The 72,089-nt window shown below is 39.3% G+C and overlaps 2 protein-coding genes, 2 long non-coding RNA genes and 1 pseudogene across 5 annotated transcripts in view; 3 read left to right on the top strand and 2 right to left on the bottom strand.

The window, feature by feature from the left end:
- LOC103410123 (brefeldin A-inhibited guanine nucleotide-exchange protein 2-like) overlaps positions 1-8,433 on the bottom strand; it is a 15,276-nt gene extending 6,843 nt beyond the window's left edge. The window contains exons 1-6 of the mRNA XM_029105652.2: positions 6,939-8,433; positions 5,622-5,939; positions 5,095-5,440; positions 4,592-5,014; positions 4,205-4,494; positions 3,634-3,907 (exon numbers count right to left, since the gene is read on the bottom strand). Of these exons, the coding sequence (XP_028961485.2) occupies positions 3,634-3,907; positions 4,205-4,494; positions 4,592-5,014; positions 5,095-5,440; positions 5,622-5,939; positions 6,939-8,107 (2,820 nt within the window). The 5' untranslated portion in view covers positions 8,108-8,433. The remainder of the gene's footprint in view (positions 1-3,633; positions 3,908-4,204; positions 4,495-4,591; positions 5,015-5,094; positions 5,441-5,621; positions 5,940-6,938) is intronic.
- Positions 8,434-27,103: 18,670 nt separating this feature from the next.
- LOC139197386 (TMV resistance protein N-like) lies at positions 27,104-30,575 on the top strand. Of its 2 annotated transcripts, XM_070824701.1 has the most exons (4): positions 27,327-27,791; positions 28,244-28,294; positions 28,432-29,094; positions 29,469-30,575. In XM_070824701.1, exons 3-4 carry the CDS (start codon positions 28,787-28,789, stop codon positions 29,749-29,751), a joined length of 591 nt encoding a protein of 196 aa, XP_070680802.1. In that variant the 5' UTR covers positions 27,327-27,791; positions 28,244-28,294; positions 28,432-28,786; the 3' UTR covers positions 29,752-30,575. The 2 variants fall into 2 exon arrangements, with proteins under 2 accessions (XP_070680801.1, XP_070680802.1); XM_070824700.1 differs by having other exon boundaries at positions 27,104-27,791; positions 28,244-29,094; positions 29,469-29,966.
- Positions 30,576-40,272: 9,697 nt separating this feature from the next.
- LOC139197636 (uncharacterized) lies at positions 40,273-41,431 on the top strand. The gene is made up of 3 exons (XR_011583208.1): positions 40,273-40,651; positions 40,774-40,851; positions 41,143-41,431. It is a non-coding gene; the product is annotated as an uncharacterized lncRNA (long non-coding RNA).
- Positions 41,432-44,788: 3,357 nt separating this feature from the next.
- On the bottom strand, positions 44,789-45,120 carry LOC139197385 (uncharacterized). The gene is made up of 2 exons (XR_011582759.1): positions 44,979-45,120; positions 44,789-44,877 (listed from the first exon to the last, which is right to left on the bottom strand). It is a non-coding gene; the product is annotated as an uncharacterized lncRNA (long non-coding RNA).
- Positions 45,121-63,825: 18,705 nt separating this feature from the next.
- Positions 63,826-64,853, top strand: LOC114826253 (probable galactinol--sucrose galactosyltransferase 2; annotated as a pseudogene).
- Positions 64,854-72,089: the final 7,236 nt, after the last annotated feature.

Genomic DNA, 72,089 nt, shown 5'->3' with positions numbered 1-72,089 from the left:
CCCATAAATTTTGAAGGTCTAGCTACCATATTATTACCCACAAGGGTAAAGGAACAGTATCACTGCTGGATAATTGGAAAGTCCATGTGTGTCAACCTCTGTGCTTTGTGGCAAGGTAGACTAGCAAACATGCCCAACCTTTACTCACATTCGAGAAAACACTCCCAATAAGATTTCTTGCTCCAAAATCGAAGAGGCACCGTCCTCCGAATCTCAAGAGCCAGACTCCCAACATGACTACTTTCTTAAAAATCGAAGAGAGGGTAAAGGAACAGTACCATTGCTGGATAATTGGAAAGTCCCTGTGTGTCAACCTCTGTGCTTCGTGGCAAGGTAGACTAGCAAACATGCCCAACCTTTACTCACATTCGAGAAAACACTCCCAACAAGATTGCTTGCTCCAAAATCGAAGAGGCACCGCCCTCCGAATCTCGAGAGCCAGACTCCCAACATGATTACTTTCTCAAAAATCGAAGAGACACTGCTCCCCGAATCTCGAGAGCCAGACCCCCAGCATGATTGCTTTCTCAAAAATCGATGAGGCATCGTTCTCCGAATCAATCGAAGAGGCGCTCACTTTCTCAAAAGCTGGGCTGCTCAGAGATCACGAGGGCCGATCTCAAAAATCGAAGAGGCACCTACTTTTCTAGCCTTGTCAGCACCTGTCACACGCACACTCAGCTTTGCAGAAATTATGGGCATTCTGTCGAAGACTTCTGGTGAAGTAGAAAGCACATGAATCTTACTGTTCAATCACCCACTTCCCACACGCAACAATAGCTCATGGGTACCACAGATAACTTTGCCAAAGTTCTCTGCCAAAGTTGAGCACGTGAAGCTTGCAGCTCCCACTACATCGCTCTGACTAAGAAAGGTAAAAGAATAGCAAAGAAACAGCACTAACAAAGTTTGGACACATAAATTTTGAAGGTCTAGCTACCATATTATTACCCACAGGGGTAAAGGAACAGTACTACTGCTGGATGATTGGAAAGTTCCTGTGTGTCAACCTCTATGCTTCGTGGCAAGGTAGACTAGCAAACATGCCCAACCTTTACTCACATTCGAGAAAACACTCCCAATAAGATTTCTTGCTCCAAAATCGAAGAGGCACCGTCCTCCGAATCTCGAGAGCCAGACTCCCAACATGACTACTTTCTCAAAATCGAAGAGAGGGTAAAGGAACAGTACCATTGCTGGATAATTGGAAAGTCCCTGTGTGTCAACCTTTGTGCTTCGTGGCAAGGTAGACTAGCAAACATGCCCAACCTTTACTCACATTCGAGACAACACTCCCAACAAGATTGCTTGCTCCAAAATCGAAGAGGCACCGCCCTCCGAATCTCGAGAGCCAGACTCCCAACATGATTACTTCCTCAAAAATCGAAGAGACACTGCTCTCCGAATCTCGAGAGTCAAACCCCCAGCATGATTGCTTTCTCAAAAATCGAAGAGGCATCGTTCTCCGAATCTCGAGAGCCAGATACCACAGACCACTTTTTCAAAGTGCTCTGACAGAGTTAAAACATGTGAAACTGGCAGCTCCCACTACCGTGCTATGACCGAGCAGGGTAAAGGAATAGCATTACTACTTGTTGTTAGGGAGACTCCTATATATGTCGACCTCCATCCCCAACGGACAGGCAGACCTACAAAAATGCTCAACCCTTCATCATATCTGAGAGGGCACTCCCAACGAAGCCTTTCGAAATATTCAGCTTTCTTTCCCCCCGATAATACCTCTGCAAACAAGCTATACTAGAGCAAGAATATCTCATATCATCAGGGTTAAAAGCAAGAGTATCCCATATCATGCTTTTTCCCTGTCTTTTCTTTTGGCCTTGTTTTTACCTGCAAGACAAGGAGAAAGAGAGCAATCAGTCAGCACTTGGAATCAAGCTTCCAGCCAGGAACTGACTGCCTGGAACCCCTTACCTGATTACTTACCTGGCATTGCTCTCGAGTATTCATCTTCAACATCTTATGTTTCCAGGGAAGATTCTGCATCTGCTTGAGAAACAGATAGGGCAAGTGCGAAGGATACAAGGAAGCATGTGGAGACAAGCGTAACAGCACACGTGCCGATACATCCATTACTCTGTCAAAAGCAAAAGTATCCCATATCAGCACGGTGGAACGTACTCTAGATTTGATGGACTTGTTTTGACCCTCAAATTCTTCAGTCGGCCTTATACTCTGGAGGAAACCAGAAAACCCTCCAGCTCAGTTCAAGAATAAGCCTGTGGAAAGTTACTTCTTCAAAAGCAAAAGTATCTCATATCATCTCTTCTCATTTTTCTTCTCTTTATCCTTCATGCTGTTGCAAGATGGGGAGAAGGTGAACAATCAGTCGGAGCTCTGATTGCTTACCTTGTCTGTCACCTCTTTCAGCAGACCCCCTAGCTCGGCGACTTGGAGGACTCCTACTACATGGTTTGTATCGCGCTTGACCAAGCCTGAAACTACAAGTAAGCTTCAAGTGAAATTGATACATTACCTTGTGCATCTCCACCAGTTAAAGATACCACCCCTGGATGGAGGAAGAGTACTTCCAGAGAAGATACCACATCTACCTATGAGACAGATAAGGCAAGTCAAGACGACACCACACTCTGATACTTAGAAGTTTCGTGATTACGAGATCATTCTCCCACAATATTTCCTAATGTCATTTGTACTAAATCATTCACTTGTACTCACTAAAGGAGAGCTTGAACCTATGTACTTGTGTAAACCCTTCACAATTAATGAGAACTCTTCTATTCCGTGGACGTAGCCAATCTGGGTGAACCACATACATCTTGTGTTTGCTTTCCTATCTCTATCCATTTATATACTTATCCACACTAATGACCGGAGCAATCTAGCGAAGATCACAAAAAGCGACCGTTTTCGCTACCTAGGATCTATCTTGCAAGAGAACAGAGAATTAGATGGAGATCTCAACCATAGAATACGAGCTGGATGGAAAGAGTGCATCCGGCGTGTTGTGTGACCGTCGTAGGCCACTGAAGCTCAAGGGAAAATTTTATAGGACGGCAATAAGGCCAGCGATGTTGTATGGCACAGAATGTTGGGTGGTGAAGCATCAACACGTACACAAAATGGGTGTAGCGGAGATGAGGATGCTTCGTGGGATGTGTGGGCACACGAGAAAGGATAAGATTGGGAATGAGGATATCCGAGGTAAAGTAGGAGTAGCCGAAATTGTAAGAAAGATGAGAGAAAATCGGCTCCGGTGATTTGGACATGTGCAAAGAAGGCCGACTGACGCTCCGGTTCGAAGATGTGACTACGGGACAGAGGTTCAGGGCCGAAGGGGTAGAGGAAGACCTAGGAAAACTTTGGAAGAGACTCTAAGAAAAGACTTAGAGTACTTGGATCTAACGGAGGACATGACACAAAACCGAGCGCAATGGCGTTCTAGGATTCATATAGCCGACCCCACTTAGTGGGAAAAGGCTTTGTTGTTGTTGTTGTTGTTGTTGTTGTATGATATGATTAGCGAAGTAACATGATTTCTCCTATAAGACTACTTCAAAGCATCATGAAAATTAAGGACAACTAACTAGTACAATCTTTATGCATATTCACATCCTGATAAACTATGGTAGAGTATAACAATATGCTAACCTTAATTGCATCAATATTCTTCTGCTTGATGTCAGCAGGAGAGTGGAGAGCAGTAAACTTTGCTAGTGAAGTGACAAAAGCATCTCTATGGGTCTTCATGGACATTACAGCAGTAACATGAATGGCCTGACGAAAGCCTTCCAGACACAGTGAAATAACTACTTCATCATCACTTTGATCAAGTGGAACACTGAAGGCAGCCAACATAGGGGCCCAGCATACCTCAACCATGAATCTAAGAATTATCACATCTGTGGCAGCATAATAAACTGACCTACAAAATGGCCATACAAGTATATATTAAGAATAAATTCTAATCAATAGCTACTCTAGATTACAAGATAACCCGCATTCTAAAGATATGAAATATTACAAATTCCTAAATGTAAATGCACAATATCTTAGTATAGTCAAACTTGCACTATGCCGAGCAAGAAATAACAATCCTCAGTCAATAAGACAACTCCTAGAAAGTAAAATCTATGGACTCCGAAGAAATTATGGCCTGATAAAAATGGAATGGCAAATAAGAAGCCAAACATTTGATATCAGAGAGTTCAGTTAGTCCTACTCAGATTTGCGAGCTTTTTCTTTAAATTGTTCTTGCATATGCTTGATAAGATCATCACTGGTTTCCAATTGATTTCCTTCCCCCCGTTTACGGATCACAATATTCAAGATACTGTCCAAGCCCAAAAGCCGATTTGGGTTCACCGACTGTATTTGAGGAGCCAATTCATATTCTTTCATTTTAATCTCATTTCTTGATATTCGCTCAAACAATGACCTCAAGTACTCCTCAGGTAGATCTTTTCCATCATCTATGCCACGATTGTTTCTTATAAAATCATCAGCTGACATCTGCATAATTTAAATGGCCAGAAAGAGAGGGACATCAGTCAGCTATCTGTTTCAGTCATCCAATTAAATCAAGGTATATGTGAAATCGTGAACTCACCTTGTTCTTCACCATAGGGTTATGAGCATCAGTGTTGAGCATTATCACGGAGTAAGCAAGGACATAGGCTGTGTCAGCACTAGTAAAAGCCTTCTGATTACATTTGCAATAGCGTTCCGCAAACTTTTCCATTATTCTGTCGATCTTCTGTGCCTCACCAGGCAACCTAAAGCCTTGAAGAAAGGCCCTGATGGCCTCATCAAACTCCAAGCCTCGAAATTCAAAGGAATCCACATAAGCATGCATTACTTTTAGCGATAAGTCTTCTCTTTCTCCAAGGTAATCCCCAATCAAAGTCTTGTTCAAACCAGATCCATTTTTGAGAAAAGCAGCTATCTCCTCAGGTGAACTACCCACCTTGTTTGCATTAATGAGAAACTCAATTCCTTTTTTAGGTTTCCGATTGAAAAGAGATATACCTTCCTGCCACAAAATATACATTAGATTCCAAGTGCAACAGCCCATAGATGAATCTAATGGAATTCCAGACCATTTGCCCTTACCTGAAGTTCCAGCTTGTAAGCCCGGCGTTGTTCAATTGTCAATGCGTCAGAGGCCTCACTGGAGGCTTCAGAATGAGTGTCTGACCCTTCAACAGGCTCCTCGCTGTTCCCATTTGACATGGGAAGACCTCCTGGTTCAGGAATATTCTCAGTTGGCTCAAATTTCTTGTTAGAATGAGGATCAGGAATACGCAATTGTTTATTCATCCAATCTCCAATCGACCTCAAAACACCAACTAAGCACTTCATAGCTTCAAGTTTCATAGTTGCCTCCTGAGGTGGTAAGAATGTGGTGGCAACACCAGGAGGGACACCTTGGGCAGTCTTAAGAAGGCCATTTACCATCCTGGCAATATGGCAAAAAAAATAAGGAGAAAGAAGGCATTGTTAATGCAAGACCAATAACTCACAATCCTACATACAGTGCAGGACATCTGCTATTGAATTTGATAATCAATATTATTGTTCAATGATTTTAAAATTTGAAAGTATTTAAAGTGGATTCTACAGGAAAGAACATAGCATACCTCTCAAATATGTTCGATGAATTGACATCACAATCATAGTTGATAAATACGTCTACCAAGATCTGGGAATCAACACAGAGCTTCTCAAGAAACCGAAGTACTATCATCTTCTGCTGAAAATTGGGTTGTGCAACATTTTCCAAAACTCTGAGAACAATCATAGGAAAAAATACTCCGATCTCTGCTTTCAATCCAGCTCTAAATCTTGACACCAGACTAATGAAGATGGAGCAAGATAGCTGAAAAACTATCATAAGAGTTGAAGCACTGTTCTTTAACAGTGACAGACATAAATATTGCTTAATCGCACCTAAAAACCTGTTCACAAAATTTATCATTAGAGATTTTAAGGTAGGAGAAAAAAAAACTAGCTAAACTGAACATATCTAGAAGATGAATATAGTGAAAGCAAGTTTTATTTCCTGAATATGAGAAGTGCATATTTTGTTGAACAGAAAAATAAAAAACTACAAGAGGAGACTTCGTGAACATTATTAAGATGCTGTCTTGTGCTCATGCACAGACTTGCGCACACCAGAAACCAAAATCACAGAAGAGACCAGCATGTAAATTGCATTGCCAGAAAACTAAACCAAGATCTAAAAAATAGCAACATCCAGGGATAAACCATGTATCATATTGCACAGATGTGTCTAATCTGGGGATCCACTCAAATACCTCAAGAGATATACCAATTAGTTTTGCTCAGAATAGGGAGTGACATATCTGCATTATGAGCCTGCAAGCCTGGAGATATGCTTCTCCCAAATTGAATCGTGTTTCAGATCTAAGCAAAGTCCTTTAATAAATTAATTGATCAGGAGCTACCAGACACTCATGATAGCATGAATTTCTGGTCACCTAGTTCTAAGGGCATCGCATGTACTATTACTTATGATCATATGGAAGAGGTAAAACTACAGTTCTACAACTAAGAAGCCACCATATCTATCTACCAGCCTTACAAGCTAGGCAATTACAAATTGACATATTAGCGATTCTCCTACTCCTCTCGGACCATGCCTAGCCCTGTGTTCTATTATCATGCCAACCATCATTTAAATAATGAAACCAAATTCTCTTGCACCATCTCTGTTATTTATAAACCCTCTTCCCGCACAAAATCTCAAACATAGAGACATAAACAGCATACTCAACAAACATAATGAAGCTAAAGCTGGAATCTAGAGCAAGTAAGCTGAATGTAATCACTAATCAGCTAAATCCGAACAGATAACCAAGACAATTAAACACTCAACATGAAATGGCAACATCCAACCAACCACAAGCATTATAACATGAGAGGCAGTGATGTACCTTTCGCTGGTCCTAAAGACAGCACCAGCATTCTCCAACAAAATCTTCAAAAGCTCCAAAGCAACAATCTTTCCCTTCATCAACTCCGGATCCGCCAATGCCTCTTTTGGTGGAGTCTTCATAGACAGCTTACACAGAGCTCTAAACACCAAAAACGCATCTCTTCTCAACTTATTCCCAATCCGAACCTCCAAATCCTCATCTCTCTCCAATTCTCCGTCCGCCAATTCTCCTTTTCGGCCCTCCAATGCCGTCTTGTACATACTAATCTCCCAGTATTTGGCATCCAACATGTCCTTATCAGTCGAATCCAGCAAATCGGCAGGGTTCGTGGTCTCCACTGTGGTGGTCTCGAACGCCCCGTCGTGCCGCAATGACACCTTAGTAGGTGTCGAAGGGTTCAAAACTCCATCAATGTCGGACATAATCTTGGTGATAAACCCCTGCACGAACATTGTCATCGAGCCGTCAGCATCGGCTTTCTCAATCGGACCCATCAGCTCAGCCACCACGATCGGGTGAATCGGAACCGTCGACGAGTCAGCCTCCATTCTTCTGAACACGATCACCAGCATTTGGATCAGCGACGCCTTCGCCGTAGTCTGATTAACGACATTCTTACTCCCCAAGTAGATGTCGTAGCAAGTCCTCACCATCTGCAGCAAGCAATCGCCGTGAATTCGCAGCGACATCGATGTCACTGCCGATAACAGCGTTTTCAACACCAGAAGCTCCATCTGATCGTCCCCCAAATCGTGGCATTTGCACACAGACTCGATCAATCTCGTGAGCAACTTCGCTTCCGCTGCGCCACCGGATGCGTCAGCCTCGCCGCGCAAGTAGCCATGGGCGATGAGCTTCTGGATGCAATCGACAGCCGGATCGGCGATCTTCAATACGCCGGAGCCGGCGGCGTTGATCACGGGGCTGAGAATGGACTCGGAGTCGGCAAGAGAGTACTCTTCGGAGCCTCCGTCATGGAGAGGGCCCGGCTCAGAGTTGTCCGGGTCAGAATTCGAGTCGGGTTTTGACTTGCTGAGCCGCTCGAGCACGGCTTTGCATTCGCTGGCGAGCTTGGCGTGCTTCCGCCATGAGGCGTTCTTGATGATCTTATCGAGGGCTGGGGACAACACCTGCCTCAGACGGGAATCGGCTTCCGAAGAAGCCATTCCCGAGCTTGCTGCGAGTGTGGCTCAGTGAGCCGGATCTGGAGAAATGGCTAGCGTCTTGCGGCTGTGGACTGCGGAGGCGGGCCGGGAGGGTTCGTGACTCGGTGAGCGGGTTGACTCAGTGGCATAGAGAGCTTCAGCGAGAAATTACAGAGGTGAGAGAGGGGAAGGAGACGTTGAGATTTGGATCGCGTTTTTTCTTGGAAGGGGAGGTCCAATGGTGGGATTTTAAACGACCGAAATGGCCCTGTGCTGCTGGGGAACTGCGTTGAAGGCAGTTTGGATTCGATGGGTGTTTTTGGTATTTCGCTACATTTGGGAATCGAGTGTTGTTACTTTGTTTTCCATGAGTTCAAATCGTCTAAGGTTGAAAAAGGGCTTTTTTTTATTAGCACTGTACATTACTCCACATTAAAATTTAATATTAAATTATTTATGTACCTTATAATGTAATGACAATTTCGACCTTATTAAGTTTAAAAAAAATAATAAAGAAATTTCTAAATACATCCCAAATCATTTTCAACGTATTATTTATCTTCTTCAACTCTCATAACCCATTTCACCCTCCATTGTAGAACAAAACATTAAGCAATGAAACTACAAACACATTAATATTGAGAACAATTATTTTTTATGAATGGGACACGAGATCGATGTTTCGGAAAGCTTCAAGATATCTTGTTCATGTGAAGTTTTGTTTACGTGAAGTTTTGGTTATGTGATAGACATCAAACGATCATTATTGTTGATGATCGACACGTTAAATTAGTCGACGGACAGAATCAAGGAGAGTAGAAGAGCAATGCTGGAAACGGAGTAGCTTGGGGTCTCAATCCTCCAAGATTTCCATCAGCAAATAGAAAATGTGGGGTGTATCCCACAGGCCTTCAGCTTCACACCAAATGGGTTTTGGATGATATTATGTATTTGCACATAAGATGTAAAGAGAATGGAGTGTATGTAGAAAATGTGGGGTGTATATAGAAAATGTAAAGTGTATGTTAAGAGTGTGAGGTAGGAGGGTATTATGGATAAATATGTAGGGTGTATTAAGATAATTTTTAACTAAAAAGGCAACAATATGTGGAGTGTTAATATAACAAGCCTTGAAAATTTTACTCACTTTTTTATTTGGTCCAATCAAAATATGTCATGTATTTTTTTTTTAAATGATATTATTTACACTAAGAATGATGGAGTGGGATTAACCTCACAATAGATTAATAAAAATGTGGTTCAAATTTGACTTTAACGAAAATCGAACCTAAAACCGCTCACTTACAAGTGAAGATGAATATTACTAGATCGTAGTATTAAGTAGCCTTAATTTTTAAAGTTCCAGAAAAATTAATTAACATATCTATTATTTTTAAAGGATAATGCTAAGAAGTCAAACTATTTAAACCAAATTTTGTAAATCATATGACGTGGTTATTGATCATTGGATTATTAAAGTGTTAATTAATGTACTTATTTACAATTGATGCCTGTAACATCACGCATCGCCCAGGGGAGTGAATCTTATAAGTCTTATATGTATATTCTCATCCCTACCTAGCACGAGGTCTTTTGGAAGCTCATCGGCTTCGGGTTCCATCGGAACTCCGAAGTTAAGCGAGTTCGCGCGAAAGCAATCCCATGATGGGTGACCCACTGGGAAGTTCTCGTGTGAGTTCCCAGAAACAAAACCGTGAGAGTGTGGTCGGGGCCCAAAGCGAACAATATCATGCTACGGTGAAGTCGAGCCCGGGATGTGGTGGGGGCCCGGGCTTGAATGTGATGATGCTACCTTGATTTTAAAAGTTAGTCTACTTAACAATAAAACATGTGTTAAAATATGATTTGATTAAAATAAAAAAGTGAGTATATAAAGTACTCACTAGTGAGTACTTAAGTAGTATTCATATTATCAATGTTCTAAAAAACGGCCTAGGCAGCCGCCTAGGCGCTGAGCGGTGGTGACCCAATGCGTTTTCTTGCAAATCGGTTGGAAAAATCGGTTGAACTCTAGGCGGCGAGCTAGGCGGCCCTAGGCGGGCTAGGCGCTAGGCAGGCTAGGCGGTTTTTTTTTTTTAATAAAAAAAATATATTCCTATCTACATTACTATATTTCCTTATTTCCCTCCTATTTTGCATTTTATGTGGTTTTAAATTGTGAACTTATTGTACATGTGTCATCCTACAATACTTCTCACTATGGTTATATGGCATATATGCTTAATGTGTTTTTAAAATTTGGACTTGTTGGATACTCTTTTTGCATTTTATCATTCTTTTATTATCTTATCTATGGATTTCATACAAGTATAATTTTTTTATAAGTGTCAATATGCACTTATTTACAAGATATACAAAAAATTTACCTAAATCTGCCTAGGCGCCAGCCGGCCGCCCGACTAGCGCCTAGCCTTTTTTAGAACCTTGCATATTATGCATTCATTTTGTGTGTGACCTTTTTGTGGCCTATATTATTGATTGACATGTGTTAGTAACCTCCTTAATTTCGTTGTCATGAACTTAACACGTGTCAATTAGTAATAAAGGATATAGAGAGGTCACACACAAAATTAGTACAAAAGATTTGATGTTGTTTTTCAATGCTAGTCTGCGGAACCTTGTTGATATTCAATGGAACCGGATCCCCTCCGGACCCAAAGGAACTGAGCCTAAGAATCAAATAATTCGGGTCATTGAAATTCGATCCGACGGCTACAATTATTATAACTTTTAGAGGGGCCCTCTATTTGTAGTCGTTGGATCAAATTTCAATGGTCCAAATCATTTGATCAAATTTCAATGATCCAAATCATTTGATCCTTAGGCTCAGATTTTTTGGGTCCGGAGGGGATCTGATTCCATATTCAATCTAATAAGGAAAAAGATTCTCGCCGGATCCTCTTTGCTGGGATCCGGGGAATCTTGTAATCATGTCCATTCGTCGTACATCGTGTAGTCAGTTTTCGTTAGGTACTATTTATATTCAATTTTAAATTTTAAATTTTAAATGATTACAAGATCCTCTGAATCCCCACAAAGACGATCCGACGAGGATCCTTATCCATCTAATAAAATGTTGATTTGGACTTGCTTTGTTTTGAAAATTTTAATTTATTTGGGTGTATTGTTTTAGTAAGCTTTTTCAATCTGTCGATGTCTTCTACTTGTTGAAATAACTAAGCTCATTTCATCTCATGACATTTTATTATAATTTTTTTTCTCTAGCTTTATGCCCTTTGTCCAAAAAAAAAAAAAATCATTGACCTTTTAGCTGAAGCATCAATGAAGTGTAAGAGCATCTTAAAACGAGTTAGCAACATTTTTCTTTAAAGGTGTTATTTACTAACTCATTTGGCACTTTTATGCAGTTTTTAAAATTTGTCAGTTTAACTGTAACGTCTCATCCCAAAATATTTATTTAGAAAAATAATATGGGTGATAGGCCCAAACTAAACTCTTGTTTAGTTAACTACCATTAATGACACACCCCGACCCGAAATGTCCACTAAGACTCCGAATCGAGCTGTGCTGACCGACACCTGGAAGATGACGAAGCCATAAAGTGTGTTGATGTGAAAGAAAATGTGAATAAATTTAAACCTAAGAGTACCTAAATACCAGAGTGCACCGATGAGCGGGAATGAACCCCATTCACACGTGACGTTAGAGCATAAGCAAGTACAGAAGAGTGAATTAAGAATCGTACCCTCAAAATAATCTCCAATACTAAGAATCGCCACAAATCTTTGACGATAAGAAAGCTTAGTTAATAAAACCTGGAGGGTGAAGACAATACAAGAGTGAGTGGCCCTGTAAGTATAATTTTAATAGAAACCATGCAAAACATTATAACCCCTCACTATAACACCTGTATAGTTACCAGAAAATTCATAATATATCACAACACAACATTTCATCAATAATATCAAATAATCATGCGATTAATAACTCATATTAGCACGCAAGTTGGAGTCACCTAGGGTGACCTGTACAACTTACCCATATCTCATCACATATGCTAGTTCATAACATATTCATTACATATGCTAGCTCGTCACGTATTCATTACATATACTACCTCATCATATATTCATCACATATACTAGCTCGTCTCTTATTCATTACATATGTTAGCTCATCATATATTCATCACATATACTAGCTCGTCTCTCATTCATTACATATGCTATGCTAACTCATCTCTTATTCGTTACATATGCTAGCTCATCACATACTCATCACATATGTTAGCTCATCTTTTATTCATTACATATGCTAGCTCATCTCGTATTCGTTACATATGCTAGCTCATCAATCTTGGCTAGCATATTAGTCAGAGTCACCTCTAGTGACCTGTATGACTGTACTCATATTTCATTAATCATTGCTAGCACATAAACCGGAGTCACCTCTAGTGACCTATATGGCACTACGCTTACACACAAGTTGGAACCACAGAAGTGGTCTGTACAACAGGACTGAGTGTAAATAAGTACGCTCAAGTGCTAAGATCACGTGAAGAGTCACCTACAAGTCGGAACCACCTATAGTGGTCTGTACGATAGGCCTGTGCACCTACCTTGAATTCAAGGTGAGTGCATGGTGCGGGAGGTGAACATTACGTCAAAGACTGTGCCTTGGCCACGGGCGGGAGCACTAACACGGGGTGCAGGTGTATGAGCTTTGAATGCATCTAATACAACAGTGTATGAGCTTTGAATGCATCTAATACAACATGTATGACTTATAAGCAACCTATACAACAATGCCGGAGTTGCCTAATATTGCAACCTGTACGACAGTGTCAGAGTTGTTTTAAACATAAATGTAGTCATATCATAACCCCATCAATTCAACTAATACCGTATACTTACTTGAACTTACCTAAACTTACTTGAACTTACCTGTGTGTCCTGCGTTCACCTTTGAACTTTAGAGGGTTCATAATAATTATGTGCAAGGAATATAAGTAAGGATATGCCATGATGAAATCTAAAATAAAAACATTTCATAATATTTCCAATTATATAATACGGAGTACTAACTATTAATCACCAAAACATAAAGTTAAAACGCACATTTTTCACCAATATCCCTCACATTACTCAATTCCTTAAACAAGGCTATTGTCTCGATTATATAATCTCATTTCTTATATGGCTGCATCTAACGTCTCTTTAGACTGCCTGTATGCCATGATGAAATCTAAAATAAAAACATTTCATAATATTTCCAATTATATAATACGGAGTACTAACTATTAATCACCAAAACATAAAGTTAAAACGCACATTTTTCACCAATATCCCTCACATTACTCAATTCCTTAAATAAGGCTATTGTCTTGATTATATAATCTCATTTCTTATATGGCTGCATCTAACGTCTTGTTAGACTGCCTATATGCCATGATGAAATCTAAAATAAAAACATTTCATAATATTTCCAATTATATAATACGGAGTACTAACTATTAATCACCAAAACATAAAGTTAAAACGCACATTTTTCATCAATATCCCTCACATTACTCAATTCCTTAAACAAGGCTATTGTCTCGATTATATAATCTCATTTCTTATATGGCTGCATCTAACGTCTCGTTAGACCGCCTACGTACCCTAAATAGGGATCAAGCCATTCGTAGTTCACAATAATCATTTATAGTAATACGCATATGGACATATCACGATGAAATCTAAACTCAACCATCTCATAGTATTTTATAACATATAAATATATATATGTCATGGCATAAATTTCTCAATTTTATTTAAAAGCATTTATAGAATTATCAATCACGAAAAATATGATAAGCAAGGAAAGATCCACTCACCTGGAGTCCGTGCTACAACTTCCTAGCACAAACATCGAGGCGTCACAAACGATCGGCACCTGTGACCAATTATCAAACCATATCTTAGAATTCTCGTTGATACAATATATAACTTACATCGCACATGAGTCTACGTAATTTGGTCCAGAAGATCTACCAATCAGATCTCTAATCCGTAACTTCCAAGGATACACATTATGCTTCTAGAATAACATACTAAAGTTTCAGAACGATCCAACGGTCGGATATCCGCCAATTGCCAAAACCAAGTGGTGGTTAACATTTTATTTTACGAACTTGCAATTCCAATTCAAGAAGATCCGTACGTCGGATTCCCAATCTGTAAGTTCTTATATTCCTCAAATATTATGAATAATAACCTATTAAAGTTCGATGACGATCCAACGGTCGGATCGTCGATTTATATAATGGCATATTAACGTATATTAGAGAATTTTGGTTCTAAAGATCAATCTATGTCATTCAATTCTCCAAACTAAATTCAAAGCATCAAATATAGCCTAAAAATAGCATTGGCGGCCCCTCTAGCCACGCGCCACCGTGGGTGGCGGTTGGCCGCCCCAACTCGCCGGAAAAATCAACTATCTCTAAAAATTACCAAAATTTCCAGATTTGAAGATCTCAATGAGTAGAACAACTTTCATACCTGTGACCAAGGCCAATTTGGCCTGAAAATGCTCCAATTTCATCAAAACCCGTCGGAACCCTAGATTTTGGGTGTTCTTGATTCGTCCTCAACTCGACTTCAATGCTCCAACCAATGATTGGGCATTGTTCTAGGCCTCATGGGAAGTCTAGTGATGGTGCTAATTGGAAGAAATTGCTTCAGAATTGGGAGATTCGACACAAGACCCGCTGAAGTCACCATCGTCAAATGTCACGAATTTGACCCAATTTCCATCAAACCTTGATAGAAAAATGAAGGGGAAGAGATATAGTGATGATTGCATGTGGAAATGGGATGAAATTCAACTGAAAAACGGCTCAGAATCGCTGGAATTTCACCGGTTTCGAAACCGGGTTGGGTGTGGGTGAATGGGTCACCGAAAAGGGTCGGGTTGGGTGCTCTGCGCCTTTCTCCTTTCTCTTCTTTCTTTTCTTTTTGATTGGCCTTCTTGATCCCTCATTTCCCTCCTGGTTCTTCTCTCCCATTTTTCTGATTGGGCAGTGCCCAATCTTCTTTCTTTTCCTCTCGTCCCCTGCCCTCATTTCCTCTATTTCCTTTTTCAGTTTTTCCCTCTCAGCCACCCCCATGTGGCCCAAAAAAATTTGTACAAAATAATATAATCTACTTATAATAATTATTTCTTCAAAAATACATTCGGTTCGTAGCTCCATAAAACTTTGGGGTGTGCTATCCACACACCCCATTTTACTTCTCACACACCCCTTGATAATTTATGTCCGTTGATCTTCTTCAATTCATTTGATCCGACGGCCGAAAATTAAAAAGGTGTGTGAGAAGTAAAATGGGGTGTGTGGATATCACACCCCAAAACTTTAATCGTAACTCCAAATTCACTTCTGTTTGCGCTTACGCGTTCGTATCGTCGAGTACTTTAGAAATAACGCTGAAATAATATTTAGTATGTCTCACTACACATTGGTCAATGAAAGTCAACACCTTCACCTCTAGGGCATTTTCGTAATTTTACACTTTTAAAATTATAAAAACCATAATTTTTAGGGACGGTCTATCACAATTAATCACGATTCTCTACCTCAATTTATTTTTCCCTCACAAAATTTATGATCAACATTTATTTACCAAAACATAAGGTTAAATCTCAAATTATTCACCTAATTCCTTTTCTTAGTTCAATTTCTCAACAAACGATTTGTCTCGATTATTTAAGGATGCATCTAATCCCTATTAGACTGCCTACGTACCCTTGAATGGGATCAAGCCTTTCGTAGTTTACCATTCAATCTTAATCCATTTCCGATTATATTCCAAATAAACGAAATATCCAACATTATTTCTAATGATTTACACACATCCAATAGGTACCAAATTCATATTTAGAATATCCAAATCTGTACAAAATGGCAGTATCGGTCCACTGGCCACGTGCCGCCGCACGCACCGCCATGGGTGGTGGTAATCTAAAGATAAAAGGAAAGTTTTCATAATTTAATAAAGATGAAGGGAATGTTGGATAAAGCTGTTTTAGAAGGGTAAAGAAGTTTTTCCAAAGTCAGATTCTAGTTTTTAATCCTGTAATTATTTAGATCAATGGGCAAAACAAATTTTCTAATATTTGATGGACTAGTTATTTCTCTCATGAGTCATGTTTTTAATGATTTCGATCAATGGCTAAATCGTCCAAATTGCAACGACATTCAACTTTTGGGACCTAAAAACCAAAAAAAAAAAAAAAAAAAAAAAACAGTCAATATACCATGGCTTGTCATTTTTCAACCAATTCAATTCAAAGTAGCACATCTCTAATTCAACATATCCAATTCATATCAAAACATATTGAAATTCCAGTTCAATAAACCACATACTCAAATCAATTCAAACTAAATACCTAAAATTCAATCACATATCCAATTCAAACAACATGGCTGATATTCAAGAACATGTCAAATCTTTAAGCACATTTACAAAACAGATTTAGAACACTAAAATCCTCTTAGTAGCAGAACATAAACATCAAAATCCAACAAAAAGACAAAGCAGCATACTAGTTCTCTATCTTCTATGCTGTTTTCAGGTGGATCTTCCTAACTCATCCCAAAAAACCGTGCATATAGTTCATCTGTAAGCATCATCCCACAATCAGAGTTCATGAAATTTCCAAAGAAAATAAATCTGTTAGCAATTCAGAGAAATTAGAGGACCAAATCATATTAAATTTGAGTTAAATAAGCAAAGGTACACCAATTATATGAGATACTAAACACATTTTGAATTTATGAAATAGAAGAAGAATTAAATATGTTTTGTCTCACTATTGAACACTACTGGCAATAAAAGACTTGCAGTGTTTAGTGTGAGCATGATGCGTAGGTTAGTTGTAAAGATATGACAATAACATTAGGGATTGAGTTTAATCGTAAAAATATGACTACATGAAGCTTTATCTGGTAATGCTTCAGTTGGAGATGATATTAATTGGTGGTGGTGTCTATGTGGGTGGGTGGGTGGGGTGGGGTGGGGTGGGGCAAAATTTTGAATGCACACTTACCTAGTAGGATAATAATTTATAAGAATACACTTTTTAAAATTTCTTTGATGTTTTATTAACTTATTTCGCAAATCAGAACTTAATTTCCGTTAGAAATAAAGAGATTTGATAAAAATTAAAACATGAGATGAGTGGTATAAACTGCACTAAATTTGAATACTAATTAAGAGATAAACAGACAAATTCCTAATCAATCAAGTTACAAAGGTCCTCAATCCTAATCCCATGACCCCATTTTATTTCCAAATTTTCCAGCAACTAAACAGACCCCAACCTAACCCTAATCAGCAAATTTCTCAATCAAACACCACTCAATCATCCATAAAAGAATCAAAGAAATTCAAGAAAACAAAGAATGCAATAGTTGTAAGGTCTTGTTTCTTATCAAAATAGATCCCTCTTAAGAAAGGGAATGAGGCAATTCTGAGAAGCAACCGCTAGGTAAGAGTAAAAAATTGCATGCTTTTCATTCTAAATTTAAAGTTCAAATTTTCATTTCTATTATGAAGATCAATATTATGTATCTTCCGATCTTTTTCATGCATTTAGATACCTTTTGAAAGAAAGTCCCATGCTATTTTATTTCCATTTTGTGGTGTTCTAATCTTTCAAAAGACTCCACACATGCAGCACTTATTCAAAAGTGAAAAAAAAACAGGGAAACCACTCACCCAGTCTAATTTTAAAGTAAGTTTGAAAGTCATTATACCTCCTGTTAGTTCCTCCTATCCTCACTTGGGCTCCATATGGAAAAAATTTCTCGACAGTTCCTTCTAAAAGTGTTCCCTCCTTAAGATATAACAGTTCCTGAAACATTATATGGCAAACCAATGTTAGTTCTTATGAAAAATAAGATCACAGAATCTCAGAACAAATAATGAGAGAACATTGCAAGCAACAAAAAACATGAATAAATCAAATGTTGAAATCCAACTGACCCAAGATTTTTTCTCACTCAATACTAAGTCATTCTTTGCTTTGTCTATTTGAGTAATCTGCACATGTATCCGACAACCCACCTACACCATTAGGAAACAATATGTGTAAGAAGCAGATTAATAAATCAAACATATGCAACTATCTAAGGGAGGAAAAAGTTAAACAATGAAAAGTTGTTAGTTGAGGTAAATCATACTCCACAATGAAAATTAGTAAAAAATTAAAGTACAAAACAACTGAGGTAAATCATACTCAAGAACGACAAATTTTTAGAAATACAAACTTAAAATATTACCCATCATGCTAGCCGCTTCTTCTAATACAATTACTTTCACCTTTCTAATATCATAGTATTTTTTTCATTTCTTACCCCACTTCAATACCGTCCAATCTTTGAATTTTCCAACAGTTGCTGTAGAGTGGGATCACTTACAGCAAGTTTAACATAATGAGTTAGAACACTATAAAATCTACCCAATAGCAAAACATAAACACCAAAATCCAGCATAATGACCAAGCAGCATTCTAGTTCTCTATCTCGTATGCTCTTTTCAGCTGGATCTTCTTAACTCGTTTCAAGAAAGCATTCATATAGTTCACCTGGTAAGATTATCACATAGCCAAAAAGTAAACGGATTTGTACCAAGGAATACATAAGGAACCAAGAAATGAGAAAAAGATCTACCAACAGAGGGATGAGAAGCAAACACCAGCAAATTATGAAGAAGCAAAGAAATGAGCACAGTGAAACCCAAAAATTCAAATGATGGTTTTAACAAAGCAAACGGGAACAAAACAATAAAAAAACGTTTTTCAAACAGTGTAGAACCTGTTGAATCAGAAGAAAAAACTGAAAACCCATACCCTTCCACACGTCCCTCCGTCATTCTGTCACTTACCTGCGCACCAACCCATTAATTAACACCAAAAATTGCACACAGCCATGCTTTCTCTTTTCTCTCTCTCTATCTATCTCTATCTCCTTGTCCATCTCTCTCTCTAAAATGATAAATCCCCCAAAACCAGACCTAACATATTAAACAATTCCAAAAGCTAAGCTACCATTAAAGAATACAATAAAAAAAACGAACTTGTCTTTGATTTGAGGCATGCAGCGCAAAATCCGGCACCTACTCTCAGCAGGGTTAGTTCATGACCCTACCTCGTTTTCCTGAAATCCCAACGACCTATATGGTATTCTCTGACCATACCCACTCTCCCACTTGTAAAATCCACCAGCAGCTACAGTGCCGAGAACCCTTCCCCTCCCCCTTGCTCTCCTTCCATCGCCATCTTCCTCTCTCTATCTATCTCTCTCTCATAGAGCCTTTATCCCCAAAACCCTTATTCAATGACAGCAAATGAAACCTACCCAGTTACCCCCTATTTCGCCTAAAATCTAATAGTTTTCTCTTATATAAACTGTGGGGGTTAGTATCTTGATAACTGTTTTATTATTATTGTATATATGAACTTGGTCCACTCACCTTTGTTTTGCGCCCCCATTCAGGTCTTAGAAACGAAGACTATGACACAATGTACGAGGCATTCCCCTACCAGTAGTAGTCTATCACTCATTTATGTGATATTTTGTAATGATCTTTCCTTTTATGATTTTGAATTAGAACATATTCTGTGCACTCTAGACATTTCCTTAAACTTTGTTTATTACCTTTAGGTTCTAATGATTATCCATGTTCATTTTCTCCTAAGCATTACTCTTGTATTCAATAAATGGCTTTCGCCACCTTCGGGTATTGGTTAGCACGTGCCTATCCTGGTATTCAGAGAATATCGGGGTCGGGACGTGTCAGATTGGTATCAGAGCCTAGTTGGGGTTTCTTTCCACCAATTTGGTAAATTTCAACCTTTCTAAATCTTGTTATCTTTGTTAGAATCATGGCTAATCCTGGTGGGAATGTGCCTCGACGACCTCGTTCTTTTATAATGGGGGGAATCCAGCAGTTTACCTATGCATTAATGAATGCTCTTCCGAGTCATATGATGAATTAGACGTACATAGAAATCGCTAGAAGTCATGGAGTTACCGAGTTGGAATCTGTGGGAAATTATGAAGAGGCTGAGCAGTGGTTAGAGAAAATGAAGGATACTCTAGAGGCTATGAAGTGTCCACTGAATAAGTGGGCAAACACTACAGGTTATTTCATTCAGGGTGATGCTAGGAGTTGGTGGAAATCAACGAAGGAATCTTGTCCACCTGGTTCTTGGATAACATGGACTGCCTTCAGGAAACATTTTATTACTTACTTTCTAAGCCCCAGCTACAGATTGAGAAAGAGGCAAGAGTATTTAGAGTTTTGACAAGGTGACCACAGCATCATAGAATTTGATAGTACCTTCAGGCGCTTGGCTAGGGATCATGATGGGACTTATGATAATCCATAAGCACAGATGGATCAGGTGATGCTTGCACTAAACCAAGAGTATCGTACACTGGTAGCTACTTAGAGATCTAGAACTTATGAAGAAATAATTAAGATAAGTCTAAGTATAGAACAGTCTAAGTAGAATACAAAGATGTATGATCAACCTCAGATTGGAGCCTGCTCTAGAGACAGAATAAACAGCGGAATCAAAATCAGAGGAGTCGGAATTTCCGGTCACGAAGTACCAGAGAATCAGTGGGCCCCTCCAGTTCTGTAGGTCCCAGACATTCCTTTTCCTTTAAACGACCAGGTTGGGGTTCAAGGTCGTCCAGTGAAAACTCAGGCAACGAGTGGGCGAGGCGATCTTTCGATCATTTCACTCCAAGTTACCTGGTCTGTAACCAATGTTGGTTACATCATCGAGGGAGTTGTGGGATAACTGTTGTAGTTTGTCACAGGTGCGGTGGCACTGGGCATTTTGTTTGGGATTGTCCTTCAGCACCACCACCTAGTGATTTTGCTTCTGGTTCAGGCTACAGTGGATATCAGACCGTTCAAAATTATGGCAGTTGGCAGAGTTATGATGGCGGTGGCAGTAGTACTAATCAGAACTACGGGTTTCAGAGATCGAAGAGGCGAGCTCAGAAATCAAAAAGGCCAATTCAAAAATCGAAGAAGCGCTAACTTTCTCAAAAGTTGGGCTTGCTCAGAAACCACAAGCCAATCTTCTTTTCCAGATTTGTCTGCACTTGTCACATGCAACCTCTGCACTCGACGGAGCTCAAAACTCGAAGAGGCAAAGTCAGAAATCGGAGAGGCATCTGCTTTTCCAGACGTGTCAGCATCTGTCACATGCATACTCAACTTTGCGAAAATCACGGGCAGTTTGTCGAAGCGCCGATTTCAGATATCGAAGAGGCACTTGCTTTTCCAGATGTGTCAGCGCCTGTCACATGCACACTCAGCCTTGCGGAAATTACGGGAAATCTGTCAAAGATTTCTTGTGAAGTAGAAGACACGTGAAGTTTACTATTAAATCATCCAACGGTTGCCGACAAGAGTGAAAGAATAGTACCGGTTATTAATTCATAAATGTCAACCTTCACCCTCCATTGCAAGGCAGACATACATAACATTTCTTCATTTCCGAGAATGCCCTCCCAACAAAGCCTCTTAAGTCACTCAGTGTTCCTTATTCCTTGGGGTACCTCTGTAAACAACTCATCCAAAGCAAAAGTATTTCATATCATGAAGGTTGAAAGCAAGAGTATCTCATATCATACTTTCTCCATGTCCTTCTCCTTGTCGTTGTTTTCATCTGCGGGACAAGGAGAAAGAGAGCAATCAGCCAGCACTTGGTATCAATCTTCTAATCTGGAACCGACTGCCTGGAACACCTTCCTGATTGCTTACCTAGCCTTGCTCTCAAGTACTCATCTTCAACATCTTATGCTTCCTCTTCGTCTACCACATCTGCCTGGGGAACAGATAAAGGAAGTAAAAATGATACCTCGAAGCATATGGAGACAATATGCTAATTCATCATCAGCTAGGGACAAGGAGAAAGAAAGCAAATGGTGGGCACTTGGAAAGATTGAAGAAAGAAACAGACTATCACCTCTACCTCGTGCCTGCCTGCCGTGCAGAAGAGAAACAGACCATCACCTCTACCTCGTGTCTGCCTGCCGTGCAGAAGAAACAAGCAAAGAAGAATGCAGACCGCACAATCAAATCAACCCAGTAGAATGAGTCTGATTTGAAACCAAGGAACTCTCGCTCAGAATTTCGAACCAGTTCGAGATCAAAGGTGTGGAAAGACAACAAGATCATCTATCTCCAAAACCAGATTTGCGTTCTTAAACTCTACTCTGTCTGGTTTTTACTTTGCCATACTTGTCATGTTTATTCGTTGTTTGTTTGATTGTTTGCTTGTGTTTGTGTGAGTTTATGCTTAAAACATTGAGGACAATGTTCGATTTAAGTGTGGGGAGGGGTAACCAAGTTGTTTTGCATGAAATTCGTGGGAGTTTATCACCCATTACTTCTAGTGTTGTTCCTTGCTGTTTTTAAGTGTTTTTATGTTGTTTTGGAGTGTTAGTGTGTTTTGACATAAAAATCCGAAAATCTCATAAAAATTTGAAAAATTGTTTTGAAAAACCCAAAAAGTGTTGTTTTTGTGTGTTTGTTTGTGTCTTAGGGTACCTTCCAACACAATGATGAGGATTTGGTTTTTAATTACATGACTGTTAAAGAGAGTTATAAACATGGATGAAAATTTGATTTACTCTTTGGGGTATGCTTGGTTGTGGTTATAATTTATGAATTCACATGCAATCATAAAGGAAAAAATCAGTTTTTGTAACATGCTTGAAAGAAGGAACTCAAATGAACGCTACAACCTTGTGAGACTTGAGTCTAAACGTTTATTTGGAGAGTTAATAATCTGTGCATCATCATTTTCTAAAGTCGTTGCATGATCTCATTATTCTTTGCTTGGTTGCTACTTAGAAGACGTTTCATCATTTAGTTCCAAATGCTAGAACTCATGCCTATTTCATTCAAAGCATGCTATTGATTTGCATAACACATATTCAAGATGAAGTTGTGTAGTGACCACCAAAGCCAAATTGCCGTGCCCCTATTTCATTATGTGTTTAAGTTTAACCCCGTTGAGCCTTGTTAAGCCTATAATCTTTGTTAACCCACACTATCCTTACCTAGCCTAGTGCTAGGACCATCCATACCCTTGTTCTTGAACCATAGTAAAGCATGACTTAAAATGAACTCCTTTTTTATCAATGTATTGCAGAAAGCAAGTGTGGGGGAAGTGATTCTTGTGTGTGTGTGTGTGCGCGCCAAAGTCCTTAATAAGGCATGGGTAGAAAAGGAAAAAAAAAGAATTGAAAAAAAAAAAGTATGAAAAAGAGCTCTAAAGTGTTGTTTGTTAAAGAAAGGGTTCAAAACATTGAATTCGACCCTAAGTGTTGCATAAATCTTCCCTTTGTAATTAAAAGTTGATTCTGCATTCTAAAGTGATTTCCAAGTGTCTATTTCATTGCTTTGCTTGCTATCGCTTTAAGAACGTTTGTTATCCTTATCCTTTCTTTGTTAGCCATTACCCCTAAGCCCTGTTACAACCCTTGACTTCAATCTTGAGTGTTGTGTGTTTCAATTTGTGGAGTTCGAAATTAGTATGAATATATAGAGTCACTGGTTATCGCATCTAAGTAGTAGCATTCTATTCATGAGATCATATCTAAACATGCTTAATAACTCCAGAAAATTGCTTTCTTTGTTATAACGTATGTGAGTCCTAATCTTTCATGTTTACATCAATCTTCTCACATATACTAGTGTAGAGTGTGTAGTCAGAAAATGTGTGTGAAAATAGAGAGTATCTTGTAAGGAATTGAGCAAATTCTCTAAGGCATGTTACTACATTCAAAACATCGTTTTAATTGGTTAATTGTGAACTAGTAAGTGGTGACTGTGATTAAGTATGTGCTCAAGTGTAAGGATAACCAAAATCTGTGGGAATGATGATTTTTTAACACGTCATGTTTCATTAAAAATCCCTGAGGCAATTGTTGGAAGGTCTAGGTTGTGTTTTGTTTTGTTTTGTTTTGTTTGTTTTGTTTTGCTCGAGGACTAGCAAAAGCTAAGTGTGGGGGAATTTCATAGGAGTATATTTATGCGACTTAGTTAGCTTGTTTCTTGGCATTTATGTTGTTAGTTTGTAGTTATTCTAGTATTTTTAAGCTATTTTTGTGTGTTTGTAGGTCCAAAGGGTTAATGTGGCAAAGAAGTGCATTTTGGAGCATTTTGAAGCATTTTTGGGCATGGAATGGATAACATATGCTTGGAGCAAAAGGAATGGACGAAATTTGAAGTTTGTGCATCATCCTCTCCCTATAAATAACTATTTTAGCACACTCATTTCACCCAACACATCCACTCATTACAACCACCCAACACATTCACCTACCACTACATCCACTCATTTCACCCAACACATCCACTCATTTCAACCACCCAACACATTCACCTACCACTACATCCACTCATTACCACCACCCACTACATCCTCTCTCTAGCCTATAAATATATCCATCCAAAGACACATTCAGGGGGACAATTTGAGGAGAAGGGAGGAAGACACATTCTACCGCAAGGTAGAGTCTTTTCTTCTTAACCATTCTACACATTCCCACAACAAAAGCACAATTCCATGCACCTTCATTTCCCTTTCCTTGCCATGACCTCCATCCAACCTAAACACATTCAGCCATTCCTCCATACAAACAAACCTTCAAACACTCACCAACACCTTGTGCCGTAGCAAAGGAAGGGAAGGAAAGTGCTTGGACGTGCTTGCTATCCAACTTGGATCGTTGGAGCGTTTAGGTGTTTTCTTTCTTTTGTTTCTAATGTTTAAATTCATTTCCTTTCGTTTTGTTGTAAATATGAGTGGCTAAACCCCTCTTGGCTAGGGGTGATTTCAAAGCCATGATTATGTGTGCAATATAATTTGATAAATTCCAGTTATGAACTCTTGAATCGTGAATGCAATTGGCTTAACTATTTGATTGATAACTTATTTGTATTTGTTAATTAAGGGTCGACACTTAATTGGCATGCATAAATCCGTTGCTAGAATATAAGGAAGTTTCACATAATCGTTACAAACTTATATTCACATGTAGTGAAGGTCGCTTATAAACGATCGCGTTAAGTTCAATTCCTAGCATGAGTGACATGATGTCATAGTTGCAAGTGCTTTGTCAATGCTTATGATTTTCATTAAACGTAATGATCTTTGATTGTATCTCTATTATGATGTCATGTAGGGAACTTTAGAAGAATGTTTTGGATTATCGAATGATGTCATCCAATCCAATAAAACAAGGAAAATCTTAGAGTTAACTAGTGATGTCATGGTTAATTTGGAGCACTATCATTCATAATTCAATGAAGTAGTAACTGGAAATCAAGTTATTTGCATAAATGTCATGTGTGGAGAAAAAGCCTCTAGCTATCCCATCCATCATCTTATTTCTCATATTTGTTTTACAATCTGTCTAGTTTTTCATACTTGTTTGTTTGTTTCAACTTCATCCAAAACTCAATCCCCCTTTACTTTAGTGTGTCTAATTAGTTAGAATCTATTTTAATTTGTGTTTTTAAATGTTTTGATTCAAGTAAAAGTCAATTTTCGTCCAAAGTCATTCCTAGTGTCTAGTTTAAGTTTGTTTAGTTGTTCTAAGCTGTTTTGAGTATTTTAAGTTTGCTTTGAGTCTTGTGAGTCTTGTTAAGTATTTTAAAGTTTAGTTTTATGTTTTTGAGTCAGTTTAGAGGTTCTTAGCAAGCCCTCATAATCCCCGGTCCAGAATGATCCCTACTTATACTTATACTACAGTTGTCAAAAGAGGGTTAAATTTGTGTGTTAAGATAATTTTCGCATCACCTAACAGGGCCTAGGGTATGGCTGCAGGCGACGGGAGGGACAAAACCCCCAGCCGTAGCTGGTTTAGGTGTTTTGGTCCAAGGGGTCACGGGGGCAAGCCCAAGGCTTGCGGGTTGGTCACGCAGGGAGCCCAGCGAAGCTGGGGCCTTGATTTTGTGGCGCAAGAGGCCCAGCCCGAGGGCTGGCTTTGTGTGCCTTGTGTGCATAAGGCGCCCAGCCGAAGGCTGGCATGTTTTTTATGCAGGCCGAGAGAGTCCATAGGCTGCAGGCCCAACAAAGAAACCAAAATAAGGCCGAAGCCTGTTTTCCTTTTTGGCACAAGGATGGTGCGATGCACCAAATCCCATTCCCCCTATTTTTTTTTTCAATTCCCTTTAGGTTTTAGGAAAAACCTAATATGCTTCTAATTTAATTTTATACATTGACTCACAAATTCCACATAACATTTTAATTGTGCGATGCATGAAACAAATATATATAGTGACAAATATATGAATATATACAATATATATATCGGAAGGAAAATATAAACATAGGGGGTTCATGCATCATGGGGAATGTTTTCATGCTTCATGGGTCGTTTCAAATATCTTCCTTTATTTTAAGCGTACTTGAGCAGCAGAAAACGAATAAGCCTTTGAATGTGGTGGATGATAGCCTCCTCCTACGATACTTCAGTTCCTCAGCTTCTGGCAAGAGCGTGCTGATAATGTGTTGTAGGCCTATTTATTTGAGCAATCTAAGGTTCAGAGAGAGAGAGGGAGGCCGGCCACTTTAGAGAGAAGAAAGATTGATTTAATTGTGAGGAGTGTTTGATTCACCCCATTGTGCCTTTATTTATAGTAGTTGGAAGGGTAAATACGTTTCCCTTTATGATTACAACATTTAATAGGTAATATAGTCATAATAGGAATATATAATACTTTCTCATATTCTCTAGGATTTACACAATCACATTCCTATTCTAAATAGAACTGCAACAAAAATGTGATTTTTCGTTAAAAGTGAACAGTACCAAGAGTGTTTCGTTAAAACTCCTTATTTTCTAGTGATAATATACCATTTGATTTGCAAATTTAGTTTGAAAATTTAATCTCCTAACATTATCCATAAGTCTCTCAACCCAATATATTAGGCCTTTCTTTTCTTTATAATGGGCAGGGAGCCCAACCTGCCTATCAAGCCGGAAAACTTTGGCAGCCTCTGTTAGGTTGGCGCAACCGCCAAAACTCAGTCACTCAGCTCCTCAACCTTGCTTTTGCTTCCATCATTTTCAAATGTGCAAAATTAACACCTCCTAATTCTCACTCACTCTAAGACAATTCAAAATTTCCCTTCATCATCGTTTCAATGGAAGCTTGTAAAGTTTCTTCATGGGCACCCATGCTCCCAACACCCAGCAAACCCAATGACCAACGAATCGAAGGAAACCCATAGCCCCAAATTCACGGGTCACTCAGTTTCCAAAAAAAAAATTCACGGGCCACTCTTTCTCGGCAATCCCAATGAGCTTTCTCACCCACAACCGCCATTTTCAGCGGCCATTGGCGGCTGCAAGCGTAGAGGAGACGGCGAAGACTGAGATCAAAGAAGGGAAGTCACGGATTAGGTTGGTTGGTGAGTCCTGAGATTACAAAAGCCCAGAAAGAAGCTATTGAACAACTGCCACAAAATATGAGCAAACGGTGTCCGGCTTTGATGAGGCAGCTCATTTGTTTTTCTCCTGAAAAGGGTAGTTTGTGTGAGTTGTTGGCTGATTGGGGTAGGATTATGAAGCCTTGCAGAGCTGACTGGCTTGCTGTTCTTAAAGAATTGGGGGTAAATGATCACCCCATGTCTTCAGGTTTTTACTTTTTACTGGGTTTATTGTGATAGTTATAAAGTTGAATGCTTTGAGTTTTATTACCTTCAGGTATGGGTTTATTTTGAATTTTTCTAAAGTTCAACGCCGTACAAGATTTATTATCAATTGATTTTGTTTTGTATTTGCTATATTTTATTTTGTGGATGTGAATTCTTGGGGTCTTTTGCATTTGAAGAAATTTAGCAGAGGACTCTTGAATTAGAGTTTGTGTCTTTTTGTGTGTGTGTGTGTGTGTGCGTTTGTGTGTTAGGGAAGGAGGGGTAGATGATTTCTAGCTCACCATAGCCAGTTATGATTACATTATTCATGCTATTGAGAGACCAAGGTGTGTATTGTGCTGAAACTGTAAAAACATTTGCAAGTAGCAATTATGTATCGCGTGCGAATGGCCATTTCTGGTGCTGCCTCATCATGTTTTTTTTCTCAATTAGGGGAGATGAAGGACTCTTAGGTGGTCATGGTGCTAAGGCGCGGCATGACAGGTAGTGAGAAATGGTAATCTAAAATTGTCAGCTGTGATAACTTGTTTTCTCAATTCAAGTGGTCCAAGCTCATTGAGCAAGATTTGACCAAAAAGAAAAAACTCATTGAGGGAGATGATTTTTTGCTGTTGACCCAGTACCCTCATGCAAAGCTGCTAAACGAGCCGTTCCTCGCATTTTCTTGGGTCAAAACCAAAGTATGCAGATTCCCTTCACACTGAAATTTCCTTTGTCCATTCCTGGAAGAAAATGTGAAAACACAAAAGCATAATTTTCTTTTTCCGCATTGAATTCGTATGGATCAGACATTCCTCTTAGTTTTAGATGCTCGATCATAGCTGACCAGGTGCGATCGATTAATGGCTGCTTCTTCTCCTTCTTCTGGCCTTCATTGGAAATACGAAATACGATGTGTTCATCAATTTCAGATGGGAAGACCCTCGCAGGGGCTTCGTCAGCCATCCTAACAGAAACCAATCAACACCTTCATTGATGCTCCTGACAGCGATTCGAGAGTCAAGGCTTTCGATTGTAGTTTTCTCTCAAAACCTTGCTTTTTCCACTTGGTGCTTGAAAGAACTCGTGGAAATCTTGGAATGCAAGGATACCAGGAACCAGATTGTACTCCCCATTTTCTACGAAGTTGATCCGTCTGATGTTCGTAAACTCAAGAGAAGTTTCGCGGAAGCTTTTGCTCAGCATGATCACAATTCTAACACTGAAATAGAAGAGGTTCAGATTTGGAGGACCGCTCTTACAACGGCCACTAGTTTATCCGGTTGGGATTCGCGAAACTATGAGTAAATTCTAATTTGTTTTACTTTCTTGATAATGTTTGGATTTTGGTAACGTTTAGGGTCATTTGATAAATATTTTGATTTAAGTTTCTATTTCTTTTAAAACTTAAAGATGAAAACTTGAGATCTGGCTACAATGATATGAAATACTCATTACGAGTTTTATGCAAAACGGTTGTAAAGACCCATTAGATCCCTATATGCAAGATCTAACAGTTAGTGTTGGGAACTATTAAAGAAAAATTGTAAAACTTGAAGGTCAAAATTTGAAAACTCAAAATCTAGGTTTTCAAAAAGAAAAGTGAAAACAATATAGTTACCAAAATGACCATTGATTCTTATTTGGTGTTATTATATTGTTTTCTTTAATTTGACAGGAATGATGCAAAGCGTATAGAGGAAATTGTAGAAGATGTTTTTAGGAAATTGATCCACATCTCATCAACATCAAGCAAAGATAATGGCTTGGTTGAAATGGATTCTCACATGCATGAAATGCATTCATTATTACATCCTCCTAGAGTTGAAACGAATGATGTTCGCATTGTTGGAATATGGGGTATGGGTGGTTTAGGCAAAACTACCATCGCAAGAGCTGTTTATGATAAAATCGATTTGAAGATTGTTGCTTTCTTGAAAATGTCAAGGAGGGTTTCGTGAAGCATGCGAACTACATATGCAGACGCAACTTTTATATAGTATCTCAGGCAACAAGGTGGGGAGCTCCGACATATCAAATAAAGGTATACAGGTCATGTTAAAAAGCCTTGGCCAGAGAAGATTTCTTGTTGTTCTTGATGATGTAGACAAATTAGCTCAAATTGAAGCCTTACTCGGAAAGCAACTTTGTTTTGGTGGTGGGAATAGAATCATTATAACAACTAGAGATCAGCAATTACTAAGCGGAGCCGATGCGATATATAAGCCCAAGATTTTCAGTGATCTTGGAGCTCTGGAACTCTTTAGGCAGTACGCCTTTAGAACAAACCAACCCACCAGAGATTATGATGATCTTTTGAGCCGTGTCATACAATATGCTCAAGATCTGCCTTTAGCACTCAAAGTATTGGGAGCTTTTCTTGATAACAAAAATGTACGCGAGTGGGAAGATGTTTTAGAAAAAATAAGGAAAATGCCGCAAAGGGGAATTCATGATGTGCTTAAAACAAGCTTCGATGGACTAGATGACACAGAGAATGGCATCTTTCTAGATATTGCATGTTTCTTTAAATGGATGAAGAAAGACTATGCAACTGAAGTTCTGGACAATTGTAATTTCTATCCTCATACTGGAATAAGAGTTATAATCGATCGAGCTCTCATAACTGTCTCAGAGGGTGGGGAAATGGGTTGGAAAATAGTTTACCAAGAATCTATCAAAGAGCCTGGGTGACGAAGTAGGTTGTGGAGTTATGAAGATGTTCATCATATGTAACTCAAAATACGGTGGGAATTTTTTTTTTATGCAATGTTTAGTAGAAGGCTTCAACTTTTGACCAAAATCTATTTCTTAGGTCCGTTTTATAACCATTTTAGTTTTCATATTTTTCTAAATGAAAGTTAAAAATAAGAGTAAATTACATAGTAGCCCCTCATGTTTGAGGTCAATTATAACCCCATACAACAACTTTAAAACATTTCACTTTCATACATCCAGTACCATTTTATTTTAAAATAATACCTCCGTTAGATTTTCCATCCATTAATCTGTTAAATGCTGACGTGGCTGCCACATTTGTGCCACGTGGCTGCCAAATGTGTGCCACGTGGAAAAAATAATAATTTTTTATTACCCTATTGAACAAAAAAAAAAAAAAAAAAAAAAAAACCAGATCTCCTTCCCCAGAATCCCCACCCGTGCCCACCCTCGCACCCCCCAACACCCACCCCTTCCCCCATCCCCCATCACCCGCAACCATTTCCCTCCCCACTGCGCCTCCAAAAACATTCCCCATCCAAACGACCATCGCCCCCTCCCCCGCACGGCTGCCGTGTGGTTTTCTACCATCTTTCCCCACCCTAAATCCAAATTTCTAAAGCCCAACAAGCAAAACCCTTTTGCCTTGGCTTTGGCAACTGCTGTAACTTCCTTCACTTTTTCTTTTTGCAGGCGCAGAGGCATATATGGACTCCTCAAAGCTTTCTGTCCATCCTTACCAGAAAGCAAATGGGAGGGCGGAGGCAATGTATAATGCCGAGTCCCTGCACTATTCCTCCCGTCAAGTGCAAACCCACCATCCTCTGCCGCAAAACCCAGAAAAGGAAGAGAGAATTGATTAAAAAAAAAAACCCCAGAAGACGAAGAGAGAGAAGATTGAAATTTGAAGTGGGTTTTTGGTTTTTGAAATTGTGAGGTTTTACAATTCCTTGAAACTATTGGATTCTGGGGTGGGTTAGGAGAGGCTTTGGTTTTGGATTGAGATAAAATGGGTGGGTGGGTGGCTGCATCTGTTCGAGTGGTGAAGTGGGGGTGGCTCTTGTCTTTTGGGTTGATGAAATGAATAATGGCAGTGGCTTGGGTAAGAGAGAGAGAGAGGGGGTGTGGTGAAAAATGGCGGTTTGGGGAGCTTGGGAGTGGATAATCGGGATGAGATTCTCGTGGTGGTTGAAGGTCGAGAACTGGGAATTTTGGATCTGGGAATTTTGGGTTTTGGATCTGGGGATTTTGGGGGGTATGGGGTTCGAGAGAGAGAGAGTGGGGAAGACGAACATGGTTTCGTTTTTTTTTTTTTTTTTTGTGTTCAATAGGGTAATAAAAAATTATTATTTTTTCCACGTGGCACACATTTGGCAGCCACGTGGCACAAATGTGGCAGCCACGTCAGCATTTAACACACTAATGGATGGAAAATCTAACGGAGGTGTTATTTTGAAATAAAATGGTACTGGATGTATGAAAGTGAAATGTTTTAAAGTTGTTGTATGAGGTTGTAATTGACCTCAAACCTGAGGGGCTACTATGTAATTTACTCTAAAAATAAATACCAAACAAGTTATGGGTTTTCAATTTTCAGACTTTAAAAAAATAATAATCAAAATAAAAGTTGAAAATTGAACAAAATGATTATCAAACTACTCCTCAATAAACAAGCATTAAATTCATAACCTTCACTTTGATTTGCACAAGCTACAGAGGCCGTTGAAAGCATAATCATGGATTTCTCGAACTTAGGTGAGGTATGCTTAAAAGCTGAAGCTTTTGTTGGTATGACTCAACTGAGACTTTTCATCATTCGTCATAATTATTACGGAAAATAAGACTTGATTGGGCACTCAAAGCTTCTTTTTTCATGAGTTAAGGGGTCTCTCTTGGTTTGGATTCCCCATTAAGTCTTTCCCATCCAACTTTCAATTCAAAAGTCTTGTTGACCTTGACATGCAATATAGTCTCATTGTTCGACTTTAGGAAGGAACCCTGGTACGTACAATCGTCATTTACAAGCACATGTTTATTTTAAGGATAAATTATATAAAACTACCTCAACTATTGGGCCAGTTACAATTGCATACCCTATCTTTAAAACATTTCAATGTCATACCTCATTTTACGAATTTGTTACAATTTCATACCTTCCATCAGTTTGTCTGTTAATTCTTCCGTTAAATAGTGACGTGGCTTGAGAAGGGGCCCACTCTCTATTAAAAAATTAATTAAATATTAAAAACTAACTTTAACGATGGAATTTGATGGCGATATTATTGATTTTAATATTTCAGAAGCTATTAAATATCCTCAAGATGATCACTCTTGTTTTTCTATTGATGTGTTTGATTCGTTGGTGCAGGATTATCTAGATTCGTTGGACAAAGATCCCCTTGAAACAACAATTGCCAAGGGATTGGGCCTAGAACCCAATCTGGTTGTGCCTAATGATGAAATTGGCGAGATGGTGGCTGCCCTAGGGCATTGCCATAACATCCTGGTAAATATCCGATCCCAATTTCAATTCCCGTTTCTACTAATAAGTTGTTACCTTCAGTGATTCAGGCCCCGATTCTTGAACTTAAACCGTTGCCAAATCATTTGAAGTATGTCTATTTGGGTGACAAAGAAACGTTGCTGGTCATAGTCTCTTCAACACTCACGACATTAGAGGAAAAAAAATTGATTCGGGTGTTGAAAGAGCATAAAACAGCCATAGGATGGACCTTGGCCGACATTAGGGGTATTAGCCCTACAACTTGCATGCATCGCATACTTCTCAAGGAGGGGGCTAAACCAATGTGGGAGGCTCAATGCCGACTCAACCCTCCGATGATGGAAGTTGTGAAGAAGGAGATTATTAAGCTTCTGAATTGTGAAGTGATTTATCCTATCTCGGATAGCAATTAGGTTTCGTCGGTTCAAGTTGTTCCAAAGAAATCGGGAGTTACAGTGGTGAAGAATGCCGAGAATGAGCTTATGCCAACCGGTATCCAAATAGGTTAGCGAGTTTGCATTGATTATAGGAAGCTCAACGCCACCACAAGGAAGGACCACTTCCCTTTGCCGTTCATTGATCAAATGCTTGAAAGGTTAGTCGGTCATTCTTTTTATTGTTTTCTTGATGGTTTTTCGGGATATAATCAGATTGTCATAGCTCCGGATGACCAAGAAAAGACCATTTTCATGGGCCCCTTTGGTACCTTTGCCTATCGTCGCATGCCATTCCGTTTATGCAATGCACCTGCCACATTTCAATGATGTATGGTAAGCATCTTTTCAAATTTCGTTGAGAAGATTATTGAGGTATTCATGGATGATTTTAGTGTATTTGGTGATTCGTTTGATAATTGTTTGGACAATTTCACATTAATCCTGAAAGGATGCATTGAAACTAATCTTGTTTTAAATTGGGAGAAATGTCACTTTATGGTAAAACAAGGTATAATTTTAGGTCATATCATTTCAGAAAACGGAATTGAGGTTGATAAATCAAAAATAGATCTTGTACGCTACTTACCCTCTCCTACTTCGGTTAGAGAGGTTCGTTCTTTTCTTGGACATGCAGGATTCTATAGGCGATTCATCAAGGACTTTTCAAAGATTTCCGACCCCCTTTGCCGTCTCCTTCAGAAAGATGTGTCTTTTAAGTTCGATGAGGAATGTGAGAAGGCCTTCAAACACCTCAAGGAGATGCTCACTTCGGCCCCCATCATTGTTCCACCAGATTAGAGCCTTCATTTTGAGCTTATGTGCGATGCTTCTGATTATACATTAGGGGCTGTTTTTGGGACAAAGAATGAACAAGCAGCCACACGTCATATACTATGCCTCTCGGACCTTGAATGACGCACAATTCAACTATTCCAGAACGGAAAAAGAACTTCTTGCTGTTGTTTTTGCTTTAGATAAGTTTTGTTCTTATTTACTTGGTACTAAAGTTATAATCTACTCTAATCATGTAGCGTTGAAGTATATACTTACAAAGAAGAAGGCCAAACCAAGGCTTATTCGTTGGATGCTTCTTCTCGAAGAGTTCGATATTAAAATTTGAGACAAGAAAGGAAGTGAAAACGTGGTGGCTGATCACTTGAGCCGTATGGTGCATGAAGAGGATGCCGTGCCTATCCCAGAGAAATTCCCAGATGAGCAGCTGTTGTCCATCGAGATAAGTGAGCCAATGTATGCCGATTTAGTTAACTATTTGGTCACTAAACAAGTTCCAAGCACTCTAAATAAGCACCAACGTGATAAACTTAAGAAAGAGGCTCGTTTTTATGTGTGGGATGATCCTTATTTGTGGAAATAATGTGCTGATCAAATCATTCGTAGGTGTGTGCATGATTCTGAATTTCATTCGATTTTAACTTTTTGTCACACTTATGCATGTGGAGGTCACTTTAGCACTCAAAGCACTGCACGTAAAGTACTTGAATGTGGTTTTTATTGGCCTACTATCTTTAAGGATGCTAGAACTTTTTGCATAGCATGTGATCGTTGTCAAAGAACCGGAAATATTGGTTCAAAAGATTAAATGCTGCAGGCGCCTATCTTTTGTGTCGAAAGTTTTGTTTAAATTTTACTTGCAGTTGATTATGTTTCAAAATGGGTGGAAGCAAAAGCCACCCGTACTAATGATTCAAAAGTGGTTGCAGATTTTGTGAAAACTAACATATTTGCTAGATTTGGAATGCCAAGAGTTCTTAAAAGTGATGGGGGGTTCCCATTTTTGCAATCGAACCATTAAGGTATTGCTCAAGAAGTATAACGTCACGCATAAGGTAGCAACACCTTATCATCTTTAAACAAGTGGGCAAGTCTAGTTTCTAATCAAGAAATCAAACAAATTTTGGAGAAGACCGATGGGCAAAACCAAAAAGATTGGAGCTTGCGTTTGAATGATGCATTGTGGGCGTATCGCACAGCTTACAAAACCCCAATTAGGATGTCTCATTTTCGGCTCATCTATGGGAAACCATGCCATCTTCTGGTTGAATTGGAGCACAAAGCACATTGGGCCGTCAAAACATTCAATATGGACCTTGATGCGGCTGGAATTAATAGGAAGCTTCAATTCAATGAACTTGAAGAGATTCGGAACGAGGCGTACGAGAACGCTCTTATTTACAAAGAGAAGTCGAAGGCATTCCATGACAAGATGATTCGTACCAAGACGTTTGTCGTAGGGCAGAAAATGTTACTTTTCAATTCCCACCTTTGATTGTTTCCAGGTAAGTTACGTTCTAAATGGATGGGCCCGTTTGTTGTTACTAATGTCTTTCCTTATGGTGCAGTCCAAATTCAAAGTTTAAAGATCAGAAACGATTTCAAAGTGAATGGACATCGTTTGAAGCCATAATATGACCACTTTGAGGAGCATGTCGTGGAGGACATACCCCTCAAGGCCGTGGGCTCCAATGAAGCTTAAAAGGAGGTATCGTCCGGTTGGAAGACGTTAAAGCAAGTGCTTCTTGGGAGGCAACTCATGCAAATAAAGAAGAACTAGGAAGCTCCGGCATCACAACCAGATTTGCGTTCCTAAACCCTACTTTTTATTTCTTTTACTTTGCCATGCTTGTCATGTTTGTTATTTGTGTCATTTGCTTGCTTATGTGTGAGTTTATGTTTAAAACATTGAGGACAATGTTTGGTTTAAGTGTTGGGGGGGGGGGGTAAACTAGTGTTTTTGTTGAAAATTCGTAGGATTTTACCACCTAGCATTTCTAGAGTTGTTTTTCATTGTTTTTTAGTGTTTTTAGTGTGTTTTGATGTGTCTTTAAAAGAAAATACCAAAATTCAAGACAAAAATTCGAAAAAGTTCTGAAAACCCAAAAAAGAGTCGTTTTTAGAGTCATTTTAATGTGTCTGTCTTAGGGTACCTTCCAACACAATGATGAGGATTTGGTTTTTAATTGCATGATTGTTAAAGAAAGTTACAAACATGGATAAAAGTTTGATATGCTCTTTGGTTTATACTTGGTTGTAGTTGTCATTAACGAATTCACATGTAATCACAAAGGAAAAAAAAATCAGTTTTTGTAACATGCTTGAAGGAAGGAACTCAAACTAACGCTACAACTCTGAGAGACTTGAGCCTATACTTTATTTGGAGAGTTATTAATCTATGAATTTGTTGTTTTCTAAAGTCGTTGCATGATCTTATCATTCTTTGCTTGGTTGCTACGTAGAATGTGTTTCATCATTTAGTTCCAAATACTCATGTCTGTTTCATTCAAAGCATGAAATTGAGTGCATAACATATAACAAGATGAAGTTTTAGTTAGACCAGAGCCAAAAAGCCTTACCCTTAGCATATGTATTGTAGGATTAACCCCATTGAGCCTTATTTAGCCTATTTTTTTTGTTAGCCACATTATCCTTACCTAGCCTAGAATAGGACTATCCATACCCTTGTTCTTAAAGGATTGAGAAGCATAACTTAGAAAGAATTCCTTTTGATCGACATTATGCTATAAACAAGTGTGGGGGAAGGTCTTTTGTTGGAAAGCTATAAAGTTTACATCGAGTGTGCTAAACAATGAATAGGGCACAAAAAAAAAAAAGTGTGAAATAAGTGATGAAGAACTCACAATTATTGGTTGTTGAAGAAAGGGTCAAAAGAGTTTGAATATGATCCTAAGTTATATGAAATCCCCTTAATGTTTCAAGTTATTTGCTGCATTCAAGAGTGAATTCTAAGTTTATTTCATTGCTTTGCTTACTATCGCTTTAAGAACGTCTGTTTTTCCTTACATTTCTTTGTTAGCCAATATTCCTTAGCCCCGTTACAACCCTTAGGCTTCAATCTTGAGTGTTGTGTGTTCAATAATGTGGAGGTTGGGATTGGTATGAGCATATGGTATCCTTGGTTCTCGCGTCGAAGTAATGACATTCCATTCATGAGATCATATATATACATGCATTAATAATTCCAGAAATTGCCTTCTTTGATGATAACATATGTGAGTGTTAGTTTTATGTTTACATCAATCTTCTCACACGTATCTAGTATAGGGAGTGTAGTCAGAAAATCTGTGTGAAAATAGAGTGTATATCCGGTGAGGAATTGAAGGATTCCCTAAGGCATGTTTCTACATTCAAAATGTTGTTTTAATTGATTAAATGTGAGCTAGTGAGTGACAACTATGATTAAGTATGTGCTCGAGGGTAAGGATGGCTAAAATCTGTGTAAGTAGTGATTTTTAACGTGTCATGTTGTATTGGAAATCCCTGAGGTAAATGTTAGAAGGTTTAGGTTGTGTTTTGTTTTCTTTGTTTTGCTCGAGGACTAGCAAAAGCTAAGTGTGGGGAAATTTGATAGGAGCATATTTGTTCGACTTAGTTAGCTTATTTTTTTTGCATTTTCATAGCCAGTTTCTACTTATTATAGTGTTTAAGCTATTTTCATGTGTTTGTAGGTCCAAATAACAAAGTTGGCAAGAAAGTGCAATTTGGAGCATTTTGGAGCAGTTTTGGGCCAATAATGGATAGCACATGCATGAAGGTGGATGGATGTTTTTGAAGTTCAAAAGGCTAGAGATATGCTAAGGAGATGAAGAAAATAAATTCAAGACAAAGAAGATAAGGAATCAGCTCAAAAGAAGGAACATTATAAAAAACCTTATCTAACCTTATCTTATCCTATCCTAATCTTATCATACCTTAAATCCAGCTGCAAGGGGACCTAAATATCTGATCTCTAGAAGGCCTATCCTTTCCCCTAAACTTATGTCGCACCACCCTTTTTAGAACCCCTAGAAAAGTGGCGCCTTTCATCCCTTCTAGAAGGCTTATCCCTGCCACAACACATTCCCTCTAGAAGCCCTAAATAAGTGCCGCACTCTCCCTCTTCTAGAAACCTAAAATCTGCTAGAAACCCTAATCCTTTTCCCCCTTGGATTGGGCCGAGCCTTTCCTTGTTCTCCAAGATGTTGGTGTTGCAAAACCCTAGCCTATATATACATGTTTTTGCCGCATATTTCAGACACCACCCTCTACCATCTGATCACCACACCACCCGCACATACAAGAGCCTAAATTCAGAGAAAGATACCATTTTGACGCAGCAAGGAAGGAAGGGAGAAAGTTGGAGCCGTGACTTGCCATTCAATCTTTGGAGTGCTGGAGCGTTTCTGGGTTCTTTTTATCCTTAGTTTTAGTTCAATGTTTGTTTTAATTTGGTTTTATGTTTTCAAAGACATGAGGAACTAATTTTTTATAGTTGGAGGTGAATTCGAAACTATGATTATATGTTTTATATGAACTGATTACGTCCAGTTATTGTTTATTGAGTCTTGAATGTGATTTGCTTATCTGAGTTATCAAAACTTGTTTATGTATGTAGATTGAGGGTCGACACTTAATTTGCATGCATGAATTTGATGCTAGAGTATAATGGAGTTTCACCTAATCGTTATGAACTTATATTCACAAGTAGTGGAAGTCACTAGTCATGATTGTGTTAAGTAAATTCTAGGCAGGAATATCATGCTTTTCATAGTTACGAATGTTTCGTCAATGCTTATGCTTTTCAAAGAACTTAATGACCTTTGATATGTCTTTCTATCATGCTTTTCATAGTTAGGGAACTTGATAAGGATAATTTGGTTGCGATGCGTATTCCATCCAATTCAATGAGTTAAGGAAAATCTGATGGTTAATTTGTGCTATCACAATTAACTTGGGGTGTTGTCATTCATAGTCTAAAGGAATAATAATTGGAAATTGATTTGTATGCATATATCATGTGTGGAGAAGGACCCTCTAACTAGCCTTTCACCCTTTTCAATTCACCAAATTCATTTTTATAAAGTGTTTTTTGCAAAGTTTCTGTTTTAAGTTTTAAATTCGTCAAAAACAATCCCCCTTTCATTGAGTCTTATTATTTGGGTCAAATTCTGTTTTCTTTTAGTCTTTTAGTCAAGTTAAGTCTTATTTCCGTCGAAATCACTTGTTAGGTCTAGAGTTGAGTCTTTTTTATTGTTTGTTGCTATTTTGAGTGTTTTGAGTCAGTTTTGAGTCAGTTTTGAGTCTATAGAGTCTAATTTAGTGTTTTTAAGTCTTATTTGTGTTGATTAGCATCCCTAGTTAATCCCCGGTTTAGAACGATCCCTACTTACATCTTTACTACAATTGTCAACAATAGGGTTTAATTTGTGTGTCAAGTTAATTTTCATATCAGTGCCCTAATCTTTCTCAATTACCTCTCAACTTTGAGGATTTAGTACGCTTGTGCGACAATGCAGTAGAGTTTGATAATGGGCATACTGACATTTTGGCACCTGTACTACACTCTCAAGCAGAGACGTATGCACACTGGGACCAAGGTGGTCCCAGAACCACCGGAGTTCAAGAAATATGCATGTAAATGTCTTTTGAGAACCGTTCGAATGTATTATATAGGAGTCTTTTGTACCTACTAAGTGTTTGATGTAATACTTACTAGGCATATATGGACAGGTTGCATCAACAACACTCGACAAATTCTCTTGATATTACACATTAAATTACTTCGACTTCATATGTCGATATCTGTTGATATGTGGGCATCATGGCTTGATTGATGACAACAAACCCACCAATTGTTTGACGAAATACCTCAATGTCTGTTTGCTTATTTCTAAAAAACTTTAATCTTCAACACTAGTACCCCAACGTTCGAATCTTAGATCTGTCACTGCTGTCAAACATCATCGGCATCCACTACAAAGCTCTGTAGTGAAAGTTTGACATGTGTACAATGCTCTCGATCACCATCGGCATCCATGATGGCTACTCGCCATATCACAGAGCTCCGCCATATCACAGAGCTCCACCTTGACCTGGGTCCCTGTCCTCCCAAACCCCCCCCCCCCCCAATTTCTAGGTAATCAAAATAAAAAACGCAATTTTTTATTTGGAATTAAATTTCAAATTTTGGAAAATTGTATTATCTTTAAAACAAAAAAAAAAAAAAATTCAGGGGTTTTGGGTACACTCTATTGATAAACACATGGATACGAAGCTATGTTTTGAAGCAGTCAATCGGTCACTACGCCGCGTGCGGCGGCTTTGATGGAATTCATGCGGCGTGCTCAGATGACTAACCACCGCCGGATCCCATCTCAAAAAGGTGGCATTTCCAAGTCACAGGGAAAGGTATATATCTCTACATGTGGAATGCATTTGTTAGCCGATCTTTTTGTTCAGGTTTGGCGGGTTTCAAATTTTCAAGAGCTTATGTGCTGCTTTTCTTATACTTTTGGTTTGTGCTTGTGCAGATACTGTGAAGTTATTGCTATGTCAGTTCCCGTTGCTAACTTGCCAATGCCACCGGTGCTCCCCAATTTGGGCGAAAGGTACTTTGCTTTTCCTTTCATCTCCCTCTGAATTTGTGTAGATTAGGTAGATGTAAAATTTTAAGCACCATTTCCTGTGAAGGAAATAAAAGAGAAATGAAGTCTCTCTCCGAGTGAAACCATGGTATTCAATACATCCATCTCCCCTTAACAAATGCAATCGAAAACTAACAACTCAAACTGTTAAAGTTTCCCACCATGTGGACATATGACTTCGTATGTGTTGTGTTTAATTGCTTCCCTATACGGGTTTTCTGCCAATTTTGAAGTTTGGCACACATGCTTTTTCAGGGAAGAAGTTTGAGATTGGATCGTCTGGAATTAGCAGTCGTAAAGGGCACAACAAGAGGAGGAATAAATAAGAGCCTCAACGATTTCATCTCCCTCTTCGGAAGAATGTCCCTTGTACCAAGTAATGCTACAGTCATAGACGCTAGAATTGAATGGTTCTGGTAGTTTCAGGTTGGATTTATATATTTCTAGTATCTGTATATATACTACTTGGAGAAGGACGTTATCGCTAATAGGAAGTTAGGAACATGATAATACTCCTGAACCAGAATCCAGATTTGTTTACTTACCAATGTCCATAAACAACACAAATTGATAAAATTATAGTTAACTCATCAGACACAAATTAATACAATCACAGATAACTGAACAAGTGTCAACTTGGCCTACGAGTAAGTAAATACTGATAACGTACCTGTTAGAGGAAGAAAGATGAAGAAAAAAATACGCCAAAAAGGCAAAACCTAAATAGAAGATCTCTCAAAATACAGAAACCAACTCAAAACTCAGAAAGAGTCGCAAACTCATTGAGTTAATGTCCAAATGACTATATTAGTCTACTCGAGATTAGATTCCTTTTTCGGTGTAAGTGGGGTATAATGATGGGATTTTCAATTGCTTGTCGTATGCATCATCAGCAGACTCTGCATTCATCTGTCAACTTAGGTAGTTATAAAATTTAAGCTGCTTTTTCTGTGAAGGAAATCAAAGAGAAATGAAGCCTCTCTGAGTAAAACCATGGTATTCAATACAAAAACAAGAGCTGCTACACAGCCTTTTAAGTTTTACGGAGCATTGCATAGTTGACGTCCACCTTGCCTTATAAAATACAACCGAAAGTTAACAACTCAAACTGTTAATCTGTGGACAGATTACTTGGTACATGTTGTGTTGTGATTGCTTCCTTTTACGTTTTTCCACCAGTCTTTGTGCACCAGTGATAGTGATGCCAGTTTTAGTTGTATGCTCACATAAAACTGACTTGATTGACTTTGTCTTATTGGATTTTTAGCTAGTTAGCCAGACTAGATTTCATATGTCACACTCACACATCTGTCCAGCCAATTTCTCCAGTTATTGGTTGAGGACATATGTTAACAAAGCTTTCCTGAATCTCCTTGACTCCTCCTGAAATACTCTCAAAGTCCCCTCAGCAACCATTGTCTGTCTCTCACATAGTCATTCACAATTCCACCGAATAAGTTGCCACGACTCAGTCCACTGCAAGCACACCCCCAACGGCCCCAACCCATCCTCACCATGAACTCCAAAATTTCACCTTTACTTTTCGGAATTGAAGTGCAGTTCACTTCTGCGGTTTTGAATTACCATGCTATAGTTTCGCAGTTGAAGGGTGCTTATGTGAAAGTAGAGCCTCGGATGTTTAACTTCACCAAAGCAAATCAAAAGCTATCTTATAAGATCACCTTCACTACAAAATCCTGGCAGCTGGTTCCGGAATTCAGAGGGTTGGTGCGGAAGGATGGAGTGCAGAGGGTGCGAAGCCCCATTGTTGTAGTGAAGGCTACCTCCACTCTGAATCATGCACTGGAGTTTTTTTCTTTCTTTTCGGGATGATTTAATTTCAATGGGTGTCTATATTATTGCTTTTTATTCCATCCCAGCATTTCAGTCCTTGCAGTATATGAGGCTAGTCGATCATCGCTTACAGAGTACATTCTAATCGATGGCAGATCCAGGATTTTAAGATCGGGGGTCTCAAGATAAAAGTTCAAAAAAAATATATTAAACTAGTTTGGTTCCATATCACTATTTTTTATTGAATTTGGTTCATTGAATAATCAAAATTAATCAACCAAATCAAGTGGCCCAGTAGTAAGGGCATGAATTTCGACTCTCAAAATATAAAAAACACGAAGGTCCCAGGTTCGAGGCTCCAAGCTGGTGAATCTACTTGACTATGGTTAGGAGAAAGCTGAAATGCCTCTGTGAGTCTTCTAGGCCCCTATAATGGGTGGATAACCGTGACTTGCCACTAGTTGTCCCAATTTAAAAAATTAATAATAATAATCAAGATTAATCTCAAAGGTAATAAAACCAACAAATTCTCCTCAACAACATAACACATCAATTAATGACTCTACAAAGATGAAATTTGTTAATGTAACATATATATTACAATTGGGAGTTGAGACTAAAGTCTGGGATTAAAAAACTTAAATGAATTGGGAAGAAATAAAATTAGGTAGCTAGAGGTGGTGGAACAGCAAATGGTGCTAGGGGATGGGGTAACTTGAGTTTAAAGTTGGAAGGGTGCAACGATTTGGGGTTGGGAGTTCTTAAATATAATTTGGGGATAGTGGAAATAATCGGTGTTCTCGGGCTTTGTATAAAAAAATAGAGATATTTTTGTTTTTAAATCTTTTATAATTACCTGGCTAAAAAACGCTGTTGTTTCGGCTAGGTCTTTTAAAACAAAAATTAGAAACTTCTTCTTCTTTGTTATAAGCACTGCTGCATGCACATCCATGGAGGCAACAAGCCTCTCCATTGCACCTGCCCAAATTGTTGGAGGGTCCCGAAGGTCGATCACAAGTGTTTCTTCGGGCTTCCGGAGGGTCCCGGGACCTCCCGGGTCCCTATATGGATCCGCCCATGGATCGATCCCGTGGATGTTAATGGCTGCTGCTTCTTCTTCGTCTTCATCTGACAGTCATTGGAAATACGATGTGTTCCTGAATTTTAGGACTCGAGGCTGCTGCTTCTTCTTCATCAGCCATCTCTACAAAACTCTGGATCAGAAAGCAATCAACACCTTCATCGACGCCTAAGAGCTTAAAAAAGGCAACGACCTTTCGGAGCTCCTGGCAGCTATTAGCAACTCAAGGCTTTCGATCTTAGGTTTTTTCCAAAAACTATACTTCTTCGACGTGGTGTTTGAAAGAACTTGCCCATATAATGGAGTGCATGGATGCACTCAAGCAGATTGTGGTTCCTGTTTTCTACGAAGTCGATCCATCCGATATTCGAAAACTCAGAGGAAGTTCTGCAGAAGCTTTTGCTAAACATGAACGTCATTGTAACGTTGGCGTGAAGGAAGTGCAGAGCTGGAGGTCCGCTCTTGCTAGAGCCACCATTATCTGGTTGGGATTCGCAAAATTATAAGTTTAATTTCACACTACTACAATATTAGCTTTAGGTGGCGGATGATAGTGGCGGATTTAGAAAAATGTTGTCTGATAAATTATATCCGACACATTATTTCATTAGTGACGGATATTAGAAAAATCATGTCGGTTATATCCGACAGTATTTTTGAATTTTTTAAAAAAAATATTTTTGACAGATTATGACGGTTTTTAAGTTACTGGTGGCGGTTATAACCGACTAAAACTGATTATTTTATTATTTTAGTATTCTAACGGTTATTATTTTAGTATTGTGTCGATTATAATCGACAAAAATTCACTTTGAGCCAGGCGCTTTTCAATTTGTTGTTCTTTCAGATTTCATTTTCTTCCTCATCTTCATTTTCCTCGTTTTCTCTTCATCTTCAATCTTTATCTTCTCTTCCCCTCAATTTGTAAATTTTCCAATTCTTTTGCTTCATATTTTAAAATGTTATATTCATTAAAAATAAATAAATAAATAAATAATGTGTAAAATAAGTGCAATATAATACAAACCATGGTCGACGTGCGCAATAACATACATATTACGAATGTTGTGTTTGTAGTCCATAATCCTACGGAGCTCCTCAGCTGTGAACTTCACCTGCGCATACAAAAAAAAAAATTGTCTCTCAATTAAAAATATGCAAACAATGAAGAATTTTAGCAACCCACTGAACCAAAATAGCAAAACGAGCATCGTACCATCTTGTCTCTTCTTCAAATGTCACCTCCAAAAATACTATTAATACCTGCCAACAAGAACTGTTAAAACAAGATAATTAGACAAATAAACAAGAACAAATAACAACATCACATTAATCAGATACTCACAAAATTACACATCATCTAATTGAAATCCAAAGAATATTATGAAAGTAATTTCTCAGATTCTTGATGCTTGTAAAATGATTTTCTATGCAAGAATTTCGATAAATACAATACATACAAGTTTATGCAAGAAAACATGTAAGTTATTCGTTTAAATCTGCTATGTGATTGAGCAAGTAAATCCATACAATATTCATCTAAATATCAAACGAGTTATATAACAACAAAAACACAAAAGCACTTTTTTGTAATATATTCTTTTTCACTCACGGTCCCGTTATCTAATATCTGAATGTTTTTTTTTGTTGTGATTTTTTACACATGCTATCTCGGAGTATATACAAACATATTTGACGGTTGGATCGTTGAAACTAGTTTCATAGAATGCATATCCTATCAAATTGATAGATTTAACAAACATTTAAGAGTTAATGTTATACTTTCATTACAACAACAACAAAGCCTTTTCCCACTAAGTGGGGTCGGCTATATGAATCCTAGAACGCCATTGCGCTCGGTTTTGTGTCATGTCCTCCGTTAGATCCAAGTACTCAAGTCTTTTCTTAGGGTCTCTTCCAAAGTTTTCCTAGGTCTTCCTCTACCCCTTCGGCCCTGAACCTCTGTCCCGTAGTCACATTTTCGAACCGGAGCGTCAGTAGGCCTTCTTTGCACATGTCCAAACCACCGGAACATATTTTCTCTCATATTTCCTTCAATTTTGGCTACTCTTACTTTACCTCGGATATCCTCATTCCCAATCTTATCCTTTCTCGTGTGCCCATACATCCCACGAAGCATCCTCATCTCCGCTACACCCATTTTGTGTACGTGTTGATGCTTCACCGCCCAATATTCTGTGCCATACAACATCGCTGGCCTTATTGCCGTCCTATAAAATTTTCCCTTGAGCTTCAGTGGCCTACGACGGTCACACAACACGCCGGATGCACTCATACACTTCATCCATCCAGCTTGTATTCTATGGTTGAGATCTCCATCTAATTCTCCGTTCTCTTGCAAGATAGATCCTAGGTAGCGAAAACGGTCACTTTTTGTGATCTTTGCTAGATTGCTCCGGTCATTAGTGTGGATAAGTATATAAATGGATAGAGATAGGAAAGCAAACACAAGATGTATGTGGTTCACCCAGATTGGCTACGTCCACGGAATAGAGGAGTTCTCATTAATTGTGAAGGGTTTACACAAGTACATAGGTTCAAGCTCTCCTTTAGTGAGTACAAGTGAATGATTTAGTACAAATGACATTAGGAAATATTGTGGGAGAATGATCTCGTAGCCACGAAACTTCTAAGTATCGGAGTGCGGTATCGTCTTGACTTGCCTTATCTGTCTCATAGGTAGATGTGGCATCTTCTCTGGAAGTACTCTTCCTCCATCTAGGGGTGGTATCTGTAACTGGTGGAGATGCACAAGGTAATGTATCAATTTCACTTGAAGCTTACTTGTAGTTTCATGCTTGGTCAAGTGCGATACAAACCATGTAGTAGGAGTCCCCCAAGTCGCCGAGCTAGGGGATCTGCTGAAAGAGGTGAAAGACAAGGTAAGCAATCAGAGCTTCGGCTGATTGTTCACATTCTCCCTATCTTGCAGGCAGCATGAAGGATAAAGAGAAGAAAAATGAGAAGAGATGATATGGGATACTTTTGCTTTTGAAGAAGTAACTTTCCACAGGCTTATTCTTGAACTGGGCTGGAGGGTTTTCTGGTTTCCTCCAGAGTATAAGGCCGACTGAAGAATTTGAGGGTCAAAACAAGTCCATCAAATCTAGAGTACGTTCGACCCTACTGATATGAGATACTTTTGCTTTTGACAGAGTAGTGGATGTATCGGCACGTGTGCTGTTACGCTTGTCTCCACATGCTTCCTTGTATCCTTCTCACTTGCCCTATCTGTTCCTCAGGCAGATGCGGTATCTTCCCTGGAAGCATAAGATGTTGAAGATGAGTACTTGAGAGCAATGCCAGGTAAGTAATCAGGTAAGGGGTTCCATGCAGTCAGTTCCTGGCTGGAAGCTTGATTCCAAGTGCTGACTGATTGCTCTCTTTCTCCTTGTCTTGCAGGTAAGAACAAGGCCAAAGGAAAAGACAGGGAAAAAGCATGATATGGGATACTCTTGCTTTTAACCCTGATGATATGAGATATTCTTGCTCTAGTATAGCTTGTTTACAGAGGTATTATCGGGGGGAAAGAAAGCTGAATATTTCGAAAGGCTTCGTTGGGAGTGCCCTCTCAGATAAGAGAAAGGGTTGAGCATTTTTGCAGGTCTGCCTGTCCGTTAGGGATGGAGGTCGACATATATAGGAGTCTCCCTAACATCAAGTAATAATGCTATTCCTTTACCCTGCTTGGTCATAGCACGGTAGTGGGAGCTGCCAGCTTCACATGTTTTAACTCTGTCAGAGCACTTTGAAAAAGTGGTCTGTGGTATCTGAAAAGCTGATGTTGCGTGTGAAGATTACAGACAAGCTTTATCCAAGGAGATCCAGCTCTTGAAGTTGGGAAAGTGGTGCCTCTTCGGTTTTCGAACAAGCAATCTTGTCGGGGATCTGGCTCTCGAGATTCGGAGAACGATGCCTCTTCGATTTTTGAGAAAGCAATCCTGCTGGGGGTCTGGCTCTCGAGATTCGGAGAGCGGTGTCTCTTCGATTTTTGAGAAAGTAATCATGTTGGGAGTCTGGCTCTCGAGATTCGGAGGGCGGTGCCTCTTCGATTTTGGAGCAAGCAATCTTGTTGGGAGTGTTTTCTCGAATGTGAGTAAAGGTTGGGCATGTTTGCTAGTCTACCTTGCCATGAAGCACAAAGGTTGACACACAGGGACTTTCCAATTATCCAGCAGTGGTACTGTTCCTTTACCCTCTCTTCGATTTTTGAGAAAGTAATCATGTTGGGAGTCTGGCTCTCGAGATTCGGAGGGCGGCGCCTCTTCGATTTTGGAGCAAGCAATCTTGTTGGGAGTGTTTTCTCGAATGTGAGTAAAGGTTGGGCATGTTTGCTAGTCTACCTTGCCACGAAGCACAGAGGTTGACACACCGGGACTTTCCAATTATCCAGCAGTGGTACTGTTTCTTTACCCTTGTGGGTAATAATATGGTAGCTAGACCTTCAAAATTTATGTGTCTAAACTTTGTTAGTGTTGTTTCTTTGCAATTCTTTTACCCTTCTTGGTCAGAGCGATGTAATGGGAGCTGCAAGCTTCACGTGTCTCAACTTTGTCAGAGAACTTTGGCAAAGTTATCTGTGGTACCCATGAGCTACTGTTGCGTGTGGGAAATGGGTGATTGAACAGTACGATTCATGTGCTTTCTACTTCACCAGAAATCTTCGACAGAATGCCCATAATTTCCGCAAAGCTGAGTGTGCGTGTGACAGGTGCTGACAAGGCTGGAAAAGTAGGTGCCTCTTCGATTACTGAGATCGGCCATCATGGTCTCTGAGCAGCCCAGCTTTTGAGAAAGCAAGCCTCTTCGATTTCTGAGATCGGCCTTCGTGGTCTTTGAGCAGCCCAGCTTTTGAGAAAGCAAACGCCTCTTCGATTTCTGAGATCGACCCTCGTGGTCTCTAAGCAGCCCAGTTTTTGAGAAAGCAAACGCCTCTTCGATTTCTAAGCAGGCGCCTCTTCGATTTCTGAAGCTTCGTCGAGTGCAGATTTTTATAGAGGCTGACATTAAGTTCCAAAGCACACTTGAATATCCACCAGTAGAAGCTCCATTCTTGCACTTCTAAGATATTGATTTGTTCGATCTCTTCTCTCTTCAACACCTTTGAAAATGTCTGGCCCCTCCGACCGTCGTTTTGACTTGAACCTTGTTGAAGAGGCAGCCCCGCCTTCTCCAGACAACATATGGCGCCCATCCTTCGTCTCCCCTACTGGTCCTCTTACCGTTGGGGATTCCGTGATGAAGAATGATATGACCGCTGCGGTAGTGGCCAGGAACCTTCTCACTCCTAAAGATAACAGACTACTTTCCAAACGGTCTGATGAGTTGGCTGTTAAGGATTCTCTGGCTCTCAGTGTTCAGTGTGCAGGTTCTGTGTCTAATATGGCCCAACGCCTATTTGCTCGAACCCGCCAAGTTGAATCATTGGCGGCTGAAGTGATGAGTCTCAAATAGGAGATTAGAGGGCTCAAGCATGAGAATAAACAGTTGCACCGACTCGCACATGACTATGCTACAAACATGAAGAGAAAGCTTGACCAGATGAAGGAATCTGATGGTCAGGTTTTACTTGATCATCAGAGATTTGTGGGTTTGTTCCAAAGGCATTTATTGCCTTCGTCTTCTGGGGCTGTACCGCGTAATGAAGCTCCAAATGATCAACCTCTGATGCCTCCTCCTTCTAGGGTTTTGTCCAGTACTGAGGCTCCGAATGATCCCCCTCCGGTGCCTTCTCTTTCTGGGGCTCTACCGACTGCTGAGACTTCTCCTAAGCAACCTTTGTGAAGGCTCCCTCTTGTTTGTTTATTTTAACTCAAGTATATGTACATATTTGTAACTTATCGGGAATATCAATAAATAAGCTTTCCTTCATTTCAACGTATTGTGTTAAATACACCAAAGCCTTCTTCTCTAAGTTCTTTGAATTTTCTTTTGTTGAAGCTTTGTGAGTGGAGCATATAGGTTGAGGTTGTGTTCCCTTAATTTCCCGAGTGAGGAAAACTTCTCGGTTGGAGACTTGGAAAATCCAAGTCACTGAGTGGGATCAGCTATATGAATCTTAGAACGCCATTGTGTTCTGTCCTGTGTCATGTCCTCCGTTAGATCCAAGTACTCTAAGTCTTTTCTTAGGGTCTCTTCCAAAGTTTTCCTAGGTCTTCCTCTACCTCTTCGGCTCTGAACCTCTGTCCCATAGTCACATCTTCTAATCGGAGCGTCAGTAGGCCTTCTTTGCACATGTCCAAACCACCGTAACCGATTTTCTCTCATCTTTCCTTCAATTTCGGCTACTCCTACTTTACCCCGGATATCCTCATTCCTAATCTTATCCTTTCTCGTGTGCCCACACATCCAACGAAGCATCCTCATCTCCGCTACACCCATTTTGTGTACGTGTTGATGCTTCACCGCCCAACATTCTGTGCCATACAGCATCGCCGGCCTTATTGCCGTCCTATAAAATTTTCCCTTGAGCTTCAGTGGCATACGTCGGTCACACAATACGCCGGATGCACTCTTCCACTTCATCCATCCAGCTTGTATTCTATGGTTGAGATCTCCATCTAATTCTCCGTTCTTTTGCAAGATAGATCCTAGGTAACGAAAACGGTCGCTCTTTGGTATTTCTTGATCTCCGATCCTCACCCCTAACTCGTTTTGGCCTCCATTTGCACTGAACTTGCACTCCATATATTCTGTCTTTGATCGGCTTAGGCGAAGACCTTTAGATTCCAACACTTCTCTCCAAAGGTTAAGCTTTGCATTTACCCCTTCCTGAGTTTCATCTATCAACACTATATCGTCTGCGAAAAGCATACACCAAGGAATATCACCTTGAATATGTCCTGTTAACTCATCCATTACCAACGCAAAAAGGTAAGGACTTAAGGATGAGCCTTGATGTAATCCTACAGTTATGGGAAAGCTTTCGGTTTGTCCTTTATAAGTTCTTACGGCAGTCTTTGCTCCTTCATACATATCCTGTATAGCTTGGATATATGCTACTCGATACATATCCTGTATAGCTTGGATATATGCTACTTGTACTCCTTTCTTCTCTAAAATCCTCCAAAGAATGTCTCTTGGGACCCTATCATACGCTTTTTCCAAATCTATAAAGACCATGTGTAAATCCTTTTTCCCATCTCTATATCTTTCCATCAATCTTCGTAAGAGATAGATTGCCTCCATGGTTGAGCGCCCTGGCCGAATTGGTTGTCCGAAACCCGTGTCTCTTGCCTCAATCTATGCTCAATGACTCTCTCCCAGAGCTTCATTGTATGACTCATTAGCTTAATACCCCTATAGTTCATGCAATTTTGTACATCGCCCTTGTTCTTGTAGATAGGCACCAAAGTGCTCATTCGCCACTCATTCGGCATCTTCTTCGTTTTCAAAATCCTATTGAAAAGATCAGTGAGCCATGTTATACCTGTCTCTCCCAAAACTTTCCACACTTTCATTAAGTATAAAAAATTATCCACTAGTGTTAATATATTAAATTGAAGATCGAATTTGTTCAATGCATTCTTATAGGGTCGAGGAGTGTAGCTGTAAAAAATCATCAAAATCAGAGCTAAAATAACCGTTAAATTGTGATTTTTCGTTTATAACTGTCGAAAACTTTTGTTCTGTTACCTAATCTTTGAAAGTTTGTTTTTTGTCATTTTTAGGTATGCGATCTCGGAGAGTGTACAAACAAGTTTGACAGTTAGATCATTGAAAAAAGTTTCGTAGAATGTGTATCGCGTCAAAACAGTAAATTAAATAAACACTTAAGAGTCAATGTTATACTTCCATTAAGTATAAAATAAGATTTTGTGGTATCCACTAGTGTAAATATTTTAAAATGAAGATCAAATTTATTCATTGCATTCTTATAGGGTCGAGGAGTGTAGCTATAAAAAAATCATTAAAATTGGAGCTAAAATAACCGTTAAATTGTGATTTTTCGTTTATAACCGTCGAAAACTTTGGTTTCATTACGTAATCTCTGAATGTTTGTTTTTTACAATTTTTTACGTATGCAATCTCGAAGTGTGTACAAATAAGTTTGACGGTTGAATCGTTGAAAAAAGTTTCGTACAATGCATATCGCGTCAAAACGGTAGATTAAACAAACACTTAGAGTTAATATTATACTTCCATTAAACAAACAATTTAGTTTGTGTGATGACATTTTCATTGTACAATTATATTTTTGATTGGACAATATTTAGTATGTGTGATGACATTTTCATTGTACAATTATCTTTTTTTTTCTTTATCGCATATTTTACATGAGTTATTATCTATTAAACCAAACAATTATTTATTTAATTTTTAGAAATGTATTTAATTTAAATACATAATTTAAATTTTTGGAAGGGAATTTAAAATTTTGGGACGAAATTTTGGTGGGATTTTTGCCGCCATTTTGTAATGTTTCTGTCGATTTTAATTTAAAAAAATGTTTCTGTCGGTTTTAACCGATAGTAATGAAAAGATTCCAAAATAAATGCCTTCTCCCTTCCCCCTTCCTTCATTTCCCATTTCTGCCGTTGAGCTCTTATCCCCTCTTCTCTCTGGCCTCGAGCCGAAAGCCATGAGAGCTCTTTTCCTCTCTCTTCATTTCTCTATAATCTTCAGCCTCATATGTCATCCCTTATCTCTAATCTTCTCGGCCTGCAACCCAAAACCAAAACAAACCACACCCCCATTTCTACAAATCTCAGCCTCTCGCTTCGTCGAACATGTCTTGAAACTGAGAGAAAGTACTCTTTGTACCTACGGTTCTTAAATCCAAAACCCAGCTCAACCATCACCGATGCAAGGCCACAATATCGTCCGCGCCGCGTTTGAGCAGAAATATGCTTAGAGATTAGAGAGTCAAGCAACCCACAAATGGATCTAAACCGATACACATGCACAAAGGTAAACAACCTCCTTTTCTTAGACATCTCCGTTTCCAGTTTCGTTTTTTATTAGAAAATAGACGAAACCCTCATGCATGTGTGCTTTCAATGCAGGTTCAACAATCAGCGGAATGGTCAAGAACACGAATAGAGCAACTGCAGAATTTCAAATCCACCTAATACAAGCGGAAAAATCGAGGTTCTAGATCTGCAAGAAAAGGTATAAGGCCTCATTCCCCAAACTCGAGCTCAATCTTGTGCATTCCATATCTCGAGATGAATCATCTGGGTTTTGTTATAATAATCTTACAAATTTGTTGAGCAATTTTTGTAAAGTCGGAATCTTTGGTTTCGGTTGTGAGGTATCTGATTTGGGAATTTGTGTTTTGCAGGGCAATTTCTTACAAATTTGTTGAGCAGGTTCTAGATTTGCTATTGTTGCTGCTACGAGACTTGTGAGTGCTGCTGATTTGGGAATTTCGGTTCTAATAATCTTACAAATTTGTTGAGCAATTTCTATCTTTCTCTCTCTAGCTATGAATTGAATGCAAAACTCTGTGTTGATATGGAAAATGAAGCTCGAAATTATTACACAAATGGCGGAAAAAAAAAGTTCGAGTGTGAAGTTTCACTTACTGGTAGATGGCTTTTGAAACAGGGTTGTCCAGACTGCAGAAGAAATCCATGGCTTTTGGAATATGGGCTGTTCTGAATCTGTCGTCTCTCTCCCTTTCCAATGTTCTTCGAAGGGTTCTTGTGATGCAGAAAGTGGTTTATATTTTTTTTTATTAATATATTTTCTGTCGGTTTCATCCGACAGAATGCTTTTATTTAATTTTATTAATAAATTCTCTGTCGGTTATATCCGACACAAGTTCTGGCGGTTTTAGCCGACAAAAATGCTCTTATTTATTTATTATTAATATATTCTTTGTCGGTTTTATCTAACATAAGTTTTGTCGGTTTAGAGTATTTTCTGTCGGAAAATTCATTTCCTGACGCTGGCAATTCTATTGCTTATTAAAATCCGACAGTAATATACTTTTTTTGTCGGTTTTTGAACCGCCAGTTATAGATAATTTGGTAGTAGTGTCACATGCACTCAGGGCTGGCCCTGAGAATTTGGGGGCCTTAGGCGAGTCTTCAAAGTGGAGCCCTAAAGTTCTCGGACCTCCGACTCTTTGTATATTGGTATGTAGTAAAAAGAATTCGCTAATTACATAAAAAATATATTTCTTCATCGAATATCATTAAAAATTACTATCAAAAGAGAAAATATATACTAACATTACTTAATATTACATGTCACATGTCTTTATACGCAAATGCACTAAGATTGAGAGTGAAGAGTAATAAAACTTGATGATCAAGAGAGTAAAAAACAATAAAACTTGATTGACGAATATAATAATTCAACAACGCCAAGTGATTTTCTTGTGTTCTTTCTAAAATCAACAAACACTAGCGAATCAAATTTTAGAATAACCTAGTGTAACAATAAATTATTGAAAAAGAAAATTTAAATTCAAAGTTATGGTTACCTCAAATTACAATCTCCAGGACCAAGTTATAGTTGCTTAAATATTCAATAGAAATAGAAAGACTGAGAAGTTGAAGGAAAAAGGATTACAAAGTTATGATTATTTTGGTTTTTGTTATTTTTTTAGGTTATTTTCAAAAGAAAAAGAAAAAGAAAAGCTTTGGACATATTGATGCCATCACACGGGTGGGTGTGTGACAATTGAACTTTGTATGTTTTTTATTTAAGAAACTCAATTTTTTTTCTATTTATACAATTTTTATTTAATATATTTTTGAAAATAAATAAGAATTGAAACATAAAGCACCCACCAACATGAAGTTTTGTTATTATTTTTCTAAAGTTGAAAATTTTAAATTCATTCAAAATTAATATTTATTGAATTATTTTAACTCCTTTTGATTCTTGTAATTTTAAAATTTTTAAAGAGCAATTTATCTTTAATTTTAATCTTTAATTTCATAGATTTGTTGCCTACAAGGTGTTTCGAACTGCCCACCCCAATGAAAATAGAGTGGAACCGTTTCCACTGCACCAACGAAATAATTGTGATGTTTCTTACGTTTTCTTTATTTATATTTTATATATGATAGGCGCATATTTCTGCGACTTAGTTAACATGTTTTCTTACACTTACTTAGTTAGTTATTGCTTATAAGAGTGTTTTAAACCATTTTCGTATGTTTGTAGGTCCTAATAACAAAGATGGCAAGAAAAGTGCATTTTGGTGCATTTTAGAGCAATTTTGGGCTGAAATGGATTGCATGCACTTGGAGACATGAGGATGGACGTTTTGGGAAGATTAGAATTCAACATATGTGTGTGCAAGTGTGTGACCTACAACTAAAAAACATCATAGCTGCCATGTGATGGAGAAAATGTGTTGTTTGTGGCTGAAATAGTGAAGAGCATGTGTGTGTGCAAGTGTGACAGCTTGTGGATGTGGAAATAATGATAACATGACAACAAAGACACATGCAAAGAGGCCTTGAGCACCATCCTTCACACTTGTGCAGCAGCAACCCTTCATCATTACTTAACATTTCTGCCACAAGAACATTGAGACAACATTATACAAGGCATGTGAAAAAGAGAAACATGGACAGCCAACAAATTCGTCAAAACTGCCTGTGCAGATTAGCTGACTTTGGAAGCATGTTACGAACAGCTCCAAATGAATGAGAGAATGAGCCTTATATGCTTGGAAAGCTACGGATGTCTATTTTCTGGAGAAATTTACGGATTGTTAATATCATTTTTCTGGAAGAAGTTATGGGCATTGTAACACTGAAAGGTTCAAAAAAGGGCTACGCAGATTTGGCTAATAAAATGAGAAAGTAAAGGCACTTGTTTTGTGTTTTGCTTTGTCATCAACACTCAGCAGCAAATGGGGTTATGATTGCACTCATTTGGCTTTGGAGCAAGTGGAAATGCACAGCTAGAAAGAGAAGACACACCCACATGCAAAGGAAAGGAGAAACATGGGCAGAAAATGGGTGGATTGGTGGCTGAAATGATGAAGCATGTGTGTGCAAAAGGAAAGGAGAAACATGGACAGCACACATCCATGCAATCTGCACATGCAAAGGAAATGGAGTGGTCCTCTCCCTAGCCTATAAATACATCCACCACCCTCCTTCCAAAAGAGTACAATCTTGATCCATCAAAAGAGCTTCATTTCATTCACAAACACAATTTCCTTGTAGTGACCTCCATCCATTCATCTAGCAATACTACATCTCACCAATCCATACACTTTCATCTCTTAGCCGTGCAAATCCATTCCATCCATATATCCATACACATCCTAGACACTTGTGCTACAACAAGGTGGTGAAAACAAAGGTCCTTGGCGTTTCAAGCTTGGAACTTTGGAGCGTTTTAGGTGTACTTCGTTCTTGCTTTCAATGTCTACTTTATTATTTTCTAATTTTGTTGCAATTATGAGTGGCTAAACCCCTATTTAGTTAGGGGGAAGTTTGAAGCCATGAACATGCTTGAGATTTGAATTGATTTCCTCCAATTGTGATTTGATAAGTTGTGATTGCAATTCAATTATCTATTTTATTCATAACTAATTCTTGTATGTTTATTAAGGATGCATACTTAGTTTTCATGCATGAATTAGATGCTAGAATATAAATGAGTTTCACCTAATCGTTACAAGTTTATATTCATGAGTAGTGAAGGTTGTTTATCACAATCACGTTAATTGAATTCTTGGCAAATGTATCATGCATTCATAGTTATAATTACCTCGTCAACACTTATGATTTTCATTGAACGTAATGATCTCTGATTGTATCTCTATTATGCATTCATATAGGGGACTTTTAGAGAATGATTTGGGTTGTTGCATGCATTCATCCAACTCAATGAGTAAAGGAAAATCTGAGGGTTAATTTGTGCATCACGGTTAATTTGGGGTGTTGAGCATCATAGTTAATTGAAAAGCAATTGGAAATCGATTCATATACAAGTGTGTCATGTGTGAAGAACGGACCTCTAACTAATCCATCCATCATCTCATTTCTTAAATTCGTTTTACAATCTGTCTAATTTTATAAGTTGTTTGTTTGTTTCAAATTCATCAAAACTAAAATCCCCCTTTTACTTTCTTGTTTCAAAGTGTTAAAATCTGTTTTGTTTGTGTTTTAGAGTGTTTTGAGTCAAGTCAAAAACCAAATTTCGTCCAAAGTTGTGTTAGAGTCAGAAACTGCCTAGTTTTTGTTTTTAGGCAGTTTTGAGTGTTTTTAAGTTGTTTTGAGTCTTTAGAATCTGTTTTGAGTCCCTTGAGTCTATTCAAACGTTTTTAATTTATTTTTATGTTTTTGAGTAAGTTTAGAGGTTTTAGCAAGCCCTCATAATCCCCGGTTTAAGAACGATCCCTACTTATACATATACTACAATTGTCAAAAGATGGTTTAATTTGAGTGCTTAACTTTCATCGCATCAATATACAGGATGTATAAAAAAATTTGGGGGCCCCCCCGAACTTGGGGGCCCTAGGCGACCGCCTACCTCGGCTACCCTCAGGGCCGGCCCTGCTTGCACTTATTATTATAGTATTTTTACTGTACAAATATCATACTTGAAAATGTCCATTTTCTTAATCAAGATTAGCTGGAGATTGTTAATTATCCATATATATCGAACAAATCTACAATTTTGGTCACACCTAACATCTTTAACTATGTTTGGCCATATATATGTTCAAGAACATGAACAATTGAGATTATGAAATTTGTACGGTTAAAGTATGTTAATTGCAATTTGAAAGAAAGTGAACATGCATTGCTTTGACTCTTTCGTAGCCCTTTTGTTCAGAGCAGATTGTGAGAAAAGAAAGCAGCAGCCGACAGCCCCTCTTTGTTAGCAATCACTTCAAGAGAGGAAATTAATCACTATATTACCTTCTTTATTTGCTTATTTGGTGTGTGATAATTATTGGGTGTATTGGGGTTTTGGGTTGTGAGATTGACAAACATTTTGTAAACACTCCCATTTGGTTGATAGTGGATTATTGGTGAGCTCCTATTACTCTGAAGACGTACTCCAGTTACACTGACTGTTGAGGAATCTTGTTAAATCTTCGTGTCTTTTTTTATTTTATTTGGTATATGTGTTAGCTTGAGTTGGTTTCCATTTGGTTTGGTGCTATTCTTGCGTAACAATTATAACAACTAGAGATATACAATCACTAAGTGGAGCTGATGCTGTATATAAGCACAAGAACTTAAGTGAGCCAGAAGCTCTTCAACTCTTCAACTCTTCAACGCCTTCAGAACAAACCAATCAACACGAGATTATGATCGTCTATCGAGGCTTGCCATACAACATGCTCATGGCGTGCCTTTAGCACTTAAAATCTTAGCTTTGCATGTTTCTTTAGAGGGATGGAGAAAGACTGTGTAAGCAAATTCTTGATAGCTGTGGCTTTTATCCCATAGTGAATAAGGAGTACCAGTTAACAGAACTCTCATCACTATCTTGGACTACGATATGCTTGAGATGCATGATTTACTACAAGAAATGGGGAGGGAAATAGTCCACCAAGAATCTAATGAAGAGTCTGGAAGATGAAGTACATAATGAATTTATGAAGATGTTCATTGTGCATTACCTCTTTCTTTTAAGTATGTAATATTGAGTAGAAAGCTAAAGTATGACAAAAATCAAATTGTGGATATTTTCACTCACTGAATTTCCATTGTTTGGTTATCCAGGCTACAAAAGCAGTTGAAGGCATAATCATCGACTTGGCCAATCTAAAAGAAGTATACTTCAAAAAACTGAAGCTTTTGTTAGAATGGCAAAACTAAGACTTCTCATGATCCATTGCAACTGATCCATCGTAAACGCATCATGGTAGGATCGATCCCATCCAAATGATGACTGTAATCAACACACGAGTGGGGAATTAAAAATTTTCTCTCATGAGTTGAGGTGTCTTATTGATCTTGAAATGACTTAGTCATGATTTAAAATTTCTCTCCCATGGCTGCCCCCTATGGTCCTTGCCATCCAATTTCCACCCGAAGGATCTTATTGATATTGAACAACTTTGGGAAGGAACCAAGGTACAACATTCATTTTTCATATGTTTCTTTTGAATTGGACCAAGAAGATATTGAAATCAAGTTTCAATATGAAAGATCTTGGTCTAGCTGATGTGATTCTTGGTATAAAAATCAAAAGAAACCAAGAAGGTTATACTCTTACACAATCCCATTATATAGAAGCTACACTTAGAAAATATGGTCATTTGGAAGGTAAAGATGCAATTACTCCTTTTGATGCCAATAGCAAACTAAAGAAAATAGTGGTGATGCTATATCTCAACGTGAATATCTACAACTTATTGGAAGCCTTATGTACATTATGAATTTTACAAGGCCTAATATAGCATACTCAGTGAGTAGACTGAGTAGATATACATGCAATCCTGGGCATGATCATTGGGAAGCTTTAATTCGAGTATTGAGATACTTAAAGCATACAATAAATTATGGGTTTGCATTATACGAGGTATCCTCCTGTGCTTGAAGGATTTACTGATGTGAATTGGATATCCAATAGTACTGATAGAAAATCCCAAGTAGATATGTATTTACTTTGGGAGGACAAGCAATATCTTGGAAATCTTCCAAACAAACGTGCATAGCCCGATCAATGATGGAATCAGAATTTATAGCTCTTTATAAGGCTGGAGAAAAAGCTGAGTGGCTAAGAGATTTTTTGGAAGATGTTCCCAAATGGCCTAAACCGGTAACGGCAATATGTATACTATGATAGTTTAGTTGCACAATATCAAGCTAAAAATAGTGTATACAATGGGAAGTCTAGACAAATTAGACGAAGGCATAATACAATAAAGCAATGGCTCTCTAGTGGTGTAATTTCTATTGACTATGTTAAGTCAAAAGATAATATTGCGGATCCACTTACTAAAGGTTTATCTAGAGAGCAAGTTAAGCATACATCGAGGGGAATAGGTTTAAAGCCAATAGAGTAAAATGAAACTGCCAAAAGGAAACCTAACCTGGTTGATTGGAGATCCCATGATCTAGGTTCAATAGGCAACCTGGTTTGGCTAGATTCAAAGAAGAAACACACTTACATACCCATTCCTATGATGGAAGAAGTGTGGTAACTGCTGATGGGTGTAGGATACTGTAGACATCGAAATTTCGATAAATAAATGTTGACCGATAAATCAAAGTGTCAACGCTCATGTATTACATAAATTTTACACGTAGCGTGTGACTCAACGAAAATTGAAATGAGTTGGAAAAGTCATCAAATAGGACACGTGTCAACACCTGGCAGAAACGACTTATTTCATCTGGGATATTATATTCAAAATTAGGCCTTGGAAATTTCTATAAATAGAAGGCTAATTCATTCATAGGGGGGGACCAATTCATATTACACCTTGAAGCTTTGAAGCTTTGAAACTCCGAAGCTCTCAAGCATCCAGGTTCCCGAAGAATCAAGAAAGCCTTCTTCGTTCTTCGTTCATCGTTCTTCCAAGATCAAGCCCCGACGGCCCTTGAAGAAAGTGTTCTTCGTTCATCGTTCTTCCAAGATCAAGCCCCAACGACCCTTTGGATCAATCGCACATCCACAAATACACACCTTACTGAGATCGAATCATAGGATCAAAATAGAGAGAGATTGTAACCCAAAATCATCAAATACATAATATTTGTTTGTGCGCGTTGTTCTTGTCTCTCTCGTTTCAGGAAATTTCCGTGTTAACAAATTGGCACGCCCAGTGGGACAATCTCTACCTCTCATCTCTTTCTCCATTCAAGAAATTCGAGCACACTTCCAAAATTAATGGCTTCAAGGAAGGCTCAAACTGTTCCCGCAACTGGCACAAAGAACAAGAGCGTTCTCATCGCAAGTGGTGTCACTTTAGGCATCACGACTCGAAGCAAGGTAAGAGCTACTTCTGCCGCCTCTCTCACCTCTGCATCAGCTCTGCGAAGGGAACAAGAGCACCCAAGGCACAAGCCTTTGATCACCTTAGCCTCACCAAAGGCACCAAGGGGCGAAAGTCCAAGGAAATACTCTGAATCCATGCTCTCCGATGCCGATTCGAGCGGCAGTTCAGCCATGCAAGTCATGACCATTGGAGCAACTTCAATCGATGAGCAGCTGGCTCAAATGAATGAAGCAATCGCAAGGCTAACCCGAACTGTGGAGGAAAAAGACTTGCAAATCGCTGCACTCGTCAGCCGACTGGAGCCACAGGACGACGAGAACCCCAACCCAGAGAATGATCCACTAAAGAGAAGAGATGACGAAGAAGAAGAGCCTCAGGTGGAGAAAAACGATGTGAAGCCGGAGCCAGACCAGGCAGCGGCACTCATGGGATCTCTTTCTATCCAGCAGCTGCAGGAGATGATCACCAACACCATCAAGGCACAGTACGAAGGGAGCTCACATACCTCCTTGTTCTACTCGAAGCCCTATTCCAAGAAGATTGATGCCCTAAGGATGCCAAGGGGTTATCAACCACCAAAGTTCATGCTGTTTGATGGAAAAGGAAACCCAAAGCAGCACGTTGCACATTTCGTCGAAACTTGCAACAACGCGGGGACGGAGGAAGACTACCTCGCCAAGCAGTTTGTGCGCTCGCTGAAAGGAAATGCCTTTGAGTGGTATACGGACCTAGAGCCCGAGTCCATCAACAACTGGGAGCAATTAGAGCGGGAATTCCTCAACCGCTTTTACAGCACCCGCCGCACTGTGAGCATGCTAGAGCTAACGAGCACAAAGCAGTGGAAGGACGAGCCAGTCATTGACTACATCAACAGATGGCGCACTCTAAGCCTCGACTGTAAAGACAGACTCTCGGAAACCTCTTCAATCGAGATGTGCATCCAAGGTATGCAATGGGGTTTGCAATACATCCTTCAAGGCATTAAACCACGGACCTTCGAGGAATTGGCCACCCGCGCCCATGACATGGAGTTGAGCATCGCCCATCATGGGAAGAAAGAACCGATTGCCGACTACAAGAACGACAAAGTTCTTGGGCCAAAGTTGGAGAAGACTACGTGGAAACCCACCAAGAAAGCAATGACGGTCAACACAGGTCCCGTCAAAATCTCCACACGAGGCAAGGCGATTCAAACCGAAGCTTTTCGTGATCAAGAGACGCGTAGACGCACTTTGAAGGAGCTTGAGGAGAAGACTTATCCATTCCCCGACTCTGATGTGGTTGCCATGCTAGATGACCTGTTGGACAAGAAGGTGATCAGTTTGCCTGAGTGCAGATGGCCGGAAGAGATGAATCGTACTGACAGTCCAAGATACTGTAAATTCCATCGCTTCATCAGTCATCCGACAAAAATGTGTTTCGTGCTAAAAGATCTCATCATGAAGCTGGCTCAGAAAGGAATCATCGAGCTAGATCTTAACGATGTGGTGGAGTCAAACTATACCACCTTCACTTCTGGCTCTTCCGACTCAAAGTTTTCACCTCAACCGCTGGGGGCATCCTCCAAGACAAGCAAAGTTGAAGGATGGACTCAAGTCACTCCTAAGAAATTGCACAGGAAGCATACGTCTCCTCCACAAGTCCGCCAACCGGAAAGGGGGCAAAACAGCTCTTGTCAATCTTCAAAGCAACGTGAACGTGTTGAAGATGATGAAATTTCGACACATAGATCGTCCATCCCCATCACGATGCGTGATTTCTTTCCTGAAGACTTCTTCAATCACTCGGTCAAGACTCCTTGCTATGAAAATTGCGAGGAACAACTATCCCGGATCGTTTGACAAATTCACAGAGCTCCTTGTTCGCACGATCCTAAACTGCACGAACCAATGCTCCTTGTTCGCACGAGCCTAAACTGCACGAACCAAAGTTCCTCACCTGCATGAGCCTAAACTGCATGGCACAACGCTCCTGGTCTGCACGAGCATAAAAGGCGACACCAACGCTCCTGGTTTGCACGAGCATAAAAGGCAACACCAACACTCCTGGTCTGCACGAGCATAAAAGGCAACACCAACGCTCATTGCCTGCACGAGCTGAAACTGCAACACGACACCAAACGCTCCTTGCCTGTATGAGCTGAAACTACAACACGACACCAACACTCCTTGCCTGCATGAGTTAAAACTGCAAACGGCACAAAAAGAAAATACCAAAAAAAAAAAAATCTGTATTTGAACTACGTTTTGACTTGATCTCTTTCTTTGGAAGGGTACATAGGCAGCTTGAATATTCAATTTCAAGTTCAGTCACATCAAAATAAAAAAAAATGTTTTATTAAATAGAGTCAATTTTATTAAAAAAAAAAAAAAGAAGAAGAAAAAAAAAATGAATACATATGTTATTATGTTTTTACAAATGAAAAAAAAAAAAAAAGATACATGTTTTATGTATTTACAAAAAAAAAAGAGAAAGAAAAATAAAATACATATGTTTTATGTATTAATAAAAAAAAATAAAAAAATAAAAAAAAATAAAAAATGTATACATATTAATGTGGGTCTTCCTACACTTAAGACCCGTGCCAAATCAAATAAACACAAGTTGAAGTCCACAGAAAAGAGCAGCCCAAATGCCAGGCCCATCCTCACTTGTGTCTCGGCCCAGCAGCAGAAAGCTCAATTCACAGGCCCAGTCCTACCACCTGCAGAAGACGGATCAGGTTGAGTCCAGAGACACAGAGATAGCGCAGAGCAACAGCAGCTGCGGATAAACCAATCAGAAAACCCGAGTCAGGGTTCCAGAGCCGACTCAGTTGAGTGAGAGAATGAGAGATGCTTCTAGTGCAGAAGCAGCATCAGCAACAAGATAACGATGCAAGGACTCCATCACCAACAGCAGCAACTCGCGGCGTTTCTCTCCGTCGCCATCCCCAAGGACGATTCCGCCTCCGCCTCCGTCCCATTCTCTAACTCCGACGACGATGACTCCGCTCGGCTCACCGCCATCAATTCGCTCCACCGCGCCGTCACCAAGCTCGCCCTCAAATGCGACTGCAGATCCGTCAGCGTCGACGACGAGGCGCTCGTCCTCATTTCTGCGATGCCGTAACCTCACGCGCCTGAAGATCCGCGCATACCGTGAGTTGACCGATGCTGGGATGACGTCGCTCGCCAAAAACTGCAAAAGGTTGAAGAAGTCCCAAGCAGAAGTGGAAGAGGAAGAGAAGGAACAATGCAGTCCTGTTTCTGTATTGGACCCTCCGTTCCAAGACGACGACGATGGACGTGACGGTGACGTTTACACCCAGCGGTAGAGTATCACGGTGCAGCTCGTGCTCTTGGTGGATGTGCAATCTATGTCAGTGATAAGCCAGGCCATCACAATTTTGACCTTCTGAGGAAGCTGGTTCTCCCTGATGGATCTGTCCTCCGTGCCAAGTTACCTGGCAAGCCTACCCGTGATTGTCTCTTCGCTGATCCAGCAAGAGACAGGACCAGCTGGCTCAAAATATGGAATGTCAACAATCTCTCTGGTGTGGTTGGTGTGTTTAACTGTCAAGGTGCCGGTTGGTGCAAGATTGAAAAGAAGACGCACATTCATGATTACTCTCCTGGTACCCTCAGTGGTTCTGTTCGTGCCGCTGATGTTGATGCCATTGCTCAAGTTGCTGGTGCTGATTGGAATGGAGAAACAGTAGTATATGCTCATAAGTCAGGCCTACTTGACATGTTCAATTCAAATGCTGCTGTGGAGGAGGTTGAAATCCATTTGGCTTCTGAGAAGAAACCAGAACTTTCTAACGAAGAAGTTAGCGAGAACCGATCTCCAACTGCGACAATTGGTCTCAAAACCAGATGATGTGGAAGGTTTGGAGCTTACTGTTCCCGGCGGCCGCTGAAGTGCACTGTTGACAACGCTGAGACCAACTTCCCCAACAGCACCGTGTCGACAGTAGTAGCAGGCGGAGCGAGAGAGACGCTAACGGCAAGGATCTCGACCTCGAGAGAGACGACTCTCGTGGCATCAGCGACGAAGAGGATGGCGAGACGTGCAGGAAGAAGCTCAGGCTCTCCAAGGATCAATCTCCGATGTCTCTGCGACATCCAGCCCAACCCCTCTTCACCATTAGAGCTCCACATTCGAGATGCTGGAAGGTGGTGCCAACTCTGTCACCGCGTCGTCTGAATCTCCACCAAACCCCACCTGCTGCACATGGTGTGCACACCCGGAGCAAGTTGGGCTGCGCTCTCGGCATCGACTCCTTCCACCGCAGCGTCTGGCCTCCTTCGAGCTCGTCACTATGACCACCATGATAGCAAAGAACGTCAAACGATCGCCGTCAAACGACTAGCCGGTCGTGAAGCTCGAAGCACCATCTTCTCCGTCCGCCTTCGTCCTTCCCTGCAAATTCCTCAACCCGTCATCCAAATTTATACAAAAAAATATATAATAAAAAAAGGGATGGTGAGCAAAGTGGTGCTGCCACCATGTGAAAAAAAAATGGGTGCATCAGGCACCATGTGCAAAGGAAAAAAAATAATAATAAAAAAAATAATATAATAATATATATACATATACAAATGGATGGTGCATCTGGCACCATGTGCCAGCCAAAAAAAAAAGAAGAAAATCTTTATGCTTTTTGCACTAAATATATATATATATATAAATTTAAAAAAAAAATTAATTAAAAATTAAAAAAATAAAAATAAAAATAAAAAATGTTTTATCTCTAGTGCGTCTGACACCATGATTAAAGAAAAAAAAATGTTTGATGTTTGGTGCTCCGGCACCATGTGCAAAAAAAAAAAAAAAAAAAAGAGCATTAAGAGAAATAAAAGTCCATTTTATTTATTTTTCTGGAATTTTTACATAAATTTGCATTATACATACCTATAAAAAGAAAAAAAAAAAAAAAAAAAGTAAAATCAAATTTACAGGAGGGGATCTTCAAGGACGATCAGGTGCCACCTCACCACTCGGCAGAGCTCCAGAAATGAGAGGCGTTAGAGGTTGACTGTTTGAAGCCTCACCACTCGGCGGAACTCCAGGAAGAAGAGGAGCCAAAGGTTGATCATTCGGAGCTTCACTACGCGGTACAGCCCCAGAAGACGAAGGCAAATGTTGTTGGAACAAACCCACAAACCTCCGATGATCAAGTAAAATCTGACCATCAGATTCCTGCATCTGGTCAATTTTCCTCTTCTTGTTTGTGGCATAGTTGTGTGCGAGCTTGTGCAACTGTTTATTCTCATGCTTGAGCCCCCTAATCTCCTGTTTGAGACTCATCACTTCAGCCGCCAACGATTCAACTTGACGGGTTCGAGCAAATAGGCGTTGGGCCATGTTGGACACAGAACCCGCACACTGCACACTAAGAGCCAGAGACTCCTTAACAGCCAACTCATCAGACCGCCTGGAAAGTAGTCTGTTATCTTTGGGGGTGACAAGGTTCCTGGCCACCACCGCAACGGTCATATCATTCTTCATCACCGAATCCCTAACGGTGAGAGGACCAGTAGGGGATATGAAGGATGGGCGCTATATGTTATCTGGAGAAGACGGGACTACCTCTTCATCAAGGTTCAAATCAAAACGACGATCGGAGGGTCCAGACATTTTCAAAGGTGTTGAAGAAAGAAGAGGTCGGACAAATCAAGACCTTAGAAGTGCAAGGAGGGAGTTTCTACAAGCGAAAATTCAAGTGTGCTTTGAAACGAACTGCGTGCCTCTATAAAAAAAAATCGGCACTCGACGGGATTTCAGAGATCGAAGAGGTGAGCTCAAAGATCGAAAATGCCGATTCAAAAATCGAAGAGGCAAGCTCAGAAATCGGAGAAGCATCTTGCTTTTCCAGACGCGTTAGCACCCGTCATACGCAAACTCAGCTTTGCGGAAATCACGGGCAATTTGTTAAAGCGCCAATCCCAGGTATCGAAGAGGCGCCAGTCTTTTTCAGCCTCGTCAGCACCTGTCACGCACAAACTCAGCTTTGCGAAAATCACGGGCAATTTATCGAAGCGCCGATCCCAGATATCGAAGAGGCGCCAGTCTCTTCAGCCTCGTCAACACCTATCACATGCACACTCAGCTTGACGAAAATTACGGACGATTGTCGAAGATTTCTGATAAAGAAGAAAGCACGTGAAGGCATACTGATCAATCACGCATTGGTTGCCGACACGAGTAGAAGAATAGTACCTCTACAGGTACTAAAGAAATTCCTATAATTGTCCACCTTCACCCTTCATAGCAAGGCAGACATACAGAACCTTTCTTCATCTCTGAGAATGCCTCCCCAAAGAAGCCTTTCGGGTCACTCAGTGTTCCTTATTCCTTGGGGTACCTCTGCAAGCCAATGACTCCAAAGCAAAAGTATCTCATATCACCAGGGTAGAAAGCAAGAGTATCTCATATCATGCGTTCTCCCTGTCATCTCCTTTGTCCTTGTTCTTACCTACAAAGACAAGGATAAAGAAAACAATATGCCGGAACCTCCACTCAAACTCGGGTAAGGAACCGACTGCTTGGAACCCTTCCCTGATTGCCTACTTAGCACTGCCCTCGAGTACTCATCTCCCACTGATGCTGTACTTCCAAAAAAGCTGCTACATCTGCCTGGAGAACAGATAAGGTAAGTGAAAATGATACCTTGCAGCATGTGGAGACAACATGCAGAAGAAACAAGCAGAGAAGAATGCGGTCTGCACAGTCAACTCAGCAGAAGGAGTCCGAACTGAGGAACTCGAGAAGCTGCCACATCTGCCTGAAGAAACAAGCAGAGAAGAATGCAGCATGCACAGTCAACTCAGCAGAAGGAGTTTGAGATGAAGAACTCGAGAAGCTGCCACATCTGCCTGAAGAAACAAGCAGAGAAGAATGCAGCATGCACAGTCAACTCAACAGAAGGAGTCTGAGATGAAGAACTCGAGAAGATGCCGCATCTGCCTGAGGAACAGTTAAAGGAAATGAAAATGATACCTTGAAGCATGTGGAGACAAGTGCAACAAAGCACGTGCTGAGTCATCCGCTACTTCTTCAAAATCAAAAGTATCTCATATCATCAGGGTTGCAATCACTCTGGATGGTGAACTCGTTTTGACCCTCAAATTCTTGGGTCGACTTACTAGGCGTTGTGGGCTGCATGTGCCGATTCACCACCCTTGAATCGAATTCTTAAAGATCAAGTCACCAACTGGAAGAAAAAGCCCATCAATCTTGAAGATCATACCGTTGACCAAACTGCTCAGGTGTGAATTAGAAAGATTGAACAAAGAAACAGGTTGTCACCTTTACCTCGTGCCTGCTTGCCATGTGTTCGAGTCAACCTTCAAGAATCAAGCCTTAACGGCCCTTGAAGAAATTTCCAGCCAAATTCAAGATCAAGCCTCGACGGCCCTTGAGGAAATCACAAGTCCGATTCAAGATTAAGTGTCTACCACCCTTGAATCAAAACCTAGTTCAAGAATAAGCTGTCGAAAATCAACAATTGGAGGAATCCAGAAAACCCTCCAACCCAGTTCAAGATCAAAGCTGTGGAAAGTCAACAAGCACAACAAAATATGTGCTGATTCACCCACTACCAAAGCCAAAGATCATCTACCACATGAAGCTCCTTGTGGTCCAATTTCAACCTTCAAGATTAAGCCTCGACGGCCCTTGAAGAAATTTCAAACAAAAGTTCAAGAACAAGCCTCAACGACCCTTGAAGAGATCTCAAGCCCAGTTCAAAATCAAGCCTCAACGGCCCTTGAAGAAATCTCCAGCCCAATTCAAGATCAAGCCTCGACGGCCCTTGGATCGACATCTACAGTAAGGGACTTCAAAACGCATCTCCTACACGTGACAAGCACATGTATACGACGTGCCTTGAAGTGGGGGCATTTGTAGACATCGAAATTTCGGTAAATAAATGTTGACCGATAAATCAAAGTGTCAACGCTCATGTATTACATAAATTTTACACGTAGCGTGTGACTCAACGAAAATTGAAATGAGTTGGAAAAGTCATCAAATAGGACACGTGTCAACACCTGGCAGAAACAACTTATTTCATCTGGAATATTATATTCAAAATTAGGCCTTGGAAATTTCTATAAATAGAAGGCTAATTCATTCATAGGGGGGGACCAATTCATATTACACCTTGAAGCTCTGAAGCTCTGAAACTCCGAAGCTCTCAAGCATCCAGGTTCCCGAAGAATCAAGAAAGCCTTCTTCGTTCTTCGTTCATCGTTCTTCCAAGATCAAGCCCCAACGGCCCTTTGGATCAATCGCACATCCACAAATACACACCTTACGGAGATCGAATCAGAGGATCAAAATAGAGAGAGATTGTAACCCAAAATCATCAAATACATAATATTTGTTTGTGCGCGTTGTTCTTGTCTCTCTCGTTTCAGGAAATTTCCGTGTTCACAGATACATTAGTTTAATGATATTGATACTTGTAAATCAAGTGGAATAGTAGTAGCCTATTCTTAATCAATATCACCTACACAAGAGTAAATGTGGGGTCGCATTTATGAGAATTATATGGCTACGTTCTCTAAAGCTCTCATGAATCCAGGATTTGTTCAGGATCGAAATGAACACAAGCGTATGAATTTGCAATGTGTTGGTGTGACATATGTTTTGCTTATTGTATTGGTTTACTGCGGAGATGAACAGTTCAAGATTTTATATTCACTGCGTCATTTAGTAAATCTGATAAGTATATAATAAGGTTGGTTCAAGTCCAAAAGACACCTCTCCTGATGTGTGTCACACTTATTGTTTACTTTCATTTTCACCTTACCCTAGGACCTACTAGTTGGCTCAAAATGTGGGGTATTGTTGGAGTTTTTGAGCTCCTTTAGTCCCACATCGGGAAACTCAAGGGAACTTGATTTCCTTATATTAAGTTAGTCACCTTTATTAGTGATTAGGTGTTGGACTATTTGGAATGAGGATTGAGGTTTGGGCCACTAATTGTGTGGATTAGGCTTGATGATTATACCATAATATTAATATTAATTAATCAAAACAAGGGCCTTGGGCCTTGGGGCCTAAGAATTAAAATTAATCAAATCATTAATTTTAAATTCGAATTAAGTTTTTAATTAAAATTAATTAAAAATATTTTGATTAATAGACACAACTCTTTGGAAAGAGTTGTGTAGCTTTAGATACATCCAAAAGGTATTTGAAGAGGTATGGAAGAACCTATACAACTGGAGTCTCAGTTCCATCGTAGGTCATCTTTTTCTTCCTCCTTCACTTCCATACAAACTTTCCAGAGAGTAAACACACAAAGTAAATTCGCTAGAATTCTATAATCCATTGCGGGTTGTAAAATTAGGTAGTTGTATCCTAGTCGAGTAGACATTGTAGAGCCACAAGCACAAGAGTGGGCCGGAAATACTGTTCGAAGGACATAACTTTTGCGCTAGCCTCTACCTGTCGTTAATCAAGTTAGTAGCATTTTTAATTCTTGTATTTATTTTTGTCTTTCATTCTGTATAGCAAGTATTTGTGGTTAATAAAGTGTTAGAATTTCAAGTTTTGTTATTTCTGTTATTTTTATTTATTTCTGAATTGTTCTCCTATAGTAATAGTATTTCGAAGATATAGAATGAATGGACCACTGGATCATTCTGGGACTTTGATATGTTACGCAAAAGAAGATAAGGAACGACTTCTCATTTCCATTATCTTTACTTTCAGATTATGGAAAGTTACTCATCTTTGATGGTAATTCATTCGTTTCCTTACCATGGGTTACTTTGTTCTCTTGCTTCAGGATGCCTTTGTTTTTCGGGACACGTATGGATTTCCATTGCATTTTACTCAATACTTTGGAATCGGTGTTCTGTTGGATAATTATTTGTACATGACTTTGCTCACTTATACTTTTTCCTACAGTTGATGGCAGATGAACGAGGATTAATAGTTCATGTTGAGTGTTTCAATGGTGCTATGTATGAGGCTTGGGAACGATCAAGGAATGCTCAAAATAAGGTACTACGTCTTTTGACATTCAGCTATGTATGAGGGTTTTGTTTAGGTCTTTTGGGATCTACTTAAATCTTTCTATTCCCTAAAATATTTGAGATCAACTTAAATCTTTATATCTTATACAATGGACATTGCAAATTTACGTCCTATATGTTGTAAGTTGTAATATGTGGATCTTTGTTCTATTGAAAGACAAGACGGCAAAGAACCCTAGTATAGAGTATTTTGCTATATAACAGTGGTTGGAAACACTTATTTTCTCATTCTAAAGATCACCATGTACATTAATATATTGATGCTTGTCCACGAACAATATAACAAAATATACACTCTATGTTGCGCGTAGTGCGCCATGATGTAAAAAACATGTCTTTCACACGTGCAAGGCGCATGTAAAAAGGCTAGTACATGAATTAAATAGAGCATCCTAAGCAAGTTCTGTAATGTATATGTACTTATTTCTCGTAACAAAATATGAACGTTTATGAGTAGTTGCTAATCACCAAGGCTTACAGCTTCCGAGTTTCGACACTGCTTCCCTTTCTTGCTTCTCGTTTTGCCATGAACTAACAAATATAAAACAAAATTGAGCAAATCATATACCACATCTATGTGCAAACTGCTTTCAATTATTAAGTCATAAACAACAGAATTTTGACCTACTTTTGCGAGATTGACCTTGCCGTCCCAGCAGCATTCGCCAGCTTTGCCCCACTCCACTCCCCACCACTTTCTTCTTTAGAGCAATTCCACCCTTAAGACTTTGCGCCAGCACCCAGCGCATTTATCCACTCAAGCGAACAGTAATAGACCCCAGTAAACAGTAATAGGCTACAACATCTTCACCCCTAAAAAAATGCGCTGGCACCCAGTCTAAAAATGTGCTAGCACAAACGATCTCCACCCCTACAAAATGCGCTGGCACCCAGCTCATTTAATTTTTTTTATAAAAGAATAAATAAATAAAATAGTTTTAATTTCGGATAAGATTTTTAAGTAATCTTATTTAGTGTGTCTTTTTTTTTTTAAGTTTATATGGTGAGGTTATGTAATTTTATTTGGTGTTTTTTTTTTTTTAAGTTTATTTGGTGAGTTTAATGTAATCTTATTTGGTGAGTTTATGTAATCTTATTTGATGTGTTTAAATAAAGTACAAAAAATAAATTTGAAATTGCATAAAGTTCTAAAAATAAATAAGAAATTACATTAAAAATTACATAAGAAATTAAATAAAGTTCTAAAAATATATAAGAAATTACATAAAAATTAAATAAAGTACTACAAAGAAATACGAAATTATACAAAGTCTATGGAGTTAGGATATGTGGTGCTAGGATCTTCGTTGCTAGGATTTCTGTAGCTAGAACCCCCTCGACTTGTTTCGGCATCTCTTGCATGCCTCCTTCGCACGACCTCTTTTTTTTC

The sequence above is a fragment of the Malus domestica genome, chromosome 07 (genome assembly GCF_042453785.1).
Source record: "Malus domestica chromosome 07, GDT2T_hap1".
NCBI lineage: Eukaryota > Viridiplantae > Streptophyta > Magnoliopsida > Rosales > Rosaceae > Malus > Malus domestica.
The sequence above is the reverse complement of the archived record's forward strand: the minus strand, read 5'-3'. Positions and strand labels throughout refer to the sequence as shown.

Excerpts from the sequence above, each read along its gene's own strand:
- LOC139197386 (XM_070824701.1), top strand. The coding sequence starts at position 28,787 with ATGCTCCTGACAGCGATTCGAGAGTCAAGGCTTTCGATTGTAGTTTTC. Across the intron at positions 29,095-29,468 it reads TGGGATTCGCGAAACTATGA|GAATGATGCAAAGCGTATAG; the intron begins GTAAATTCTAAT and ends TTAATTTGACAG.